Source organism: Triticum aestivum, chromosome 7D, assembly GCF_018294505.1.
Source record: "Triticum aestivum cultivar Chinese Spring chromosome 7D, IWGSC CS RefSeq v2.1, whole genome shotgun sequence".
NCBI classification, from domain to species: domain Eukaryota; kingdom Viridiplantae; phylum Streptophyta; class Magnoliopsida; order Poales; family Poaceae; genus Triticum; species Triticum aestivum.
Genome location: NC_057814.1, coordinates 257,041,464 through 257,113,552, shown reverse-complemented (window position 1 = coordinate 257,113,552; position 72,089 = coordinate 257,041,464). Strand labels below are relative to the sequence as shown.

Sequence of the window (72,089 nt, the reverse complement as noted above, 5' to 3'; positions counted from 1 at the left end):
CTTGTTTGAGCTTGATATATTGTGATCTAGCCGTAGCTCAGTGTTCATCTTTTGTCAAGCATCTCCTGTAGATTACTTCCCTATGCTTTGTTGCTATGTTGGGGTGCTGTAGCATTGTTGTTTGTTGTATTTTCAGTGCTATCATGCTGTTAATCGCAGATTCGTGTCATTCTTGTTTTGCTTGCCATTTGCAAACCGTGCATCCGTTTCCGGTGATCTTTATATCGATTTCGACCGAAATCACCTCATCTCTCCAGTGGCATGCTTAGTTTTCCAAGTTACTGCCATGTTCATCATTTCCCCTCCGGAGCACGCATATGCATCGCATATCATATCTTGCATATCATACATGTTTTGCATCATGTTGCTTGTGCATTTCTCGTTGTTGATTGTGGTTCCGTTTGTTTGTGTTCTTGTCTTGGGTAGAGCCGGGAGACGAGTTCGTGAGCGAGGAACCTGTTGAGTACGCTTACGAGGATCAAGCTTTCGACAACTCTGAGAACCTTGCAGGCAAGATGACCACCCCTCGAAATCACTTCTATCTTTGCTTTGCTAGTTGCTCGCTCTATTGCCATGCTCCACTACCTATCACATGCTATATCATGTCTCCCATTTTGCCATGTCAGCCTCTAACCATCCTTTCCTAGCAAACCGTTGTTTGGCTATGTTACCGCTTTTGCTCAGCCCCTCTTATAGCGTTGCTAGTTGCAGGTGAAGTTGAAGTTTGTTCCATGTTGGAACATGGATATGTTGGGATATCACAATATCTCTTATTTAATTAATGCATCTATATATATTTTGGTAAAGGGTGGAAGGCTCGGCCTTATGTCTGGTGTTTTGTTCCACTCTTGCCGCCCTAGTTACTGATATACCGGGATTATGTTCCTTGAGTTTGCGTTCCTTACGCGGTCGGGTGATTTATGGGACCCCCTTGACAGTTCGCCTTGAATAAAACTCCTCCAGCAAGGCCCAACTTTGGTTTTACCATTTGCCGCCTAAGCCTTTTTCCCCCGGGTTTTCGCGAGCCCGAGGGTCATCTTTATTTAAACCCCCCGGGCCAGTGTTCCTCTGAGTGCTGGTCCAAACTAGAGCCACTTGCAGCGCCACCTTGGGGAAACTCGAGGATTGGTTTTAGCTGTACGTAGTGTTCATCCGGTGTGCCCTGAGAACGAGATATGTGCAGCTCCTATCGGGATTTTGTCGGCACATTCGGGTGGCTTTGCTGGTCTTGTTTTACCATTGTCGAAATGTCTTGTAAACCGGGAATCCGAGACTGGTCGGGTTTTTCCGGGAGAAGGTTTATCCTTCGTTGACCGTGAGAGCTTATGATGGGCTAAGTTGGGACACCCCTGCAGGGTATTATCTTTCGAAAGCCCTGCCCGCGGTTATGAGGCAGATGGGAATTTGTTAATGTCCGGTTATAGAGAACTTGTCACTTGACCCATTTAAAATACATCAACTGCGTGTGTAGCCGTGATGGTCTCTTCTCGGCGGAGTCCGGGAAGTGAACACGGTCTGTGTTATGAATGACGTAAGTAGGTGTTCAGGATCACTTTTTGGTCATTGCTAGATGACGACCGTTCCGTTGCTTCTCTTCTCGCTCTCTCTTGCGTATGTTAGCCACCATATATGCTTATTGCCGCTGCAGCTCCACCTCATTACACCATCCTTTCCTATGAGCTTAAATAGTCTTGATCTCGCGGGTGTGAGATTGCTGAGTCCCCGTGACTCACAGATTCTACCAAAACAATTGCAGGTGCCGACGATGCCAGTGCCGATGATGGCGTCGATCTCAAGTGGGAGTTCGACGAGGAACGTGGTCGTTACTATGTGTCTTTTCCTGATGATCAGTAGTGGAGCCCAGTTGGGACGATCGGGGATCTAGCATTTGGGGTTGCCTTATTTTCATCTAGATTTTGGCCGTAGCCGGTCTATATGCTTGTATTTTGGATGATGTACGATATTTATTCATGTATTGTGTGAAGTGGCGATTGTAAGCCAACTCTTTATCCCATTCTTGTTCATTACATGGGATTGTGTGAAGATGACCCTTCTTGCGACAAAACCACTATGCGGTTATGCCTCTAAGTCGTGCCTCGACACGTGGGAGATATAGCCGCATCGTGGGCGTTACAATTTGGTAGTCCTCCTTGGTTATAAACGGGAATATTGGAAGAAGAGGTACACTGTGCGCTGGTTTCAGTATGGGGGGGACAAGACTAAATTCTTCCACTCGGCAGCAAGCAAACGTTTCAGAAGAAATTCCATTGCATCACTGAAACTCTCTGATGGATCTGTCGTCTCTAATCATCTAGGGAAAGCACATGAGCTCTATCAGACATATAAAAATAGGCTGGGTAGGTCAGAGCCGCATGAGATGAAATTTGATCTCGCACGGATTATCAAAAATCATCCACAGGAACCAGTATGGTTTTCTGAAAGGGAGATCGATCCAAGACTGCTTAGCCTGGGCTTTTGAGTACATCCACCAATGTCAAGCTTCTGGACGTGCATGCTATTTGCTCAAGTTGGATTTTGCCAAGGCTTTTGATACGATACAGCATGAACCTATGATAGAGATCATGAGGCACATGGGTTTTGACGAGAAGTGGATTGGATGGATCAGATGTATTTTCTCCTCGGGTACTTCGTCTGTCCTGCTCAATGGAACCCCCGGGAAGCAGTTCTCCTGCCTATGTGGCGTGAGACAAGGCGATCCGCTCTCGCCCCTCATATTTGTCCTCGCTGCAGACCTATTGCAAGCGGCGATCAATGAGGCGTGCAGGGCCGGACAGCTGCTTCTACCGATACCATCGCAAGATGATAACTACCCGGTTATACAGTACGCCGACGACACGATTGTGGTGTTCCCTGCCTGCTCTAGCCAAGCTCAAGTCCTCAAGGGAATTCTGATGGACTACGCCACGTCTGTAGGGCTGAAGATTAACTTCCACAAATCAACCCTCGTTCCGATCAACTTGGATCCGGCAACGGCGTCGGAGATGGCGGCGATCTTTGGATGTGTTGTGGGACAAATGCCTTTCATGTACTTAGGGTTGCCTATGGGGACAACCCGCCCCACAGTAACTGATCTGATGCCCATGGTCACAGCAGTACAGAGGAAAATTCCAGCAGCAGTATCCTTGCTTGACTATGGCTCCAAGTTGACGCTTCTAAACTCAGTAGTGACCTCATTAGCAATATACGCAATGTGCTCCATCAAGCTAAACCCCAAGATCATTGAGCATCTGGACAAACTTCACAGATCATGCCTGTGGTTAAAGAAAACCGATGATGGTACTAAAGGTAACTCTCTGGCGGCGTGGGACCTGGTCTGCAGACCAAAAAACAAAGGAGGTTTAGGGATCATAAACCTCAAAATCCAGAACCAGGGTCTCTTGTTGAAACAGCTCCACAAATTTTACAATAAGCAGGATGTTCCCTGGGTTCATCTTGTCTGGAGATCGTACTACAATGGTCAAACCCCGCACGCGGTAGACCCTTGCGGCTCGTTCTGGTGGAAAGATCTCATGCAATTTTCTGATATTTACAGGGGGGTTACCAAGGCGTCTGTTGGGACAGGTGATACGATTCTATTCTGGAAGGATGAGTGGAAAGATAGCTTGCTCCAAGATACATTCCCGAGGGCTTTTTCTTTTGCCAAGGAACCAGACATATCAGTTCAATCCTTGCTGTCCTCGGTGAGACTGAGTGATGTGTTCCACCTTCCCCTCTCGGTAGAAGCCCGACTAGAAGTAACAGATCTGCAACAGACCACATCTGATGTGGCCCTGACTGAGGGGGTGGATACATGGAAATGTGTCTGGGCGGGGATGGATTCAAAGCTACCAAATTTTATGAGCACTGCTTCAGAAACATGCAGGTGGACGAGGCCTTCTGTTGGATCTGGAAAACCAAGTGTACAATGCAGTGGAAAATGTTTGCATGGCTACTGTTGGCTGATCGTTTGAACACCACAAATATGCTGAGAAGGAGGCACTCAAAATCCAAAATGATGATTACACCTGTCTATTATGTCAAAACCCACCGGAGGAAGACATTACACATCTCTTCTTCAACTGCCCTTTCAGTAGGAGATGCTGGGATAGTATAGGGATCCAGTGGCCGGTTGGTGATTGCAGGCTCACGTTGCTGCACGCTGGCAAAAACTCTTGAAGTGGGCACATGTTCATGGAGGTATTCATGGTGGCAGCATGGGGGATTTCGAAGGAAAGGAATGACAAACACTTCAGGGGGATCCAGCCAACCTGGAGATCTTGGAAGGCCAGGTTCAAGAATGATTTTGCCTTGCTGGTCCATAGGGCCAAACAGGAGCTTGCCCCATACATCTTGTCACTAGTTGCTGCTTTCTAAAAGAGATATCTCCTTTTGTAACCTCTTCTCTCACTCCCCCCCCCCCTCTCACACATGTAGATGTGGACTTGTATGTAGGCTGACTGGACTGTACTAACTCTTTAACATTTTAATATAAAGTCAGTGGAATCCTCTCCCACTGTCATCAGCTCTCAAAAAAAAGTAACATACCGATGACAAAGGGAACAACGTATGTTGTTATGCGGTTTGACCGATAAAGATCTTCGTAGAATATATAGGAGCCAATATGAGCATCCAGGTTCCGCTATTGGTTATTGACCGGAGACGTATCTCGGTCATGTCTACATAGTTCTCGAACCCGTAGGGTCCGCACGCTTAAAGTTCTGTGGCGATTTGTATTATGAGTTTATGTGTTTTGATGTACCGAAGGTAGTTCGGAGTCCCGGTTGAGATCGGGGACATGACGAGGAGTCTCGAAATGGTCGAGACGTAAAGATCGATATATTGGACGACTATATTCGGACATCGGAAAGGTTCCGAGTGATTCGGGTATTTTCGGAGTACCGGGGAGTTACGGGAATTCACCGGGAGAAGTATTTGGCCTTATTGGGCCATACGGGAATAAAGGAGAGAGGCCAAAACGAAGGAGGCACGCGCCCCCCCTCTGGTCCAAATTGGACAAGGGGTGCAGCCCCCTTTTCCTTCTCCCTCTCCCCCTCTTTCCTTCTCTCCTACTCCGGAAAGGAAAGGGGAATCCTACTAGGACTTGGGAGTCCTAGTAGGACTCCCCACACTTGGCGCGCCCCCTCTAGGGCCGGCCTCTCCCTCCCTCCTTTATATAAGGGGGCAGGGGGGGCACCTCTAGACACAACAATTGATCTCTTGATCTCTTAGCCGTGTGCGGTGCCCCCCTCCACCATAATCCACCTCGATCATATCGTAGCAGTGCTTAGGCGAAGCCCTGCGTCGGTAGCATCATCATCACCGTCATCACGCCGTCGTGCTGACGGAACTCTCCCTCGAAGCTCTGCTGGATCGGAGATCGTGGGACGTCATCGAGCTGAACGTGTGCTGAACTCGGAGGTGCCGTGCGTTCAGTACTTGGATCCGTCGGATCGTGAAGACGTACGACTACATCAACCGCGTTGTGCTAACGCTTCCGCTTTCAGTCTACGAGGGTACGTTGACACACTCTCCCCTCTCATTGCTATGCATCACCATGATCCTGTGTGTGCATAGGATTTTTTTTGAAATTACTGCGTTCCCCAACAGATTGATCCTCAGGCACAACCGTAGAGGTTGCCCTGGCAGTTTCTTCAGCGCCTGGAATGTCTTCATCAGCCTTGGTGCTTTCATTTTCTTCAGTAGCCTGATTGTCATCAACGGTGCTGGCATGTTCTTCAATGGGCTGAGGAGATGCACGTTGTGTTGGGGCTGCAACATTTGAAGTGAATTTTTCAGCCATCTTGACAAATCTGACCTTGGCTCCTAGCCAATCTGCACGGTAGGCGTCGAATTCATCACTGAGGATTTTGATCTCAGCTTGCATGGCCACAAGTTCATCAGTTGTCATTTTGACAACATGCTTCTTCAGAAAACGCCCCTTCTTGTACTGAGCTTTCTTCAGTTGCCTGGCTTTTTCAAACTTCCATTTTTCTTCGCCTATGAAGGCCGTCAGCATGTGACTTTGGCCAGGTGTGAGATTGAAGTCAGGCATAGGAGTGTTGGGGTCCTTGTGCCAGAGATCAATGAGGTCCATGATCAACTTGGGATCCAATAGAAGAGGCACATCTGTGCCTTTGGCTCTAGCGGCCCTTTGCTGTCTGTCTCTGATGATTTTAGCCAGTTCCTCATCATCAGCTTCGTCTTCACTTGAGGGCACATGGAAGGCAACCTGCTTCTTGTGAGGACTCGGTCTAGTGCCTCATCCAGCAGTGGCCTTGGTCTTCAGCAAATTTGGGCATGTTGAGGACTGCGGAGGAGCTGAAGAACTTGTGGATGCACCTGGGGCAATTGAGATGTCTGTGGTCCTTTGGCAAGAGGCAAGATGCGCAGGTGTTGAGGACTTTGTGGGAGCAGCTGAAGGTTTTGCAACAGGAGGAGCTGGAGCTGCTTGAGGAATATGCTTGGAGGGCATTGAAGAACTTGGCCGTGAGGGCATATCTAAGGAATTTGGCTTGCAAGTTGGCTTCTTAGGCATAGCCTTCTTGGGCTTGCTAGCAGCGGCCTCAGCAGCGGCAGCAGCAGAATCTTCGTTGAATTTCTTCACTGCTTCTTTAGCCACATTGGCCAACTTAGCTTGACGCTTGGCCCATTCATCAGGATAGTCATCATCGCGCTTGAGGCTAGTGGGATCAGCTTCTTAGCCTGGTGCCAATGGAGGTCTTGGGCAAGGAGGGTGTACTGCGAATTTCTTCATGTACTTAGGAGTGACATATCTGTACTCCCTCCATTCCCGTGCCCATCTTCTCTCAATCCTCTGTATGCGCACCTTGCACTCATTCTTCATCTCCTTGCCATGAATTGCTTCATCGGGAGTGCAGTACCCTGCATAGATGTCATCAGGGATTTCGAAAGCAGCATTCACTTCCAGTTTCTTGCCTCCCTTCTGAGGTTTCTTGCCATCAGCCATTTTCTTCAGCTGAGGATTTTGAACAAAGGAATTCTCTGAAGAGGTATGTAACTTGTCTTCGAGGAACGCTGCAAATGAGTTAAGTTGATGAGAACCTAGTGATTCAGCAGTGGACATGTGTACCTGTGAGTATAGGTGCGAAGAATTTGGAGAGGTCATATGCGTTCTCAGAAGTTTTTCAAAATAAACAAGTTTGAGGAATTTGACCAGAGATGTCTTGAGGAATTTGACTAAGCGTTCTTTGACTTAGGTTCCAGAGTTGTATAGATTTGAAAATCCACACAATTGAGGAATCATGAAGAAAAAATGTTGCTTAGAGAAATAGATCAAGAACAGATGTATATGAGGTGTTTATGTGTGTGGAAGTGAAGAATAAACACCTTTTGAAGATTTTGTGGTAATCATCAGAATCAACAAGGGTAGTAAAAATAAATTTTATTTACCCTTGACGAAGAACACGACGAACTGGGAGTTGTAGATTGGACGTTCGTCCGTTCAGATCTTTCATGCCCTAACTTGGCGGCGGAAGACAGCTACGACGGCGGCGGAGTGAAGATTCCCGCGACCGGCGCGAGTACAATGGTGACGAGGTCGAGGCAGTGAAGCTCTTCCTCACTAGTGACGATGGAAGTAGCGACGGCACTAGGTCAGAGATCTTGAGCGAGGGGAGTGAGGTTGAGCGGGGTAAATGAAGTCTGAGGAGGGTGAGGGGTATTTATAACGGAGGTGAAAAACCGCTCGCCCGAGGAAAATGGACGAACGTGCCCCTGACCCTTCTCATCCTAGCGACATGTGTCACCCACGTACAGTGAGGTGGAGATCGTGCGAGATCGTAGGTGAATAGATAAGTCTTATCATGGGATGTGGAACGATTTGAGCGGCAAACCGAAAATTTGAGATAAGAATATTTGAAAGTTTCGTTCACAAATTCTTCAGCTGACAAGGACACAGTGAAGATTTTGAACGGGTTTCAAATATAACGCACATGAAGAATTTGTGAACAGAGTAGGTTGAGTTTAGCATAGAGGGGGAAGGGTCCGATCACATTCACTTAGCGGAAGATTCAACTTGGAGAAATAGCAATAAGTGAATGATGTAGAGGACAGAAAACTCAAATATATATATATGTGTGTGTGTGTGTGTGTGTGTGTGTGTGTGTGTGTGTGTGTGTGTGTGTGTGTGTGTGTGTAGCCAATGAAGAACAACATCGGAAAGAGTGAAGACAATGCAAAGTTGAAGAATTTGAACAACTGAGGAATTTCAAACATGAAGAAAAACTCAAATTGAAGATTTTCAACTTTTGTTGGTGCGTGACCCACCGTATAAGAATGATGATTTCAAACGCCGCGTACAATTCTCGTAGGGCTCTAAGAATCAAATTCTTCGTTAATTTCTTCACACTTAGAGGGTTAGTCTTCATTAATTGAAGAAAAACGTTACTTCGTGTGTTGCACATCTAAGTCATCAATTTTGCATAAGTGTTAGGATGTGTGTCCTTTTCAAAGAACATTAAAAGATTCTAAGATATTTAGCTCACACCGCAATTTGCTAAATCTCTTCTCATCCAAGGGCTTTGTGAAGATATCGGCTAGCTGTTCTTCAGTCTTCACATGCTCTACAGAGATGTCGCCCTTCAACACATGATCAATAAAAAATGATGACGAATCTGGATGTGCTTTGTCTTCGAGTGCTGAACTGGGTTATGAGCAATCTTGATGGCACTCTCATTGTCACGGTAGAGAGGCACATTCTTCACAATGATGTTGTAGTCCTTAAGGGTTTGCTTCATCATAGCAATTGAGCACAACACGAACCAGTAGCAATGTACTAGCTTCAGCATTAGAGAGTGATACACAATACTGTTTCTTCGAGGACCAACATACCAAGGATTGTCCGAGGTAATGGCATGTGCCTGATGTTGACTTGCGGTCCACACGATCACCAGCATAGTCAGAGTCTGAATATCCAATGAGATCAAAAGTCGAGCCCTTGGGATACCATAATCCAAGTGTTGGAGTGTGATCTAGATATCGAAGAATATGCTTCACAGCCTTATGGTGCGATTCCTTTGGTGTAGCTTGAAAACGGGCACACATGCAAACACTAAGCATAATATCTGGCCTAGATGCACAAAGATACAATAAAGAGCCAATCATGGAGCGGTATACCTTTTGATTGAAGTCAATACCATTTTCATCAGTGCATAGATGGCCATTTGTGGGCATAGGGATTTTAACGCCTTTGCAATCTTGCATGCCAAATTTTCTCAATACATCCTTGAGGTATTTCTCCTGAGATATGAAGATATTTGAAGACCTAAGAAGAATTTCAATTATCCCATCATAGACATTTGATATTCTTCACTCATCATATAGGCAAATTCATCACTGTAACGTTGGTCAGTACAGCCAAAGATGATATCATCAACATATATTTGGCACACGAATAATTCATCATCATATGTTTTGGTGAAAAGAGTTGGGTCAAGTGAACAGGTTTGAAGCCTTTCTTCATGAGGAATTCCTTCAAAGTATCATACCACGCCCGAGGGGCCTGCTTGAGGCCATAGAGGGCCTTATTGAGTCTGAAGACTTTGTAAGGATGCTTTGGATCTTCGAAACCTGGGGGTTGAGCAACATATACTTCTTCCTCAAGCTTACCATTGAGGAATGCACTTTTCACATCCATTTGATATAAGATGATATTATGATGGTTAGCATAAGCAAGTAATATGCGAATAGCCTCAAGTCTAGCAACAGGTGCAAAAGTTTCATCGAAATCAATTCCTTCAACCTGTGTGTAGCCTTGAGCTACAAGTCGTGCCTTATTCCTCACCACAAGGCCATTTTCATCTTGCTTGTTGCGGTAGATCCATTTAGTGCTAATGATATTGTGCTTGCGTGGGTCTGGTCGCTTGACGAGTTCCCACACATTGTTGAGCTCGAACTGATGTAATTCCTCTTACATCGCTTGAATCCACTCAGGCTCCAGAAATGCTTCATCTACTTTGGTGGGCTCTGTGATAGAGACAAAATCAAAGTGCCCACAGAAGTTAGACAAATGTGTAGCCTTTGAGCATGTGAGAGGACCTGGTGCGTTGATGTCACTAATGATTTTCTCGATCTGCACTTCATTTGCAACGCGAGGATGAGCGGGTTGACAACGTTGAGTTGGCTGAGCATTTTCTTCAGAGCCATTTTCCTCAGGTGCACCAGCATGATGTTCATCATGTTCTGGAATGACTTCTTCAGCAGATTCTTCGGTTGGAATGACATCCTCAGTAGCCTTGAACCTTATGGATTCCTCAGGTGACTTTTCATCTAGCATAGGAGGTAGGTGCTCTCTTTGCGAGCCATTAGTTTCATCGAACTGCACATCTACAGTTTCAACAACCTTGTCATGAACGGTGTTGAAGACTCTGTAGGTGTGCGAGTCCTTTCAGTAAGCAAGCATAAAACCTTCATGTGCTTTCGGTGCAAATTTAGAATTGTGATGAGGATCTCTAATCCAACATTTAGCACCGAAGACTTTGAAATAACTCACATTGGGTTTCTTGTCAGTGAGGAGTTCATATGAGGTCTTTTTGAAGAATTTGTGAAGATATACCCTGTTGATGATGTGGCGGCAGTATCAATTGCCTCAGGCCAGAAATGACGAGGCGTCTTCTATTCGTCAAGCATGGTGTGAGCCATCTCAACAAGAGTCATGTTCTTGCACTCCACAACGCCATTCTGCTGAGGAGTATAAAGGAGCAGATAACTCGTGAGTAATACCAAGTTCATCAAGATAGTTATCAAGACCAGTATTCTTGAACTCGGTCCCATTGTCACTTCTCATGTGCTTGATCTTCACACAAAAGTTGGTTGAAGCCCTCGAGGAAAATCGTTTGAAGACTTCTTGCACTACATATTTGTAAGTGACGATATGCACCCATGTGTAACGAGAATAGTCATCAACAATAACAAAGCCATATAATGATGCAACATTGGTGAATGAGGCATAATGAGTAGGGCCAAAGAGATCCATGTGAAGTAATTCAAATGGACGAGTGGTAGTCATGATAGTCTTTCAGGGATCCTTGGCCTTGGTCATCTTTCCAGCTTCACAAGCTCCACACGGGTGATCCTTGAGGAATTTGACATCCTCGATCCCAATAACATGCTTCTTCTTCGCGGGAGTGTGCAAGTTCCTCATGCCAGCATGACCAAGTCGTCGATGCCACAGCCAACCTTCTGAAGCTTTTGCAAGTAGACATGTAGGAGGTTGTGGTCCTGTAGAGAAATCAACAATATACAAGTCTCCTCTCCTAAAGCCTTCGAAGACTTTGGAATGGTTAGCTTTCATAATCACAACACAACGATACTTGCCAAAGACAACAACCATATCAAGATCACAAAGCATTGAGACAGACATGAGGTTGTATCCTAAGGACTCAACAAGCATGACTTTGTCCATGTGTCGATCCTTTGAGATCGCAACCCTACCTAGACCCAATACCTTGCTTTTTCCTTTGTCAGTGTAGGTGATATGCTTCAGATGCGATGGAGATAAATCAATGTACATCAATAGTTTCGGTCACCAGTCATGTGATTTGTACATCCACTGTTGAGGACCCACTCAGTGGCTTTAGGTTGATCATCATGCAGATGAATTAGTGCATCTTACGAACTCATATACTTCATCAGTGAAGAATGTGACATCAAATTCATCAGATCAATTTCATCAAGCAATAGAACAGAGATAAAGGTATGAGGACGTGAGAAATGAGAATTCATTTCTTCATGATTAGCTTGCGTCCTATCAAGCATTATTCAGGCCTCCATCAAATTCTTTAGACAATTAAGTTCGTCTGGAGACCTGACCCTGCATAAGAGATTAGTTCTTTTTCTTCACCACCCACATCTGGAGGGGTAGCAAAGAGTTCATCATTCTACGAGCTCCACAAGAGAAAGGTGGCATAGACACCAATCCACTTCATTTCACATAAGAGGGGTTAGAGTAAGCATATGAATAAGCAGAGAAATTCTTCGAGGACTTATGAACATAATGGTTTGAAGAATAATGCACATATTCATAGCCCTTGGATCTTCCCTGCAAAACAGAAGTGTTAGCACGATGATGTTCGTATGAGGACTTTGATCCATATGAGGAATTTGATCCACGTGAGGAATGTGGTCCATATTAGGACTTGGATCCATATGAAGACTTTGGTCCATATGAAGAATTTGATCTGGGGTTCCTATTCTTCACAGGTGATGTCATGATGACATTCACCTGAAGACTTTCAAGGTAACTTTTGGGAACCCAGATTTTCTTCATAGGGGGGCCGGTCCTGCAGTTAGTGCCAACATATCTAGCAAATACTTCACCATTCTGATTTTTGAACAGTTTATAGTTGGAGTCAAATGACCCATCAGAAGAATACGAAGATTCACATGTAAAGCCAGATTAAGTGGATGGATCTACGGGAGGTCCTTTTGCAGCAACCCATGAGGTTTCCAGTAGGACCCATCAGCATTGAGTTTCCTCTCAAAGGCAACACCCTTTTTCCTAGGGTTCCTGTTGAGAGCTGCTTTTTAAGCACATCACAAAGAGCTTGATGCCCTTTGAGGCTTTTGTACATGCCTGTCACATACAATTCCTTCAGCCCTGCATTGTCAGTGATACTAGCAGTACCCTCAGATGAGGAATTTGTGATAGAAGAGACAGTTGAAGAATTTGCAGCAATAGAAGCATTTTAACTTTCAGGTGAAGAATTAGCAAATTCACGCTCAATGCATTTCAAACATGGTGGAATGAATTCTTCGTGAGCGGCACTAATCTGTTGAGCAAGCAATGAATCACGCTCCTTCCAAAGATCTTCATAACTCACCCTTAGCTTCTCAAGATCTTGCTTTATTTGAAGAAATTCATAAGAAAGCTTCTCATGATCAGATAAGAGAGTGTTATGATGACTTTGATGGTTGTCAAACTTACTCTGAAGTCTCTGAAGATTTTCAGTCAAAGTTTTAGTGCGATCCATTTCTTCACCCAACATATCATCGCTTTTGTCTAACATATTTTGAACCTTATCAAAAGCCTTTTGTTGTTTCACAGCAATCTTAGCAAGTTTAGAGTAGCTAGGCTTGAGGTTTTAATCAGATTCATCCTCAATTGATTCAGAGGAGGGATATTTGAGTACCTTGGCACCCTTTGCCATGAAGTAATAGGTGGGAGCGTAGTCATCATCACCATCGTTAGCCGTGTTGGGGAAGTCATTCTCCTCAGAGTTGAAGATGGACTTGCTGACGAAGGCAGTAGCGAGGGCTAGGTTGGCCATACCAAGTTCTGACTCCTTAGATGCCTCCTCTTCCTCATTTTCTTCAGATTCAGCTTCAGAATCCATTTCCTTGCCAATGAATGCCCGAGCCTTCTTGGAGCTGCTCTTCTTGTGTGATGAAGACTTCGAGGATTTTGATGATGAAGACTTTGAAGATTTCTTCTTCTTCTTTGAGTCATCAGAACTGTAATCCTTGTATTTCTTCTTCTTTGATTCCTTTTCCCACAGAGGACAATCTTGAATGTAGTGACCAGGTTTCTTGCATTTGTGGCAAGTTCTCTTCTTGTAGTCATGGGATGAGGAATCTGATCTCATGTCATCACTTCTTGAGGATTTACCAAAGTGACCACATCTTGAGAACTTCTGGAATTTCCTCACGAGCATTGCTAGCTCCTGGCTCAGTTCTTCAGGGTCACCAAGGCTGCTACCAGAATCCTCACCTTCAGATTCAAAGACTACCTTGGCCTTCAAAGCACGTGTTCTGCCATAGCTTGATCCATAGAGATCTATCTTCTCAACAAGTTGGAACTCATGAGTGTTTAGCCTCTCGAGGACATTAGCGGGATCAAGTGCCTTGTAGTCTCCACGTTCTTGTATCATCAGTGCAAGAGTGTCAAATGAGGAATCAAGCAATCTCAGCAATTTCTTCACCGCCTCATGGTCGGTGATGTCAGTGGCACCAAGTGCTTGAAGCTCATTTGAGATGTCAGTGACGCGATCGAAGGTTTACTGAACATTTTCATTGTCGAGTCTTTTGAAGAGGTTGCCAAGAACGTCAACTCGAGAGTCACGCTGTGTTGAGACTCCCTCGTTGACTTTGGACAGCCTATCCCAGATAAGCTTAGCTGTCTCCAAAGCACTCACTCTGCCATACTGCCCTTTGCTCAGATGGCCACATATGATGTTCTTCGCTTGACAATCGAGTTGCTTGACTCTCTTCACATCAGCAACGTTGATGGTAGGAGTCACAGAGGGAACACCATTTTCCACAATGTTCCAAAGATCGTTGTCAATTGCCTCAAGATGCATTCGCATCTTATTCTTTCAGTAGGGGTAGTCCATCCCATCGAAGGCAGGACACCCAGCAGAGACCTTGATCATATCTGCGGTCAACATAACTAAAACTCCAGGTGGTTAAACCAAAATCACACAGAACAGGGGAGTACCTTTCTCTGATACCAATTGAAAGTGCGTTATATCGACTAAAGGGGGTGAATCGGCGATTTTTACAAATTTGTCACTAAGGAATTTCAGGGTGAGGAAATTCCGAAGTCATGAACAACTAGCAGTGGAATAAGTACTCAGAAGTAAGCATAACAAAGCAGTAGCACAGTCATCATGATGAAATGAAAACAAGCAATGAGTACAGGAAGCGTAAACACAAGATAAGCAGGCTGAAGACAGACTGACTGAAGAAAATGAACTGAGGAAATTGAGAAAGTCTTCAGTTAAAGTCTTCAAACAGTAACGATCAGGTACAACAACACAGTAATGAGGAAATGAAAGGGCTGAGGAAATAGAACCAGTAGCTCGATGAAGACAGTGATCTGGTAGACCAGTTCCAACTGTTGTGACAATCGTCTGGTTGGAGCGGCTAGGTATTTAAACCTGAGGACACACAGTCCCAGACACACAGTCCCAGACACACAGTCCTCACCGTATTCTCCTTGAGCTAAGGTCACACAGACCTCACCCAATCACTCGTGGTAAGTCTTCAAGTGACTTCCAAACCTTCACAGACTCGGTCACTCGGCGATCCACAATTTCCTCTTGGATGCTCTAGACCATGACGCCTAACCATCTGGAAGATGCACAGTCTTCAAAGGTAACAAGCGTCGGTTCCACACAAGAACAATCTCTTCAGTGATGCTCAATCACTTTGGGTTTTTCGGTGTTTGGGTTTGGGTTTTCCTCACTTGATGATTTTTGCTCAAAGTCCTCGGAGGATGGGATGCTCTCAATGACAAGTGTCAGTTTCTCTTGGAGCAGCCAACCAGCTAGTGGTTGTAGGGGGCGGCTATTTATAGCCTAGGGAGTAGACCGACATGATAAGACATAAATGCCCTTCAATGATATGACCGTTAGGTAGGTAGATATTTTGGGACAGCTGGCGCGTAGCACAGCAACGGTCGGAAATTTGAGCTCTCAAATTCCTCAGGGCTATCATGATCCTCACTTGTAGGCAATCCATGTTGGGGAACGTAGTAATTTCAAAAAAAATCCTACGCACACACAAGATCATGGTGATGCATAGCAACGAGAGGGGAGAGTGTTGTCCACGTACCCTCGTAGACCGAAAGCGGAAGCGTTAGCACAACGCGGTTGATGTAGTCGTACGTCTTCACGATCCGACCGATCAAGTACCGAACGCACGGCACCTCCGAGTTCAGCACACGTTCAGCCTGATGACGTCCCTCGAACTCCGATCCAGCCGAGTGTTGAGGGAGAGTTTTGTCAGCACGATGGCGTGGTGACGATGATGATGTTCTACCGACGCAGGGCTTCGCCTAAGCACCGCTACAGTATTATCGAGGTGGACTATGGTGGAGGGGGCACCGCACACGGCTAAAAGATCAAACGATCAATTGTTGTGTCTAGGGTGCCCCCCTGCCCCCGTATATAAAGGAGCAAGGAGGGGAGGTGCGGCCGGCCAGGGGAGGCGCGCCAGGAGGAGTCCTACTCCCACCGGGAGTAGGACTCCCTCCCTTCCTTGTTGGACTAGGAGAGGAGAGGGAAGGAGAGAGGGGGAAAGGAAAGGGGGGCGCCGCCCCCCCTCCTTGTCCAATTCGGACTTGGGGGGGAGGGGCGCGCGGCTGCCCCTTGGCCGCCTCTCCTCTTCCACCAGTCGGGCCCATGAGGCCCAATAGCCTCCGGGGGGTTCCGGTAACCCCCCGGTACTCCGGTATATATCCAATAACCCCCGGAACCATTCCGGTGTCCGAATATAGTCATCCAATATATGAATCTTCATGTCTCGACCATTTCGAGACTCCTCGTCATGTCTGTGATCACATCCGGGACTCCGAACAACCTTCGGTACATCAAAACATATAAACTCATAATGTAACTGTCATCGAAACGTTAAGCGTGCGGACCCTACGGGTTCGAGAACTATGTAGACATGACCGAGACACGTCTCCGGTCAATAACCAATAGCGGAACCTGGATACTCATATTGGCTCCCACATATTCTATGAAGATATTTATCGGTCAGACCGCATAACAACATACGTTGTTCCCTTTGTCATCGGTATGTTACTTGCCCGAGATTCGATCGTCGATATGTCAATACCTAGTTCAATCTCGTTACCGGCAAGTCTCTTTACTCGTTCCGTAATACATCATCCCACAACTAACTCATTAGTTGCAATGCTTGCAAGGCTTAAGTGATGTGCATTACCGAGAGGGCCCAGAGATACCTCTCCGACAATCGGAGTGACAAATCCTAATCTCGAAATACGCCAACCCAACAAGTACCTTTGGAGACACCTGTAGAGCACCTTTATAATCACCCAGTTACGTTGTGACGTTTGGTAGCACACAAAGTGTTCCTCCGGTAAACGGGAGTTGCATAATCTCATAGTCATAGGAACATGTATAAGTCATGAAGAAAGCAATAGCAACATACTAAACGATCGAGTGCTAAGCTAACGAAATGGGTCAAGTCAATCACATCATTCTCCTAATGATGTGATCCCGTTAATCAAATGACAACTCATGTCTATGGCTAGGAAACATAACCATCTTTGATCAACGAGCTAGTCAAGTAGAGGCATACTAGTGACACTCTGTTTGTCTATGTATTCACACAAGTATTATGTTTCCGGTTAATACAATTCTAGCATGAATAATAAACATTTATCATGATATAAGGAAATAAATAATAACTTTATTATTGCCTCTAGGGCATATTTCCTTCAGTCTCCCACTTGCACTAGAGTCAATAATCTAGATTACACAGTAATGATTCTAACACCCATGGAGCCTTGGTGCTGATCATGTTTTGCTCGTGGAAGAGGCTTAGTCAACGGGTCTGCAACATTCAGATCCGTATGTATCTTGCAAATTTCTATGTCTCCCACCTGGACTAAATCCCGGATGGAATTGAAGCGTCTCTTGATGTGCTTGGTTCTCTTGTGAAATCTGGATTCCTTCGCCAAGGCAATTGCACCAGTATTGTCACAAAAGATTTTCATTGGACCCGATGCACTAGGTATGACACCTAGATCGGATATGAACTCCTTCATCCAGACTCCTTCATTTGCTGCTTCCGAAGCAGCTATGTACTCCGCTTCACATGTAGATCCCGCCACGACGCTTTGTTTAGAACTGCACCAACTGACAGCTCCACCGTTCAATGTAAACACGTATCCGGTTTGCGATTTAGAATCGTCCGGATCAGTGTCAAAGCTTGCATCAACGTAACCATTTACGATGAGCTCTTTGTCACCTCCATAAACGAGAAACATATCCTTAGTCCTTTTCAGGTATTTCAGGATGTTCTTGACCGCTGTCCAGTGATCCACTCCTGGATTACTTTGGTACCTCCCTGCTAAACTTATAGCAAGGCACACATCAGGTCTGGTACACAGCATTGCATACATGATAGAGCCTATGGCTGAAGCATAGGGAACATCTTTCATCTTCTCTCTATCTTCTGCAGTGGTCGGGCATTGAGTCTTACTCAACTTCACACCTTGTAACACAGGCAAGAACCCTTTCTTTGCTTGATCCATTTTGAACTTCTTCAAAACTTTGTCAAGGTATGTGCTTTGTGAAAGTCCAATTAAGCGTCTTGATCTATCTCTATAGATCTTGATGCCCAATATATACGCAGCTTCACCGAGGTCTTTCATTGAAAAACTCTTATTCAAGTATCCCTTTATGCTATTCAGAAATTCTATATCATTTCCAATCAGCAATATGTCATCCACATATAATATTAGAAATGCTACAGAGCTCCCACTCACTTTCTTGTAAATACAGGCTTCTCCAAAAGTCTGTACAAAACCAAATGCTTTGATCACACTATCAAAGCGTTTATTCCAACTCCGAGAGGCTTGCACCAGTCCATAAATGGATCGCTGGAGCTTGCACACTTTGTTAGCTCCCTTTGGATCGACAAAACCTTCCGGTTGCATCATATACAACTCTTCTTCCAGAAATCCATTCAGGAATGCAGTTTTGACATCCATTTGCCAAATTTCATAATCATAAAATGCGGCAATTGCTAACATGATTCGGACAGACTTAAGCATCGCTACGGGTGAGAAGGTCTCATCGTAGTCAATCCCTTGAACTTGTCGAAAACCTTTTGCAACAAGTCGAGCTTTATAGACAGTAACATTACCGTCAGCGTCAGTCTTCTTCTTGAAGATCCATTTATTCTCAATGGCTTGCCGATCATCGGGCAAGTCAACCAAAGTCCACACTTTGTTCTCATACATGGATCCCATCTCAGATTTCATGGCCTCAAGCCATTTTGCGGAATCTGGGCTCACCATCGCTTCTTCATAGTTCGTAGGTTCGTCATGGTCTAGTAACATAACCTCCAGAACAGGATTACCGTACCACTCTGGTGCGGATCTTACTCTGGTTGACCTACGAGGTTCAGTAACAACTTGATCTGAAGTTCCATGATCATCATCATTAACTTCCTCACTAATTGGTGTAGGCATCGCAGAAACCGGTTTCTGCGATGAACTACTTTCCAATAAGGGAGCAGGTACAATTACCTCATCAAGTTCTACTTTCCTCCCACTCACTTCTTTCGAGAGAAACTCCTTCTCAGAAAGATTCCGAATTTAGCAACAAAAGTCTTGCCTTCGGATCTGTGATAGAAGGTGTACCCAACAGTCTCCTTTGGGTATCCTATGAAGACACATTTCTCCGATTTGGGTTCGAGCTTATCAGGTTGAAGTTTTTTCACATAAGCATCGCAGCCCCAAACTTTAAGAAACGACAACTTTGGTTTCTTGCCAAACCACAGTTCATAAGGCGTCGTCTCAACGGATTTTGATGGTGCCCTATTTAACGTGAATGCGGCCGTCTCTAAAGCATAACCCCAAAACGATAGCGGTAAATCAGTAAGAGACATCATAGATCGCACCATATCTAGTAGAGTACGATTACGACGTTCGGACACACCATTACGCTGTGGTGTTCCGGGTGGCGTGAGTTGCGAAACTATTCCGCATTGTTTCAAATGAAGACCAAACTCATAACTCAAATATTCTCCTCCACGATCAGATCGTAGAAACTTTATTTTCTTGTTACGATGATTTTCAACTTCACTCTGAAATTCTTTGAACTTTTCAAATGTTTCAGACTTATGTTTCATTAAGTAGATATACCCATATCTGCTTAAATCATCTGTGAAGGTGAGAAAATAACGATATCCGCCACGAGCCTCAACATTCATCGGACCACATACATCTGTATGTATGATTTCCAACAAATCTGTTGCTCTCTCCATAGTTCCGGAGAACGGCGTTTTAGTCATCTTGCCCATGAGGCACGGTTCGCAAGTACCAAGTGATTCATAATCAAGTGGTTCCAAAAGTCCATCAGTATGGAGTTTCTTCATGCGCTTTACACCGATATGACCTAAACGGCAGTGCCACAAATAAGTTGCACTATCATTATCAACTCTGCATCTTTTGGCTTCAATACTATGAATATGTGTATCACTACTATCGAGATTCAACAAAAATAGACCACTCTTCAAGGGTGCATGACCATAAAAGATATTATTCATATAAATAGAACAACCATTATTCTCTGATTTAAATGAATAACCGTCTCGCATCAAACAAGATCCAGATATAATGTTCATGCTTAACGCTGGCACCAAATAACAATTATTTAGGTCTAAAACTAATCCCGAAGGTAGATGTAGAGGTAGCGTGCCGACCGCGATTACATCGACTTTGGAACCATTTCCCACGCGCATCGTCACCTCGTCCTTAGCCAATCTTCGCTTAATCCGTAGCCCCTGTTTCGAGTTGCAAATATTAGCAACAGAACCAGTATCAAATACCCAGGTGCTACTGCGAGCATTAGTAAGGTACACATCAATAACATGTATATCACATATACCTTTGTTCACCTTGCCATCCTTCTTATCCGCCAAATACTTGGGGCAGTTCCGCTTCCAGTGACCAGTCTGCTTGCAGTAGAAGCACTCAGTCTCAGGCTTAGGTCCAGACTTGGGTTTCTTCTCCTGAACAGCAACTTGCTTGTTGTTCTTCTTGAAGTTCCCCTTCTTCTTCCCTTTGCCCTTTTTCTTGAAACTGGTGGTCTTATTGACCATCAATACTTGATGCTCCTTTTTGATTTCTACCTCCGCAGCCTTTAGCATTGCGAAGAGCTCGGGAATCGTCTTATCCATCCCTTGCATGTTATAGTTCATCACGAAGCTCTTGTAGCTTGGTGGCAGTGATTGGAGAATTCTGTCAATGACGCTATCATCCGGAAGATTAACTCCCAGTTGAATCAAGTGATTATTATACCCAGACATTTTGAGTATATGCTCACTGACAGAACTATTCTCCTCCATCTTGCAGCTGTAGAACTTATTGGAGACTTCATATCTCTCAATTCGGGCATTTGCTTGAAATATTAACTTCAACTCCTGGAACATCTCATATGCTCCATGACGTTCAAAACGTCGTTGAAGTCCCGGTTCTAAGCCGTAAAGCATGGCACATTGAAATATCGAGTAGTCATCAGCTTTGCTCTGCCAGGCGTTCTTAACGGCAGCAGGCGTGGCACCCAGCGGTGCTTCCAGGACGTAATTCTTCTGTGCAGCAATGAGGATAATCCTCAAGTTACGGACCCAGTCCGTGTAATTGCTACCATCATCTTTCAACTTTGCTTTCTCAAGGAACGCATTAAAATTCAACGGAACAACAGCATGGGCCATCTATCTACAATCAACATAGACAAGCAAGATACTATCAGGTACTAAGTTCATGATAAATTTAAGTTCAATTAATCATATTACTTAAGAACTCCCACTTAGATGGACATCCCTTTAATCCTCTAAGTGATCACATGATCCATATCAACTAAACCATGTCCGATCATCACGTGAGATGGAGTAGTTTCAACGATGAACATCACTATGTTGATCATATCTACTATATGATTCACGCTCGACCTTTCGGTCTCCGTGTTCCGAGGCCATATCTGTTATATGCTAGGCTCGTCAAGCTTAACCTGAGTATTCCGCGTGTGCAACTGTTTTGCACCATTGTATTTGAACGTAGAGCCTATCACACCCGATCATCACGTGGTGTCTCAGCACGAAAAACTTTCGCAACGGTGCATACTCAGGGAGAACACTTATACTTTGATAATTTAGTTAGGGATCATCTTATAATGCTACCGTCAATCAAAGCAAGATAAGATGCATAAAAGATAAACATCACATGCAATCAATATAAGTGATATGATATGGCCATCATCATCTTGTGCTTGTGATCTCCATCTCCGAAGCACCATCATGATCACCATCGTCACCGGCTTGACACCTTGATCTTCATCGTAGCATCGTTGTCGTCTCGCCAATCTTATGCTTCTACGAGTATCGCTACCGCTTAGTGATAAACTAAAACATTATAGGGCGATTGCATTGCATACAATAAAGCGACAACCATATGGCTCCTGCCAGTTGCCGATAAATTGGTTACAAAACATGATCATCTCATACAATAAAATTTAGCATAATGTCTTAACCATATCACATCACAACATGCCCTGCAAAAACAAGTTAGACGTCCTCTACTTTGTTGTTGCAAATTTTACGTGGCTGCTACGGGCTTAGCAAGAACCGTTCTTACCTACGCATTAAAACCACAATGATAGTTTGCCAAGTTGGTGTTGTTTTAACCTTTGCAAGGACCGGGCGTAGCCACACTCGGTTCAACTAAAGTTGGAGAAACTGACACCCACCAGCCACCTGTGTGCAAAGCACGTCGGTAGAACCAGTCTCGCGTAAGCGTACATGTAATGTCGGTCCGGGCCGCTTCATCCAACAATACCGCCGAACCAAAGTATGGCATGCTGGTAAGCAGTATGACTTATATCGCTCACAACTCACTTGTGTTCTACTCGTGCATATAACATCAACGCATAAAACCTGGCTCGGATGCCACTGTTGGGGAACGTAGTAATTTCAAAAAAAAATCCTACGCACACGCAAGATCATGGTGATGCATAGCAACGAGAGGGGAGAGTGTTGTCCACGTACCCTCGTAGACCGAAAGCGGAAGCATTAGCACAACGCGGTTGATGTAGTCGTACGTCTTCATGATCCGACCGATCAAGTACCGAACGCACGGCACCTCCGAGTTCAGCACACGTTCAGCCCGATGACATCCCTCGAACTCCGATCCAGCCGAGTGTTGAGGGAGAGTTTCGTCAGCACGATGGCGTGGTGATGATGATGATGTTCTACCGACGCAGGGCTTCGCCTAAGCACTGCTACAGTATTATCGAGGTGGACTATGGTGGAGGGGGGCACCGCACACGGCTAAAAGACCAACCGATCAATTGTTGTGTCTAGGGTGTCCCCCTGCCCCCGTATATAAAGGAGCATGGGGGGAGGTGCGGCCGGCCAGGAGGAGGCGCGCCAGGAGGAGTCCTACTCTCCCTTCCTTGTTGGACTAGGAGAGGAGAGGGAAGGAGAGAGGGGGAAAGGAAAGGGGGGCGCCGCCCCCCCCCCCCCCTCATTGTCCAATTCGGACTTGGGGGAGGGGCGCGCGGCTGCCCCTTGGCCGCCTCTCCTCTTCCACCAATTGGGCCCATGAGGCCCAATAGCCTCCGGGGGGGTTCCGGTAACCCCCTGGTACTCCGGTATATATCCGATAACCCCCGGAACCATTCCGGTGTCCGAATATAGTCATCCAATATATGAATCTTCATGTCTCGACCATTTCGAGACTCCTCCTCATGTCCGTGATCACATCTGGGACTCCGAACAACCTTCGGTACATCAAAACATATAAACTCATAATATAACTGTCATCGAAACGTTAAGCGTGCGGACCCTACGGGTTCGAGAACTATGTAGACATGACCGAGACACGTCTCCGGTCAATAACCAATAGCGGAACCTGGATGCTCATATTGGCTCCCACATATTCTACGAAGATCTTTATCGGTCAGACCGCATAACAACATACGTTGTTCCCTTTGTCATCGGTATGTTACTTGCCCGAGATTCGATCGTCGGTATCTCAATACCTAGTTCAATCTCGTTACCGGCAAGTCTCTTTACTCGTTCCATAATACATCATCCCACAACTAACTCATTAGTTGCAATGCTTGCAAGGCTTAAGTGATGTGCATTACCGAGAGGGCCCAGAGATACCTCTCCGACAATCGGAGTGACAAATCCTAATCTCGAAATACGCCAACCCAACAAGTACCTTTGGAGACACCTGTAGAGCACCTTTATAATCACCCAGTTATGTTGTGACGTTTGGTAGCACACAAAGTGTTCCTCCGGTAAATGGGAGTTGCATAATCTCATAGTCATAGGAACATGTATAAGTCATGAAGAAAGCAATAGCAACATACTAAACGATCAAGTGCTAAGCTAACGGAATGGGTCAAGTCAATCACATCATTCTCCTAATGATGTGATCCCATTAATCAAATGACAACTCATGTCTATGGCTAGGAAACATAACCATCTTTGATCAACGAGCTAGTCAAGTAGAGGCATACTAGTGACACTCTGTTTGTCTATGTATTCACAAAAGTATTATGTTTCTGGTTAATACAATTCTAGCATGAATAATAAACATTTATCATGATATAAGGAAATAAATAATAACTTTATTATTTCCTCTAGGGCATATTTCCTTCAATCCGCACTGGCGAATTTCTAAGTCCTCAGTGAGAACAAATTCCTCAGAGACCAGAAGATCTTCGTCTCAGTCACTGAAGAAATTGACTGAACTGTATGAGATTTCCAATGGCTTCACTCGAAGGGATTGGTAGATGTAGGATTTTGAGATGAGCATCACTAGGAAACTTTTCCTTCGTTTTACCTCGACCACCTTTAACAGTGTGGTGTTTCCTATGACTCAACAAAGTGAAAATGAAACTACGAAAACAAAAGTCTTCACGCTTCATGTTCCTCGCATGAATATGAAGTCTTCACGGTCACACCAATTTCTTCACTTTCAAAGTCTTCAGAAAGCTAACATCTTCAGTTGAAGACATTCATTTTTAGGGGTCGACTTTCTCTGTAAATATCAAACTCCTCATAGACTTATAAAACTGTGTACACTCACAAACGCATTAGTCCCTTAACCTATAAGTCTTCAATACACCAAAATCATTAAGGGGCACTAGATGCACTTACAGGGTGGACCGGTGCTTGGGTGCTGCCCTTCCTTGGACAAGCCTCCCACTTAGATTAACCCCTCTCGCAAGCATCCGCAACTATGAAAGAAGAATTATGATAAATCTAACCATAGTATGAAACATATGGATCCAAATCAGCCCCTTACGAAGCAACGCATAAACTAGGGTTTAAGCTTCTGTCACTCTAGCAACCCATCATCTACTTATTACTTCCCAATGCCTTCCCCTAGGCCCAAATAATGGTGAAGTGTCATGTAGTCGACGTTCACATAACACCACTAGAGGAAAGGAAACATACATCTCATCAAAATATTGAACGAATACCAAATTCACATGATTACTTATAACAAGACTTCTCCCATCTCCTTAGGAACAAACGTAACTACTCACAAATCATATTCATGATCAAGATCAAAGGAGTATTAATTATAATTAAGGATTTGAAAATATAATCTTCCACCGGATAAACCAACTAGCATCAACTACAAGGAATAATCAACACCACTAGCAACCCACAGGTACCAATCTAAGGTTTTGAGACAAAGATCGGATACAAGAGATGAACTAGGGTTTGAGAGGAGATGGTGCTGGTGAATATGTTGATGGACATTGACCCCCTCTCAATGAGAGGGTTGTTGGTAATGACGATGGCTTCGAATCTCCCCCCCCCCCCGGGGGGGGGGGAGTTTCCCCGGCAGAACAGCTCCGCTGGAGCCCTAGATTGGTTCTGCCAAGTTTCGCCTCGAGACGGCGGCGCTTCATCCCGAAATATTCCTTCTGATTTTTTTCCAGGTTAAAACACACCATATAGCAGAAGATGGCCGTTGGAGGCCTGCCAGGGGGCCCACAAGGACGGGGGCGCGCCCTCCACCCTTGTGGCTGGCTAGTGCCCCCCCCTCTGGTGCTTTCTCCGCCCAATATTTTTTTATATATTCCAAAAATATTCTCCGTGAAGTTTCAGGACTTCTGGAGTTGTGCAGAATAGGTCTCTAATATTTGCTCCTTTTCAAGTCCAGAATTCCAGCTGCCGGCATTCTCCCTCTTCATGTGAACCTTATAAAATAAGAGAGAAAAGGCAATAAATATCAACATAAAAGTATGATGCAAAATGGACGTATCACAGCCCCACCATATTGCGATCACCGTTATACCTATTGAGACTAGATGTCCGAGTATTGCCGGGCTTCACGAAAACTTTAGCACCATTGATATGATAACATATTGTTGCATCATTTGATATATCATACGATAGCTTACTCCCGTGCATATCTTGTGATACTTTTCTTGTATATTTGGTTGAGGCTCAGTAAGAATATTGGAAAGGAAGAGAAAATGCAAAAAAAACTTCTAAGCAAGCAAGAATGATCAATCTTATAAGCAAAGAGTTGAGCATGAAAAGATATACTTGTGCATGAGGATACATGGTATAGGAAAACATTTTGCTTGCATATGTAGGTTGGTGCCAAGTGGTGAATCGTGCCCAAATGTGCAATCAAGCTAGCGTCTCTCCTTGTGCTTGTGCAACATAAGTTAGTCTTCGTTAGGCAATTTTATATTGCTCATCTATGTTGTTGCACAAGCCCCAGTATCCCACCATGTGTGTTTCTTTATTGCCCTCCTCTATATTTGTGATCACTTTCTTTGCATTTTGAGTCCTTTGGATTAATCTCAACATTTACAATATCTTGGACTTCAATTTTCTTGATATTTTGTGCCACTAATCGCACCAAGATCCATATATAGCCTTGTTGTGAGTTTGTAGGTGTGTGTTAGGCCTTCCATTAGGGCCAAATCCTGTGCGCGCACACAGTTGGGGTGGACATGCAACTGGCTACCATCGGATGTAGCTGTGTGTAAAGGGTGGACATCCGACTAGATGCCGACAAGGGAAGTTGCCTATCAAGGGAGGATATCCAATTGAGAAAAAAGACACCACCACCACCCCTCGCGCATAAGTTACAGTTGTGTTGTGCCAGTTGTAGTTGTATGTCGAGGGGCAGACATGCAACTGGCTACCACCAAGGGCAGTTGCGTGTCGAGAACAAACATGAAACTCGAAGCCATCGAGGGCAACTACATGTCGAGAGGTGGACAAGCAACTAGAAACATTTCCTCCTGAAGATCGTCTTTGCATATCGTTCTCATGCAACGGTAGAAACAAGACAAAAATTCAAAAAGAAATTAAAATGCCATCATCCAGCCACCCCTAGCATCAAACGCTGCTAGCACACACACATTATATGTTAGTCTTATTTAGAATTTTAAAAATAATACCCCCACTGTTCACACTGTGAGCTATAAGACATTAATAACTATCTCTCAAGTATTACTATCATCAAATTTTTCTATTTCCATCATAACGGGAGTATAAGTAAAAGGAAATAAATTATGGCAGATTACCTGCCTCACCCGAGATGAAGGAATTCCCTACTTAAGAACCAACAGATAGGTAAATAATTCGGTATACTCAAATAAATATAAGATGTTTTGGATATTTTGAATAGAACATATGGACTAAAATGAGTGAACAAATACATTTAGAACATCTTATATTTGTGAATGGAGGGAGTACATAGTAAATATATAAGTATACAATGCATAAAAAATTAGAGTCGCGAAAAAATAAGGTAGAAGAAAAACATGTAGGAGTATCATAGATTAGTTGTACTTTGATAAATTACCATAAAATAAAATACAAAATGCCATTCTAATATGGTTAGTTGCACAAAAAGGTTAGATGCAGTTTCAATATATCAAATATTATGCGTCTAAAAAGTAAAAAGAACAAAGAAAATGCCACCTAAAACAATATCAGAGATGCCCTAAGAACTACCAACCGCTATGTTTTTTTCTGCTTTTCCTCCATATATTAATTCATAGGGGGAAACCTTAGTTTTTGAGTAAACATTTAAATATAATTTTAGAGGAGAATAAACATTTTTTATCAAAAGGAGAGTAAACATTTACATTAGAGAATCCAAACAGTTACATGGATAAACTATGAGAAAAAAAAGAAAAAAAATAACACAGCAAGCCACAACCTATAGCCCACATAAAAAAGGCCAGGATGGATGGACAATGACCCCAAGGGATAGCCCACCATGGCACCATCTGCTACGATAGAAACAGCCCTGGTCATGATTCTCGGGAAAAAAAAGACAAGCTAGTCATAAGCATACCATTCGACCCCTAAAGAAGCAAGCATTACCCCTCCAAAGAAAAAAAGAAACTAACACAAGCAAACCTCGATGACCCACTGGTTAATAAAACTCAGACTTAACGAAGTCTCAATCAAGTGATATAATATATAAAAAAATAAAAGTAATTTTTTTTGCACAAATCTCCATGTAAAATCAAAAAAGGGATATTATCGATCAAGACATAACGAAGTCTAAGTCGACTGAGACTTAGTAAAACTATTAATAAAGTCGATGGCTAAGTCTGGGTCAATTGATATTTAGCAAATCGTAATATTGTAGGCCCCACACAAAAATATGGGACGGAAACACACCGGAAGTTTTCAAAGGATGTCAGCACAACGGTTTATATATACGATCCAAAGCCACCATGGATAGCTACGCAAGCAAAGCCCTGACCTGAGCTAGCATCTGGCACGCACCCTGCTGCCAAAACAACACGCACGCACGCAACACACTGCAAATTTGCAATGTGCCATTGCTCCCAGCAGCAAGCACGATGCGTCCACGAGGCTCTGCTCCAGCCACCCGTGCTGCATGACCGGCCAAAGAAAGCGCGAGGCGGCGGCGGCGCGAGTGCCGAGGTGGCCTCTATCGTGCGGCTCGCCGTGCCGATGGTCGGCGCGGGGCTGCTCATGTACGCGCGCTCCCTAGTGTCCATGATCTTTCTTGGCCGGCTCGGCCGCCTGCCACTCGCCGGAGGCTCCCTCGCGCTCGGCTTCGCCAACATCACCGGCTACTCGGTGCTCTCCGGGCTGGCCGCCGGTATGGACCCGGTGTGCGGCCAGGCGTTCGGTGCCGGCCGCACGTCTGTCCTCGCCGCGGCGCTCCGCCGCACCGTCTCGCTGCTCCTGGTCGCGTCCATCCCCGTCAGCCTGCTCTGGGTCGCCATGCACCGCATCCTCGTCGCCACAGGGCAGGACCCCGACATTGCGGCCGCTGCTTACGACTTCATCATATGCTCGCTGCCAGATCTCCTCGTGCAGTCCTTCCTCCACCCGATCCGCGTGTACCTCCGCGCGCAGGCCATCACGCTCCCGATCACGTACGCAGCCGCCGCCTCGCTCCTGCTCCACGTTCCCATCAACTGCATCCTCGTGCAGGGTCTCCACCTCGGTATCCGCGGCGTCGCCCTCGGAGCCGTCTGCACCAACCTAAACTTCTTGCTGTTCCTCGTGACCTACGTTTACTTCTCCGGAGTAACCCATGGCAATGGCGGCAGCGATGGCAAAGATGGTGCATGTTTGTCCCCGATGGAGGAACCTGCTCTGGAATGGGGCCGCTTGGTGAGGCTCTCCGTTCACAGCTGCATGTCGGTATGCCTGGAGTGGTGGTGGTACGAGATCATGGTCATGCTTTGCGGCGTGCTCGCCGACCCGAAAGCGGCGGTGGCAACTATGGGAATACTCATACAGACCACGTCACTGGTGTATATCTTCCCGCATTCCCTCAGCTGCGCCGTGTCCACGCGCGTCGGGCATGAGCTCGGCGCGGGACGGCCGGAGCGTGCGCGCCTTGCGGCACGCGTCGGCCTCGCCTGTGGCGCCGCGCTGGGCCTCGTGGCGTGCGCATTCGCGGCGTCCGTGAGGGGCGTATGGGCGCGAATGTTCACCGCAGATGCGGCCATCCTCCGGCTGACGTCCGTGGCGCTGCCCATTCTCGGCGCCGCCGAGCTGGGCAACTGCCCGCAGACAGCGGGTTGCGGCGTGCTCCGCGGCAGCGCGCGGCCGGGGAAGGCCGCGAGGATAAACGCCTCAGCCTTCTATGGCGTCGGCATGCCGGCCGCTCTGGCGCTGGCGTTCTGGCCGGCACGGCTCGACTTCCGGGGCATGTGGGCTGGCATGCTGGCGGCGCAGCTGGTGTGCGCGGCCCTGATGCTGCGAGCGGTGCAGCGCACCGACTGGGAGGATCAGGCCGTTCGCGCGCGCGAGCTGACCGGCGCGGAGGCCCATGGCGACGTCAAAAGCTGCCATGCAGACGCAGACAGTGTGATGGCGGGCAACGGCTTGCTCGTGGTGACTGTGCTAAGTTGAATATGCATAGAGTACTTTATATTTATATATCAGTACTTTTTTTCGTTTTCACCTTCAATTTTCAGTTGTCCATTGGCATTTTTAGGATGTGGAACAATAGCCAGCAGAATTATCAATGCATCCCTCGTTGAATTGAGGGAGCATAGGGGGTGTTTGTTTCCAGGACTTTTTGGTGTAGGAACTAAAAAAAGTCCCTCCTAGAGACTTTTTAACAAACAGGAGGTTGTTTTTTGGGACTAAATAAAGAAGACTCTCAAGGATAGTCTTTTTTTGCACCTTTTGGGATTTTTCCAACAATGCCCCTCCCTGCACCCATTAATAACCTTTGGGGGGGACTACTAGGGTAACATGGTCTTTTACATGTCATTTAATAACCTTTAGGGAGGGACTAGTGACTTTTTAATCCCTGAAAACAAACAGGTAGAGACTTTTTAGGACTAGAGCCTTTTTAGTTAGGACTAAAAAAAGTCTTAGGATTTATGAACCAAACAGGGCCATAATACACAATTGCACGGGTTCCTTTGCTTTGTATATTGGTCCCGGATAACGAACTGACTTTCGGCAGATCGAACGATTGGTTCGAGCAAACGTCAGTTCGCTACAATACTCCCACGGCACTAACCAAGTGCAGCCAGATGGCCTGCAATGAAGTCCAAAAAAAAAAGATGGCCTGCAGTGGGCCAGCCAAATGCCTCCCATCGGACAAGCCCAAATAATGTCATTACCCCGTGAAGAATGTAAGAGAAAAAACAAATAATTGCAATGTTGTGTGCTCCTGGCGAAATATCTAGTACTCCCACCCCTATGGTGCTCCCGGTGCTCCAAATTTCGGTAGCACATTTTTAAATGTTTGAAAAATTCTGAAAAAAATCCAGCACATTGATACAACATAAAAGTATGTTGTCAAAAAATTTGAAATCAAAATTCGAAACATAGCTTGAGAAACATAAATTACAGATTCGACAGTAAATAGTACACAACATAAGTTGGGCTTTAGATTAGGCTCATTCACATTGATGTCCATTTTATAATTTGTGTATCTCGAGCAATGTTTCGAATTTTAATTTGAATTTTTATGACAACATACATTGATGTTGTGTCAAGTGTCGGATTTCTTTTCAGAATTTTTTGAACATTTTAATATGTGCTACAGAGTTTGGAGCACCGGGAGCACCCTAGGGGTGGGAGTACCAGATATTCCCCGTGTGCTCCTGCCTCTCCCAGCGAGTATATAGAAAAACAAAAAAAACCTTTAAAAAACAACTAGACCAAATAAACCTAAAACTAATCTAGGAAATCCTCACTACACGATAAAAAGGTTGCCATGCTCTAGTGAATATAACTACTATATATTTATAAAAATCAAAAGTTACATTACAGAAGGTTCAGTATTTGCCGTGATGTCCAAACAGACTTCTTGACAAAATTGAATGTGAAAAATTTGATCATGACTTATGCAAAACAAAATTACAACTAAAAACACATTGGTCTAAATATAAGAAAAGATTACGAAATGCTACGTACAAAAATAGTTCATTTGCCATGTATGTTAATTTTGCCCATGACTTATGAAAAACAAAAATACCGTTAAATTATCATTGCTCTAAAAGAATAAAAAGGAAAAAATGCTACGCACAAAAAAATAGTTTATTTTCCATGTATCCTAAAGTAAACTTGCCATGGCAAAAATGAAGGTTTATTTGCCATGAAAATATAGTTAAATTTGCCATGGCAAAACTAAAAGCAAAATTTTCCATGTATTTTTTATGTAAATTTGCCTTGACAGTAAACATAATTTTGCCATGGCAATGAATGTAATTTTGCCATAAAAAAACAAATGTAAATTTGCCATGGGAAAATTAAAAAGGATATTTGCCTTGTATGTTGAAGTAAATTTGCCATTGCAATAAAGGTAATTTTTCCTAGAAAGTAAAGGTAAATTGTCCATGGCAATAAAGGTAAATTTGCCATGACAAAACAAAAGTAAATTTGCCATGGAAAAAAATTGCCTTGTATGTTGAAGTAAATTTGCCATGTGGGAAATAAAAGTAAAATTTGCAATGGCAATTAAAAATGAAATTTTCCATGGGAATAAAGGAAAATTTACCATGCTACATAAGTAAATTTGCGATGTTCTCAAAAGGTAAAAATGTTATGAGGATCCAGTTGTCATACATTTGTCATGTGATTGTTCCATTATATGCTCAATGAACTAGAACTTGCAAAGGCATCTTAAAAATATGAACAAAATATATCCATGGGAGATGTTATTGAAAATTTCCATTATAATTTTATTATACTTTTTCATTCTTTGTATAAAAATAAAAATTGCAATGTATGTAAAATAATTTTGCAATGATACAAAAGGAGAAATTCTCCATGATTCTTGAATTAAACTTGCCATGGTCCATAAGTTTAGTTTGCCATGGTACTTGGATTAAGCTTGCCATAGTCCATAAGTTTAGTTTGCCATGATCCATATTGTAAGTTTGTCATGTTAGAGATATAAATAGTAATATACATTTGAAGAAAATGGTGGCAAACAATTTGGAGGATGGCAAGGTTGACGTGTCGTGGAAACTTTCCGACTTCTCCATGTTTTACAATTTGCTGTGTTTTAGATAAGAGCAATCCCGCATTCACCATGTGAGCATCGCCCCAAAAATTACAATGCCAGTACTTGTTAAGTTGCCATGAAAAAAACAACATCACAAATTCGTAAATTGTATCTACATTTCTCTAGTTTGGTGGCAACTTGTCCTTAGTTGCCATGGTAAAGCATGTGTTTAGATCAGAGAAAAAAGCATGAAAAACATCATGAGAAATATACAACTAGTTCTCCATACACTATGATACATCTACTGCACCAGCAAAAATGTGGCCAAAACTAAAATAAATCCATCTCATCAGGTCCTCAAATTCAGCCACATCATACCCGAGATTGTTGGATCAATCTGGTGGATCAAAAATCCCGAAACCACGCCCCTGCATTAGCAAGCACAATTTTGCCATCATTGACACCATACCCGAATCACCTCAAAAATGGAAAATAACCTAGCATACAGGGGAGCACCGAACCTAACCTCTTTGTCAACGTGTTGCGAAGGTGAGCCGGGGACGCACGGGGGCTCCAAAGATGGGGCGCTGCGGCGCTTGGCTGTGACCATGCAGCACCAATCAACGACGGCACCAGATGTTTGGAAACGTAGTAGAAAACAAAAAAAATCGCCCTACGATCACCCAGGAACAATATGAAGATGCATAACGGGTTGTGATCAGCGATCGTTACCGACTCCGGAAGTGCAGCGGAAGTAAACGAGTCGGTGTAGATCGTACTTGGAGTCCCTCAAACGTCGATGATAATCCCGCGAACCACTCTCGAACGATCCCTCGAAAACATGGCCACTCTACTTGGTTGCAAGTGTACGGTCTTCATGATCCGGCAGCGCTTCGCTGTTCAGAGCTAATCATCGCCAGAGAATTAGAGGGAGGAGATTGGAACCACATGGGGATTCTAATTATGAGGATTAGAGGCGGCTAGTGCTAGCTCTAATTAGTCTAGGACCAACTAGAACTAGAAGTAGATCAACTAGAGGAGGCTCCCAAAACTTGTGTGTCAATAGGATGGAAAACCTCTAGTATATATAGGTTAGGAGGGCAGGAGAGGACTCCCACCCCTAGTCCAATTCGGCCCCCTTCCTTAGGGAAGGGTGGCACTTTCCCACTTGGGCCTTTTTGGCCAAGTTGCCTTCCACCTCTTGGCCTTTTAAGGCCCGTTGATATTTAAATTATATATAAAATACTTTAAACATTTTCAGAGTATTATATAAATATATATATATATATTAACATCCCCAGAAATATTTTCCATCTATATATAATTAATCGGTAATACCCCGTATTACTAGATATTCACCGAAACCCTTCCGGTGACCCCGAAACGCTTCCGGAACCTCTCGAAACTATTCCGGATATTGATGAAACTATTTCACGAATATATTCTCATCACTCCCGTACTACTAACACTCAGCAGATCATGATTACCTTAAGCTTGTGACCCCGTAGGTTCGGTAACCATAGACATGAACGAAACCCCTTCGTTCAATGACCGATAGCGGAACCGTGGACATCCATATCGTTCTGGCATCCCCGTGACGTAGTCACTTGTGTCTGGCCAGATGATGATGGATGTTGTCACACCGAGAGGGCCCTAAGAATATCTCTCCATCGTCGGAGGAGAAAATCCCACTCCCGAGTTGTCTGGTCACTTGTCAAACTTTCCGGTGTGCCTGGAAGTTGTTGTTATGATCATCTTGTTACAGATGACGTTTGAGCAACCCCAAAGCCCACCGTCCGGTAAGAAGTGACTGACACACTCTCATGGTCTGAGGAACTAAAACACATGCTAACACTCCGTGTTATAACAGATGATTTCAGACGATATGGTCACATAGTATAACAGACAAGTATTGGGTCGATTCAATATGATTGTTCTTCTAACATCATACCCTCAATGTTGTTTTAGGACCATCGTTACACTTAACGATATCCTAAGATCCGGAAAACATGATCATCAACAACACTTGAGCCGGTCTTAGAGGCGATACCAGGAACCTATTGTTTATCTCTTATCATTCCACACGTGCATATGAGTTTTCCACTGAATCGTCCAGGATCATAGCAGTTATAGCATGGAATATAAACTCATAACTATGAAAAATGGAAATATAATAATACAACATTATTGCCTCTAGGGCAATTTTCCAACACCGGACACTCCAAATCTCCCCGTAGCACGACTGCCTCATGTCCGCCGTTCGTCGTCCTCCTCCCCAACCCCACCTCCGCCATCCTCCTCCCTACTCTTAGGTGCCACGTCCTCGCCATTGCATGAAGGAAATATGCCCTAGAGGCAATAATAAAGTTGTTATTTATATTTCCTTATATCATGATAAATGTATATTATTCATGCTAGAATTGTATTTGTTGGGGAACGTAGCAATAATTCAAAATTTTCCTACGTGTCACCAAGACCAATCTAGGAGATGCTAGCAACGAGAGAGAGGGAGTGCATCTTCATACCCTTGAAGATCGCTAAGCGGAAGCGTTACAAGAACGCGGTTGATGGAGTCGTACTCGCGGCGATTCAAATCGCGGAAGATCCGATCTAGCGCCGAACGGACGACGCCTCCGCGTTCAACACACGTACAGCCCGGGGACGTCTCCTCCTTCTTGATCCAGCAAGGGGAGAGGAGAAGTTGAGGGAGAACTCCAGCAGCACAACGGCGTGGTGGCAATGGAGCTCGTGGTTCTCCGGCAGAGCTTCGCTAAGCACTACGGAGGAGGAGGAGGAGGTGTATGAGGAGGGAGGGCTGCGCCAGGGAAGAGGTGCGGCTGCCCTCCCACCCCTCCACTATATATAGGGGCAAGGGGAGAGGGGGAGGCTCCCTAGGGTTTCCCCTAGGGGGCGGCGGCCAGGCAGATTGGATCTCCCTAGGGAAAATCCTAGGGAGACTTGCCCCCCAAGCCAAGCAGGTGGAGGCTTGCCTCCCAAGCCAGGTGGAGGCGCCCCACCTCCCCAAGTAACGTGGGAAAGGGTGTGGGGGCGCACCACCCCTTAGTGGGCTGGTTTGCCCCTTCCCCTTTGGCCCATGAGGCCCTCCAACACTTGCCGGGGCTCCCGAAACACCTTTCGGTCATGCTGGCCATAGCCTGGTACCCCCGGAACACTTCCGGACTCCAATACCCTTCGTCCAATATATCGATCTTCACCGCCGGACCATTCCGGAACTCCTCGTGATGTCCGGGATCTCATCCGGGACTCCGAACAACCTTCGGTAACCACATACTATTTCCCATAACAACTCTAGCGTCACCGAACCTTAAGTGTGTAGACCCTACGGGTTCGGGAACCATGCAGACATGACCGAGACACCTCTCCGGCCAATAACCAATAGCGGGATCTGGATACCCATATTGGCTCCCACATGTTCCACGATGATCTCATCGGATGAACCACGATGTCGGGGATTCAATCAATCCCGTATACAATTCCCTTTGTCTATCGGTATGTTACTTGCCCGAGATTCGATCGTCGGTATCCCAATACCTCGTTCAATCTCGTTACCGGCAAGTCTCTTTACTCGTTCCGTAACGCATGATCCCGTGGCTAACTCCTTAGTCACATTGAGCTCATTATGATGATGCATTACCGAGTGGGCCCAGAGATACCTCTCCGTCATACGGAGTGACAAATCCCAGTCTCGATTCGTGCCAACCCAACAGACACTTTCGGAGATACCTGTAGTGCACCTTTATAGCCACCCAGTTACGTTGTGACGTTTGGTACACCCAAAGCATTCCTACGGTATCCGGGAGTTGCACAATCTCATGGTCTAAGGAAACGATACTTGACATTAGAAAAGCTCTTAGCAAACGAACTACACGATCTTGTGCTATGCTTAGGATTGGGTCTTGTCCATCACATCATTCTCCTAATGATGTGATCCCGTTATCAATGACATCCAATGTCCATGGTCAGGAAACCATAACCATCTATTGATCAACGAGCTAGTCAACTAGAGGCTTACTAGGGACATGTTGTGGTCTATGTATTCACACATGTATTACGGTTTCCAGTTAATACAATTATAGCATGAACAATAGACAATTATCATGAACAAGGAAATACAATAATAACCATTTTATTATTGCCTCTAGGGCATATTTCCAACAGTCTCCCACTTGCACTAGAGTCAATAATCTAGTTCACATCACTATGTGATTGTAATGAATCCAACACCCATGGGGTTTGTTCATATCTCGCTTGTGAGAGAGGTTATTAGTCAACGGGTCTGAACCTTTCAGATCCGTGTGTGCTTTACAAATCTCTATGTCATCTTGTAGATGCAGCTACCACGCGCTACTTGGAGCTATTCCAAATAACTGCTCTACTATACGAATCCGGTTTACTACTCAGAGTCATCCGGATTAGTGTCAAAGTTTGCATCGACGTAACCCTTTACGACGAACTCTTTTACCACCTCCATAATCGAGAAAATTCCTTAGTCCACTAGTTACTAAGGATAAGTTCGACCGCTGTCATGTGATCCATTCCTGGATCACTATTGTACCCCTTGACTAACTCATGGCAAGGCACACTTCAGGTGCGGTACACAGCATAGCATACTGTAGAGCCTACGTCTAAAGCATAGGGGACGACCTTCGTCCTTTCTCTCTCTTCTGCCGTGGTCAGGTCTTGAGTCTTACTCAATACTCACACCTTGTAACACAGCCAAGAACTCCTTCTTTGCTGATCTATTTTGAACTCCTTCAAAATCTTGTCACGGTATGTATTCATTTGAAAGTACTATTAAGCGTTTTTGATCTATCCTTATAGATCTTGATGCTCAATGTTCAAGTAGCTTAATCCAGGTTTTCCATTGAAAAACACTTTTCAAATAACCCTGTATGCTTTCCAGAAATTCTACATCATTTCTGATCAACAATATGTTAACAACATATACTCATCAAAAATTCTATAGTGCTCCCACTCACTTCTTTGGAAATACAAGTTTCTCATAAACTTTGTATAAACCCAAAATCTTTGATCATCTCATCAAAGCGTACATTCCAACTCCGAGATGCTTACTCCAGTCCTTAGAAGGATTGCTGGAGCTTTGCATACTTGTTAGCATCTTTCAGGATTGACAAAACCTTCTGGTTGTATCACATACAACCTTTCCTCAAGAAAATCGTCGAGGAAACAATGTTTTGACATCCTATCTGCAAGATTTCATAAATAATGCAGTAACTGCTAATATAATTCCAACAGACTCTTAGCATCGCTACGAGTGAGAAAGTCTCATCGTAGTCAACTCCTTGAACTTGTCGGAAAACATCTTAACGACAAGTCGAGCTTTCTTAATGGTGACACTTACCATCATTGTCCGTCTTCCTTTTAAAATCCATCTGCACCCAACAGCCTTACGACCATCAAGTAGTTCTTCCAAAGTCTATACTTTGTTTTATACATGGATCCTCTCTCGGATTTTATGGCCTCGAGCCATTCGTCGGAATCCGGGCCCACCATCGCTTCTCCATAGCTCGTAGGTTCATTGTTGTCTAGCAACATGACTTCCAAGACAGGATTACGTACCACTCTGAAGTAGTACGCATCCTTGTCGACCTACGAGGTTTGGTAGTGACTTGATCCGAAGTTTCATGATCACTATCATAAGCTTCCACTTCAATTGGTGTAGGTGCCACAGGAACAACTTCCTGTGCCCTGCTACACACTAGTTGAAGTGACGGTTCAATAACCTCATCAAGTCTCCACCATCCTCCCACTCAATTCTTTCGAGAGAAACTTTTCCTCGAGAAAGGACCCGTTTCTAGAAACAATCACTTTGCTTCCGGATCTGAAATAGGAGGTATACCCAACTGTTTTGGGTATTCTATGAAGATGCATTTATCCGCTTTGGGTTCGAGCTTATCAGCCTGAAACTTTTCACATAAGCGTCGCAGCCCCAAACTTTTAAGAAACGACAGCTTAGGTTTCTCTAAACCATAGTTCATACGGTGTCGTCTCAACGGAATTGCGTGGTGCCCTATTTAAAGTGAATGCGGTTGTCTCTAATGCCTAACCCATAAACGATAGTGGTAATTCGATAAGAGACATCATGGTATGCACCATATCCAATAGGGTGCAGTTATGATGTTCGGACACACCATCACACTATGGTGTTCCAGGCGGTATTAGTCGTGAAACAATTTCCACAATGTCTTAATTGTGTGCCAAACTCGTAACTCAGATATTCATCTCTATGATCATATCACAGACATTTTATCCTCTTGTCACGACGATCTTCAACTTCACTCTGAAATTACTTGAACCTTTCAATAATTCAGACTTGTGTTTCATCAAGTAAATATACTCAGCATCTACTCAAATCATCTGTGAAGTAAGAACATAACGATATCCACTGCATGCCTCAGCACTCATTGGACTGCACACATCAAAATGTATTACTTCCAACAAGTTGCTTTCTTGTTCCATCTTACTGAAAACGAGGCCTTTCAGTCATCTTGCCCATGTGGTATGATTTGCATGTCTCAAGTGATTCAAAATCAAGTGAGTCCAAACGATCCATCTGTATGGAGTTTCTTCATGCATATATACCAATAGACATGGTTCGCATGTCTCAATCTTTTCAAAAACGAGTGAGTCCAAAGATCCATCAACATGGAGCTTCTTCATGCGTTTTATACCAATATGACTCAAATGGCAGTGCCACAAGTATGTGGTACTATCATTACTATCTTATATCTTTTGGCATGAACATGTGTATCACTACGATCGAGATTCAATAAACCATTCATTTTAGGTGCAAGACCATTGAAGGTATTATTCAAATAAACAGAGTAACCATTATTCTCCTTAAATGAATAACCGTATTGCGATAAACATAATCCAATCATGTCTATGCTCAACGCAAACACCAAATAACAATTATTTAGGTTTAACACCAATCTCGATGGTAGAGGGAGCATGCGATGCTTGATCACATCAACCTTGGAAACACTTCCAACACATATCGTCATCTCACCTTTAGCTAGTCTCCGTTTATTCCGTAGCCTTTTATTTCGAGTTACCAACACTTAGCAACCGAACCGGTATCTAATACCCTGGTGCTACTAGGAGTACTAGTAAAGTACACATTAATAATGTATCCAATATACTTCTGTCGACCTTGCCTGCCTTCTCATCTACCAAGTATCTAGGGTAGTTCTGCTTCAGTGACCGTTCCCCTCATTACAGAAGCACTTAGTCTCGGGTTTGGGTTCAACCTTGGGTTTCTTCGCTGGAGCAGCAACTGATTTGCCGTTTCATGAAGTATCCCTTCTTGCCCTTGCCCTTCTTGAAACTAGTGGTTTTACTAACCATCAACAATTGATGCTCCTACTTGATTTCTACTTTCGCGGTGTCAAACATCGCGAGTTGCTCAAGGATCATCATGTCTATCCCTGATATGTTATAGTTCATCACGAAGCTCTAATAGCTTGGTGGCAGTGACTATGGAGAACCATCACTATCTCATCTGGAAGATTAACTCCCACTCGATTCAAGCGATTGTAGTACTCAGACAATCTGAGCACATGCTCAACGATTGAGCTTTTCTCCCTTAGTTTGCAGGCTTAAGAAACTTGTCAGAGGTCTCATACCTCTTGACGTGGGCACTAGTCTGAAATCCCAATTTCAGTCTTTGGAACATCTCATATGTTCTGCGACGTTTCAAAAACGTCTTTGGTGCCACAATTTTAAACCGTTAGCATCACACACTGAACTATCACGTAGTCATCAAAACGTGTATGTCAGATGTTTCGCAACATCTACAGACGACGCTCGAGGTTCAGCACACCGAGCGGTGCATTAAGGACATAAGCCTTCTGTGCAGCAATGAGGACAATCCTCAGTTTACGGACCCAGTCCGCATAATTGCTACTATCAACTTTCAACTAAATTTTCTCTAGGAACATATAAAGCGTAAGCTACGACATAATTTGCAAAGACCTTTTGACTATGTTCATGATAATTAAGTTCATCTAATCAAATTATTTAATGAACTCCCACTCAGATAGACATCCCTCTAGTCATCTAAGTGATACATGATCCGAGTCAACTAGGCCGTGTCCGATCATCACGTGAGACGGACTAGTCATCATCGGTGAACATCTCCATGTTGATCGTATCTACTATACGACTCATGTTCGACCTTTCGGTCTCTTGTGTTCCGAGGCCATGTCTGTACATGCTAGGCTCGTCAAGTCAACCTAAGTGTTTCGCATGTGTAAATCTGGCTTACACCCGTTGTATGCGAACGTTAGAATCTATCACACCCGATCATCACGTGGTGCTTCGAAACAACGAACCTTCGCAACGGTGCACAGTTAGGGGGAACACATCTCTTGAAATTTTAGTGAGGGATCATCTTATTTATGCTACCGTCGTTCTAAGCAAATAAGATGTAAACATGACAAACATCACATGCAAATCATAAAGTGACATGATATGGCCAATATCATCTTGCGCCTTTTGATCTCCATCTTCGAGGCGCGGCATGATCACCTTCGTCACCGGCATGACACCATGATCTCCATCATCGTGTCTTCATGAAGTTGTCTCGCCAACTATTACTTCTACTACTATGGCTAACGGTTAGCAATAAAGTAAAGTAATTACATGGCGTTTTTCATTGACACGCAGGTCATACAATAAATTAAGACAACTCCTATGGCTCCTGCCGGTTGTCATACTCATCGACATGCAAGTCGTGATTCCTATTACAAGAACATGATCAATCTCATACATCACATATATAATTCATCACATCCTTTTGGCCATATCACATCACATAGCATACCCTGCAAAAACAAGTTAGACGTCCTCTAATTGTTGTTGCATGTTTTACGTGGCTGCTATGGGTTTCTAGCAAGAACGTTTCTTACCTACGCAAAAGCCACAACGGTGATATGCCAATTGCTATTTACCCTTCATAAGGACCCTCTTCATCGAATCCGATCCGACTAAAGTGGGAGAGACAGACACCCGCTAGCCACCTTATGCATCAAGTGCATGTCAGTCGGTGGAACCTGTCTCACGTAAGTGTACGTGTAAGGTCGGTCCGGGCCGCTTCATCCCACAATGCCGCCGAATCAAGATAAGACTAGTAACGGTAAGCAAATTGAACAAATCATCGCCCACAACTACTTTGTGTTCTACTCGTGCATAGAATCTACGCATAGACCTAGCTCATGATGCCACTGTTGGGGAACGTAGCAATAATTCAAAATTTTCCTACGTGTCACCAAGATCAATCTAGGAGATGCTAGCAACGAGAGAGAGGGAGTGCATCTTCATACCCTTGAAGATCGCTAAGCGGAAGCGTTACAAGAACGCGGTTGATGGAGTCGTACTCGCGGCGATTCAAATCGCGGAAGATCCGATCTAGCGCCGAACGGACGGCGCCTCCGCGTTCAACACACGTACAGCCCGGGGACGTCTCCTCCTTCTTGATCCAGCAAGGGGAGAGGAGAAGTTGAGGGAGAACTCCAGCAGCACGACGGCGTGGTGGCAATGGAGCTCGTGGTTCTCCGGCAGAGCTTCGCTAAGCACTACGGAGGAGGAGGAGGAGGTGTATGAGGAGGGAGGGCTGCGCCAGGGAAGAGGTGCGGCTGCCCTCCCACCCCTCCACTATATATAGGGGCAAGGGGAGAGGGGGAGGCGCCCTAGGGTTTCCCCTAGGGGGCGGCGGCCAAGCAGATTGGATCTCCCTAGGGAAAATCCTAGGGAGACTTGCCCCCCAAGCCAAGCAGGTGGAGGCTTGCCTCCCAAGCCAGGTGGAGGCGCCCCACCTCCCCAAGTAACGTGGGAAAGGGTGTGGGGGGCGCACCACCCCTTAGTGGGCTGGTTTGCCCCTTCCCCTTTGGCCCATGAGGCCCTCCAACACTTGCCGGGGCTCCCGAAACACCTTTCGGTCATGCTGGCCATAGCCTGGTACCCCCGGAACACTTCCGGACTCCAATACCCTTCGTCCAATATATCGATCTTCACCGCCGGACCATTCCGGAACTCCTCGTGATGTCCGGGATCTCATCCGGGACTCCGAACAACCTTCGGTAACCACATACTATTTCCCATAACAACTCTAGCGTCACCGAACCTTAAGTGTGTAGACCCTACGGGTTCGGGAACCATGCAGACATGACCGAGACACCTCTCCGGCCAATAACCAATAGCGGGATCTGGATACCCATATTGGCTCCCACATGTTCCACGATGATCTCATCGGATGAACCACGATGTCGGGGATTCAATCAATCCCGTATACAATTCCCTTTGTCTATCGGTATGTTACTTGCCCGAGATTCGATCGTCGGTATCCCAATACCTCGTTCAATCTCGTTACCGGCAAGTCTCTTTACTCGTTCCGTAACGCATGATCCCGTGGCTAACTCCTTAGTCACATTGAGCTCATTATGATGATGCATTACCGAGTGGGCCCAGAGATACCTCTCCGTCATACGGAGTGACAAATCCCAGTCTCGATTCGTGCCAACCCAACAGACACTTTCGGAGATACCTGTAGTGCACCTTTATAGCCACCCAGTTACGTTGTGACGTTTGGTACACCCAAAGCATTCCTACGGTATCCGGGAGTTGCACAATCTCATGGTCTAAGGAAACGATACTTGACATTAGAAAAGCTCTTAGCAAATGAACTACACGATCTTGTGCTATGCTTAGGATTGGGTCTTGTCCATCACATCATTCTCCTAATGATGTGATCCCGTTATCAATGACATCCAATGTCCATGGTCAGGAAACCATAACCATCTATTGATCAACGAGCTAGTCAACTAGAGGCTTACTAGGGACATGTTGTGGTCTATGTATTCACACATGTATTACGGTTTCTAGTTAATACAATTATAGCATGAACAATACAATTATCATGAACAAGGAAATACAATAATAACCATTTTATTATTGCCTCTAGGGCATATTTCCAACAGTATTAACCGGAAACTTAGTACATGTGTGAATACATAGACAAACAGAGTGTCACTAGTATGCCTCTACTTGACTAGCTCGTTAATCAAAGATGGTTAAGTTTCCTAGCCATGGACAAAGAGTTGTCATTTGATAAATGGGATCACATCATTAGAGAATGATGTGATTGACTTGACCCATCCGTTAGCTTAGCACGATGATCGTTTAGTTTGTTGCTATTGCTTTCTTCATAACTTATACATGTTCCTATGACTATGAGATTATGCAACTCCCGAATACCGGAGGAACACTTAGTGTGCTATCAAACGTCACAACATAACTGGGTGATTATAAAGATGCTCTACAGGTGTCTCCAATGGTGTTTGTTGAGTTGGCATCAAGATTAGGATTTGTCACTCCGAGTATTGGAGAGGTATCTCTGGGCCCTCTCGGTAATGCACATCACTATAAGCCTTGAAAGCATTGTGACTAATGAGTTAGTTGCGGGATGATGCATTACGGAACGAGTAAAGAGACTTTCCGGTAACGATATTGAACTAGATATTGAGATACTGACGATCAAATCTCGGGCAAGTAACATACCGATGACAAAGCGAACTAACGTATGTTGTTGTGCGGTTTGACCGATAAAGACCTTCGTAGAATATGTAGGAACCAATATGAGCATCCAGGTTCCGCTATTGGTTATTGACCGGAGATGAGTCTCGGTCATGTCTACATAGTTCTCGAACCCGTAGGGTCCGCACGCTTAACGTTCGGTGACGATCGGTATTATGATGCACCGAAGGTAGTTCGGAGTCCCGGATATGATCACGAACATGACGAGGAGTCTCGAAATGGTCGAGAAATAAAGATCGATATATTGGATGACTATGTTTGGACATCGGAATGGTTCCGGGGGAGTTCGGGCATTTACGTGAGCACCGGGGGGTTAGCGAAACCCCCCGGGAAGTATATGGGCCTTATTGGGCCATAGTGGGAGAGAGGAGAAGGGAGCCTAGGAGGGGGCGCCCCCCCCCCCAAGCCCAATCCGAATTGGGTGGCCCCCCCCTTTCCTTCCTCCTTCCTCCCCCTTCCTCTCCTAGTCCAACTAGGGAAGGGGGGTCCTACTCCCTGTGGGAGTTGGACTCCTCCAGGGTGTGCCATAGAGGGCCAGCCCTCCCCCCTCCTCCACTCCTTTATATACGGGGGAGGGGGCACCCCATAGACACACAAGTTGATCATTGTCTTAGCCGTGTATGGTGCCCCCCTCCACCATAATCCACCTCGGTCATATCATCGTAGTGCTTAGGCGAAGCCCTGCGCCGATAGCTTCATCATCACCGTCATCACGCTGTCGTGCTGGCGAAGCTCTCCCTTGACACTCAGATGGATCGAGATTTCGTGGGATGTCACCAAGCTGAACGTGTGCAGATCGCGGAGGTGCCGTACTTTCGGTACTACGATCGGTCGGATCGTGAAGACGTACGACTACATCAACCGCGTTGTCATAACGCTTCCGCTTATAGTCTACGAGGGTACATGGACTACACTCTCCCCACTCGTTGCTCTGTGCTACCTCTTGAGCATGCGTTGGTTTTCCCTTGAAGAGGAAAGGGTGATGCAGCAAAGTAGCGTAAGTATTTCCCTCAGTTTTTGAGAACCAAGGTATCAATCCAGTAGGAGGCCACACGCAAGTCCCTGGTACCTACACAAACAAATAAGAACGTTGCAACCAACGCGATAAAGGGGTTGTCAATCCCTTCACGGCCACTTGCAAAAGTGAGATCTTATAGAGATGATAAGATAATATTTTAGGTATTTTTATGATAAAGATTAAAAGTAAAGATTGCAAAATAAACGGCGCCAGAAATAGCTAGTTGACGGGAGATAAATATGATCGAAAATAGACCAGGGGGCCATAGGTTTCACTAGTGGCTTCTCTCAAGATAGCATAAGTATTACGGTCGGTGAACAAATTACTGTCGAGCAATTGATAGAATTGAGCATAGTTATGGGAATATCTAGGTATGATCATGTATATAGGCAACACGTCTGTGACAAGTAGACCGACTCCTGCCTGCATCTACTACTATTACTCCACACATCGACCGCTATGGAGCATTCATCTAGAGTATTAAGTTCATAAGAACATAGTAACACATTCGGTAAGATGACATGATGTAGAGGGATAAACTCAAGCAATATGATATAAACCCCATCTTTTTATCCTCGATGGCAACAATACAATACGTGCCTTGCTGCCCCTGCTGTCACTGGGAAAGGACACCGCAAGATTGAACCCAAAGCTAAGCACTTCTCCCATTGCAAGAAAGATCAATCTAGTAGGCCAAACCAAACTGATAATTTGAAGAGACTTGCAAAGATAACCAATCATACATAAGAGAATTCATAGAAGATTCAAATATTGTTCATAGATAATCTTGATCATAAACCCACAATTCATCGGATCTCGACAAACACACCGCAAAAAGAGTTACATCGAATAGATCTCCAAGAAGATCGAGGAGAGCTTTGTATTAAGATCCAAAGAGAGAGAAGAAGTCATCTAGCTAATAACTATGGACCCGAAGGTCTGAGGTAAACTACTAACACATCATCGGAGAGGCTATGGTGTTGATGTAGAAGCCCTCCGTGATCGATGACCCCTCCAGCGGAGCGCCGAAAAAGGCCCCAAGATGGGATCTCACGGGTACAGAAGGTTGCGGCGGTGGAAATAGGTTTTCGAGGTGCTCCTGGATGGTTTCGGGGTACGTAGGTATATATAGGAGGAAGAAGTAGGTCGGTGGAGCCAAGAGGGGCCCACGAGGGTGGGGGCGCGCCCAGGGGGCAGGCGCGCCTCCCTGCCTCGTGGCCTCCTCGGTGATTTCTTGACGTCCACTCCAAGTCCTCTGGATCACGTTTGTTCCAAAAATCACGTTCCCGAAGGTTTCATTCCGTTTGGATTCCGTTTGATATTCCTTTTCTGCGAAACACCGAAATAGGCAAAAAAACAGCAATTTGCACTGGGACTTGGGTTAATAGGTTAGTCCCAAAAATAATATAAAAGTGTATAATAAAACCCATTAAACATCCAAAATAGAATATATAATAGCATGGAACAATAAAAAATTATAGATACGTTGGAGACATATCAAGCATCCCCAAGCTTAATTCCTGCTCGTCCTCGAGTAGGTAAATGATAAAAACAGAATTTTTGATGTGGAATGCTTTATAGCATATTCTTCAATGTAATTTTCTTTATTGTGGCATGAATGTTCAGATCCGAAAGATTCAAGATAAAAGTTTAATGTTGACATAAAAATAATAATACTTCAAGCATGCTAACCAAGTAATTATGTCTTATCAAAATAACATAGCCAAAGAAAGCTTATCCCTGCAAAATCATATAGTTTCGCCATGCTTCATTTTCTTCACACAAAATGCTCTCATCATGCACAACCCCAATGACAAGCCAACCAATTGTTTCATACATCGCCTTTTCAAACTCTTTCAACTTTTATGCAATATATGAGCGCGAACCATGGACATAGCACTATGGGTGGAATAGAATATAATGATTGAGGTTGTGTGAGAAGAAGAAAAAGGTGAAAGTCTCACATTGACGCGGCTAATCAACGGGCTATGGAGATGCCCACTGATTGATGTCAATGCAAGGAGTAGGGATTGCCATGCAACGGATGCACTAGAGCTATAAATATATGAAGCTCAACAAAATAAACTAAGTGGGTGTTCATCCAAGTTGCTTGCTCGCGAAGACCTTGGGCATTTGAGGAGGCCCATCATTGGAATATACAAGCCAACTTCTATAATGAAAAATTCCCACTAGTATATGAAAGTGACAAAATAAGAGACTCTTTATCATGAAGATCATGGTGCTACTTTGAAGCACAAGTGTGGAAAAAGGATAGTAACATTGTCCCTTCTCTCTTTTTCTCTCATTTTTTGGGCCGTCTCTTTTTTTTTCTTTTGGCCTCTTTTTTCGTCCAGAGTCTCATCCCGAATTATGGGGGAATCATAGTCTCCATCATCCTTTCCTCACATGGGACAATGCGATCATCACACTTTTATTTACTTACAACTCAAGAATTACAACTCGATACTTAGAACAAAATATGACTCTATGTGAATGCCTCCGGCGGTGTACCGGGATATGCAATGAATCAAGAGTGACATGTATGAAAAATTAAGCATGGTGGCTTTGCCACAAATACGACGTCAACTACATGATCATGCAAGGCAATATGACAATGATGATGCGTGTCATAATAAACGGAATGGTGGAAAGTTGCATGGCAATATATCTTGGAATGGCTATGGAAATGCCATAATAGGTAGGTATGGTGGCTGTTTTGAGGAAGAAATAAGGAGGCTTATGTGTGATAGAGTGTATCATATCACGGGGTTTGGATGCACCGGCGAAGTTTGCACCAACTCTCAAGGTGAGAAAGGGCAATGCACGGTACCGAAGAGGCTAGCAATGATGGAAGGGTGAGAGTGCGTATAATCCATGGACTCAACATTAATCATAAATAACTCACATACTTATTGCAAAAATCTACAAGTCATCAAAACCAATCACTACGCGCATGCTCCTAGGGGGATAGATTGGTAGGAAAAGACCATCGCTCGTCCCCGACCGCCACTCATAAGGAAAGCAATCAAAGAACACCTCATGCTTCAAATTTGTCACACAACGTTTACCATACGTGCATGCTACGGGACATGCAAACTTCAACACAAGTATTTCTCAATTTCACAATTACTCAACTAGTAGACCTCTAATATTACCACCTTTATATCTCAAAACAACTATCAAGTATCAAACTTCTCTTAGTATTCAATGCACTTTAATGTTTTTATCTTGGATGCCTATCATATTAGGACTAATTTTATAACCAAAGCAAACTACCATGCTGTTCTAAGGGACTCTCAAAATAATATAACTGAAGCATGAGAGATCAATTATTTCTATAAAATAAAACCACCGCCGTTCTCTAAAAAGATATAAGCGAAGCACTAGAGCAAAATTATCTAACTCAAAAGATATAAGTGAACCACATAGAGTATTCTAATGAATTCCGATTCATGTGTGTCTCTCTCAAAAGGTGTGTACAGAAAGGATGATTGTGGTAAACTAAAAAGCAAAGACTCAAATCATACAAGACGGTCCAAGAAAAACACATATCATGTGGTGAATAAAAATATAGCTCCAAGTAAAGTTACCGATGGACGAAGACGAAAGAGGGGATGCCTTCCGGGGCATCCCCAAGCTTAGGATTTTTTGTTGTCCTTGGATTTTACCTTGGTGTGCCATGGGCATCCCCAAGCTTAGGCTCTTGCCACTCCTTGTTCCATAATCCATCAAATCTTTACCCAAAACTTGAAAACTTCACAACACAAAACTTAACAGAAAATCTCGTGAGCTCCGTTAACGAAAGAAAACAAAACACCAATTTAATGTACTGTAATGAAATAATTCTTTATTTATATTGGTGTTAAACCTACTGTATTCCAACTTCTCTATGGTTCATAAACTCCATTACTAGCCATAGATTCATCAAAATAAGAAAACAATACACGAAAAACAGAATCTGTCAAAAGCACAACAGTCTGTAGTAATATGTATCTAACACAAACTTCTGGAAATCAAAAAATTCTAAAATAAATTTCTGGACGTGAGGAATTTATCTATTAATCATATGCAAAAATAATCAACTAAATATCACTCTCCAGCAAAAAGTGGTAGCTAATATCGTGAGCGCTAAAGTTTCTGTTTTTTACAGCAAGATCAAAAAGACTTCACCCAAGTTTTCCCAAAGGTTCTACTTGTCACAAACACTAATTAAAACACAAAAACACATCTAACCAGAGGCTATATCAAAGATTTATTCCTAAACATAACCAAAAAGCAAGAAACAGAAATAAAATTGGGTTGCCTCCCAACAAGCGCTATCGTTTAACGCCCCTAGCTAGGCATAAAGGCAAGGGTAGATCTAGGTGTTGCCATCTTTGGCATGCAATCCATAAGTGGCTCTCATAATAGATTCATAAGGTAATTTAATTTTATTTCTAGGAAAGTGTTCCATGCCTTTCCTTAATGGAAATTGGAATCTAATATTCCCTTCTTTCATATCAATAATTGCACCAATCGTTCTAAGGAAAGGTCTACCAAGAATAATAGGACATGAAGGATTGCAATCTATATCAAGGACAATGAAATCTACGGGCACATAGTTCCTATTTGCAACAATAAGAACATCATTAATTCTTCCCATAGGTTTCTTAATGGTGGGCAAGGTGCAAGTTTAAAGAACAATCATCGAATTCAAGGAAACCTAGCAAATCACACAAAGTTTTTGGGATCGTGGAAACACTAGCACCCAAATCACACAAAGCATAGCATTCATGATCTTTAATTTTAATTTTAATAGTAGGTTCCCACTCATCATAAAGTTTTCTAGGGATATAAACTTCCAATTCAAGCTTTTCTTCATAAGATTGCATTAAAGCATCAACGATATGTTTAGTAAAAGCCTTATTTTTACTATAAGCATGCGGAGAATTTAGCACGGATTGCAACAAGGAAATACAATCTATTAAAGAACATTTATCATAATTAATTTCCTTGAAATCCAAGATAGTGGGTTCATTGCTATCTAAAGTTTTGACCTCTTCCATCCCACTTTTACCAAATTTTGCATCAAGATCTAAAAACTCCGAATCATTGGGACGCCTTTTAACTAAAGTTGACTCATATCCAGTCCCATCATTATCAAGATTCATATTGCAAAACAAAGATTTAATAGGGGACACATCAATCACTTTTAGATCTTCATCTTTATTATCATGAAAACTAGAAGATCACGCTTTCACAAAGCAATCTTTTTTAGCACGCATCCTAGCGGTTCTTTATTTGCACTCATCAATGGAAATTCTCATAGCTTTGAGAGACTCATTGATATCATGCTTAGGTGGAATAGATCTAAGTTTCAAAGAATCAACATCAAGAGAAATTCTATCCACGTTCCTAGCCAACTCATCAATCTTGGGTAATTTTTCTTCAAGCAAAGCATTGAAATTCTTTTGAGAAATCATAAATTATTTAACACTAGTATCAAAATGAGAGGGCATCTTATTAAAATTTCCATAAGAGTTGTTGTAGGAATTACCATAATTATTAGAGGAATTACTAGGATACACCTAGGATTAAAATTTCCTCTATAAGCGTTGTTAATTACCAAAATTGTTCCTACCAACAAAATTCACATCCATAGATTCATTATTATTCTCAATCAAAGTAGACAAAGGCATATCATTGGGATCAGAAGAAACACTCTTATTAGCAAACAATTTCATAAGTTCATTCATCTTTCCACTCAAAATATTAATCTCTTCAGTTGCATGCACCTTTTTACTAGTAGATCTTTCAGTGTGCCATTGAGAATAATTAACCATAATATTATCTAGGAGTTTAGTAGCTTCTCCTAAAGTGATTTCCATAAAAGTGCCTCCCGCGGCTGAATCTAAAAGATTTCTAGAAGCAAAATTCAATCCGGCATAAAATTTTTTGTATAATCATCCATAAATTCAAACCATGTGTAGGGCAATTACGTATCATTAATTTCATCCTCTCCCAAGCTTGTGCAACATGTTCATGATCAAGTTGCTTAAAATTCAAAATATTGTTTCTAAGAGAGATGATATTAGCAGGAGGAAAATACTTAGAGATAAAAGCATCCTTGCACTTATTCCAAGAATCAATATTATTTTTAGGCAAAGACGAAAACCAAGTTTTAGCACGATCTCTAAGCGAAAACGGAAATAGCTTTAGTTTAACAATATCATTGTCCACATCTTTCTTCTTTTGCATATCACACAAATCAACAAAGCTATTTAGATGGGTAGCAGCATCTTCACTAGGAAGGCCGGCGAATTGATCTTTCATGACAAGATTCAGTAAAGCAGCATTAATTTCACAAGATTCAGCATCAGTAAGAGGAGTCGGAGTGCTAAGAAAATCATTGTTGTTGGTATTGGCAATGTCACACAATTTAGTATTATCTTGAGCCATCGTGACAAGCAAGCAATCCAACACACGAGCAAACAAGAAACAAGCGAAAAAAAGAGGCGAACGGAAAGAGAGGGCGAATAAAATGGCAAGGGTGAAGTGGGGTAGAGGAAAACGAGAGGCAAATGGCAAATAATGTAATGTGAGGGATAAGAGTTTGTGATGGGTACTTGCTATGTCTTGACTTTCGCGTGGACTCCCCGGCAACGGCGCCAGAAATCGCACGTTGGTGGGAGATCAAATCTTGACTTGACTTGGTGTAAGCCTCCCCGGTAACGGCGCCAGACATCCTTCTTGCTACCTCTTGAGCATGCGTTGGTTTTCCATTGAAGAGGAAAGGGTGATGCAGCAAAGTAGCGTAAGTATTTCCCTAGTTTTTTAGAACCAAGGTATCAATCCAGTAGGAGGCCACACGCAAGTCCCTGGTACCTACACAAATAAATAAGAACCTTGCAACCAACGCGATAAAGGGGTTGTCAATCCCTTCACGGCCACTTGCAAAAGTGAGATCTGATAGAGATGATAAGATAATATTTTTGGTATTTTTATGATAAAGATTAAAAGTAAAGATTGCAAAATAAACGGCGCCAGAAATAGCTAGTTGACGGGAGATAAATATGATGGAAAATAGACCCGGGGGCCATAGGTTTCACTTGTGGCTTCTCTCAAGATAGCATAAGTATTACGGTGGGTGAACAAATTATTGTCGAGCAATTGATAGAATTGAGCATAGATTTGGGAATATCTAGGTATGATCATGTATATAGGCATCACGTCCGTGACAAGTAGACCGACTCCTGCCTGCATCTACTACTATTACTCCACACATCGACCGCTATCGAGCATTCATCTAGAGTATTAAGTTCATAAGAACATAGTAACGCATTAGGTAAGATGACATGATGTAGAGGGATAAACTCAAGCAATATGATATAAACCCCATCTTTTTATCCTCGATGGCAACAATACAATACGTGCCTTGCTGCCCCTACTGTCACTGGGAAAGGACACCGCAAGATTGAACCCAAAGCTAAGCACTTCTCCCATTGCAAGAAAGATCAGTCTAGTAGGCCAAACCAAACTGATAATTCGAAGAGACTTGCAAAGATAACCAATCATACATAAAAGAATTCAGAGAAGATTCAAATATTGTTCATAGATAATCTTGATCATAAACCCACAATTCATCGGATCTCGACAAACACACTGCAAAAAGAGTTACATCGAATAGATCTCCAAGAAGATCGAGGAGAACTTTGTATTGAGATCCAAAGAGAGAGAAGAATCCATCTAGCTAATAACTATGGACCCGAAGGTCTGTGGTAAACTACTCACACATCATCGGAGAGGCTATGGTGTTGATGTAGAAGCCCTCCGTGATCGATGCCCCCTCGGGCGGAGCGCCGGAAAAGGCCCCAAGATGGGATCTCACGGGTACAGAAGGTTGCGGCGGTGGAAATAGGTTTTCGTGGTGCTCCTGGATAGTTTCGGGGTACGTAGGTATATATAGGAGGAAGAAGTAGGTCGGTGGAGCCACGAGGGGCCCACGAGGGTGGGGGGCGCGCCGAGGGGGGCAGGAGCGCCTCCCTGCATCGTGGCCTCCTCGGTGATTTCTTGACGTCCACTCCAAGTCCTCTGGAACACGTTTGTTCCAAAAATCACGTTCCCGAAGGTTTCATTCCGTTTAGATTCCGTTTGATATTCCTTTTCTGCGAATCACCGAAATAGGCAAAAAAACAACAATTTGCACTGGGCCTTGGGTTAATAGGTTAGTCCAAAAAATAATATAAAAGTGTATAATAAAGCCCATTAAACATCCAAAACAGAATATATAATAGCATGGAACAATCAAAAATTATAGATACGTTGGAGACGTATCACGATGCATCCCCATGATAGATCTTGCGTGTGCGTAGATTATTTTTTTTGAAATTACTGAGTTCCCCAATAGTGCCATCCGAGCCAGGTCTATGCGTAGATGTTATATGCACGAGTAGAACACAAAGATTTGTGGGCGATAATAGTCATACTGCTTACCAGCATGTCATACTTTGACTTGGCGGTATTGTTGGATGAAGTGGCTCAAACCGACATTACGCGTACGCTTACGCGAGACTGGTTCTACAGACGTGCTTCGCACACAGGTGGCTAGTGGGTGTCAGTTTCTCCAACTTCAGTTGAATCGAGTGTGACTACGCCCGGTCCTTGTTGAAGGTTAAAATAGCACACTTGACAAAAAATCGTTGTGGTTTTTTATGCATAGGTAAGAACGGTTCTTGCTCAGCCCGTAGCAGGCACGCAAAACTTGCAACAACAAAGTAGAGGACGTCTAACTTGTTTTTGCAGGGCATGTTGTGATGTGATATGGTCAAGACATGATGCTAAATTTTATTGTATGAGATGATCATGTTTTGTAACAGAGTTATCGGCAACTGGCAGGATCCATATGGTTGTCGCTTTATTGTATGAAATGCAATCGCCATGTAATTGCTTTACTTTATCACTAAGCGGTAGCGATAGTCGTAGTAGCAATAGTTGGCGAGACGACAACGATCCTTCAATGGAGATCAAGGTGTCAAGCCGGTGACGATGGTGATCATGACGGTGCTTTGGAGATGGAGATCAAAGGCACAAGATGATGATGGCCATATCATATCACTTATATTGATTGCATGTGATGTTTATCCTTTATGCATCTTATTTTGCTTAGTTCGGCGGTAGCATTATAAGATGATCTCTCACTAAATTTCAAGGTGCAAGTGTTCTCCCTGAGTATGCACCGTTGCGAAAGTTCGTCGTGCCGAGACACCACGTGATGATTGCTAATTGAGCACTGCGTTGGTTTTCCCTTGAAAAGGAAAGGGTGATGCAGCAAAGTAGCGTAAGTATTTCCCTCAGTTTTTGAGAACCAAGGTATCAATCCAGTAGGAGGCTATGCACGAGTCCCTCGTACCTACACAAAACAGACAACTCCTCGCAACCAACGTGATAAGGGGTTGTCAATCCCTTCACGGTCACTTACGAGAGTGAGATCTGATAGATATGATAGGATAATATTTTTGGTATTTTTTTGATAAAGATGCAAAGTAAAATAAAAAGCAAAGGAAATAACTAAGTCTTGGAAGATTAATATGATGAAGATAGACCCGGGGGCCATAGGTTTCAGTAGTGGCTTCTCTCAAGAGCATAAGTATTTTACGGTGGGTGAACGAATTACTGTTGAGCAATTGACAGAATTGAGCATAGTTATGAGAATATCTAGGTATGATCATGTATATAGGCATCACGTCCGAGACAAGTAGACCGACTCCTGCCTGCATCTACTACTATTACTCCACTCATTGACCGCTATCCAGCATGCATCTAGAGTATTAAGTTCATGAAAACAGAGTAACGCCTTAAGCAAGATGACATGATGTAGAGGGATAAATTCATGCAATACGATAAAAACCCCATCTTATTATCCTCGATGGCAACAATACAATACGTGCCTTGCTGCCCCTACTCTCACTAGGAAAGGACACCGCAAGATTGAACCCAAAGCTAAGCACTTCTCCCATTGCAAGAAAGATCAATCTAGTAGGCCAAACCAAACTGATAATTTGAAGAGACTTGCAAAGATAACCAATCATACATAAAAGAATTCAGAGAAGATTCAAATATTGTTCATAGATAAACTTGATCATAAACCCACAATTCATCGGTCTCAACAAACACACCGCAAAAAGAAGATTACATCGAATAGATCTCCACGAGAGAGGGGGAGAACATTGTATTGAGATCCAAAAAGAGAGAAGAAGCCATCTAGCTAATAACTATGGACTCGAAGGTCTGAGGTAAACTACTCACATTTCATCGGAGAGGCTATGGTGTTGATGTAGAAGCCCTCCGTGATGGATGCCCCCTCCGGCAGAGCTCCGAAACAGGCCCCAAGATGGGATCTCGTGGGTACAGAAGGTTGCGGCGGTGGAATTAGGTTTTTGGCTCCTTATCTGATCATTTGGGGGTACGTAGGTATATATAGGAGGAAGAAGTACGTCGGTGGAGCAATAGCGGGCCCACGAGGGTGGAGGGCGCGCCCTGGGGGGTGGGCACACCCCCCTATCTCGTGGCCTCCTAGAAGCTTCTCTTACGTAGGGTCCAAGTCTCCTGGATCATGTTCGTTCCAAAAATCACGCTCCCGAAGATTTCATTCCGTTTGGACTCCGTTTGATATTCTTTTTCTGCGAAACTCTGAAATAGGCAAAAAACAACAATTCCGGGCTGGGCCTCCGGTTAATAGGTTAGTCCCAAAAATAATATAAAAGTGGATAATAAAGCCCAATATTGTCCAAAACAGTAGATAATATAGCATGGAGCAATCAAAAATTATAGATACATTGGAGACACATCAAGCATCCCCAAGCTTAATTCCTGCTCGTCCTCGAGTAGGTAATGATAAAAAAGATAATTTTTGATGTGGAATGCTACTTGGCATAATTTCAATGTAATTCTTCTTAATTGTGGTATGAATATTCAGATCCGAAAGATTCAAGATAAAAGTTCATATTGACATAAAAACAATAATACTTCAAGCATACTAACTAAGCAATTAGGTCCTCTCAAAATAACATGGTCAAAGAAAGTTCGTCCCTACAAAATCATATAGTTTAGTCATGCTCCATTTTCATCACACAAGAATGCTCTCATCATGCACAACCCCGATGACAAGCCAAGCAATTGTTTCATACTTTAGTAATCTCAAACCTATAAACTTTCACGCAATATATGAGCGCGAGCCATGGACATAGCACTATGGGTGGAATAGAATATGATGATGGGGGTTATGTGGAGAAGACAAAAAAGGAGAAAGTCTCACATCAACGAGGCTAATCAATGAGCTATGGAGATGCCCATCGATTGATGTTAATGCAAGGAGTAGGGATTGCCATGCAACGGATGCACTAGAGCTATAAATGTATGAAAGCTCAACAAAAGAAACTAAGTGGGTGTGCATCCAACTTGCTTGCTCACGAAGACCTAGGGAACTTGAGGTGGCCCATTGTTGGAATATACAAGCCAAGTTCTATAATGAAATATTCCCACTAGTATATGAAAGTGACAAAACAAGAGACTCTCTATCACGAAGATTATGGTGCTACTTTGAAGCACAAGTGTGGCAAAGGATAGTAGCATTGTCCCTTCTCTCTTTTTCTCTCTTTTTTTGGGCCTTCTCTTTTTTATGGCCTTTCTGTCTTTTTTTATTCCTCACTTGGGACAATGCTCTAGAAAATGATGATCATCACACTTATATTTATTTACAACTCAATGATTACAACTCGATACTAGAACAAAGTATGACTCTATATGAATGCCTCCGGCGGTGTACCGGGATATGCAATGAATCAAGAGTGACATGTATGAAAGAATTATGAACGGTGGCTTTGCCACAAATACTATGTCAACTACATGATCATGCTAAGCAATATGACAATGATGAATGTGTCATGATAAACGGAATGGTGGAAAGTTGCATGGCAATATATCTCGGAATGGCTATGGAAATGCCATAATAGGTAGGTATGGTGGCTGTTTTGAGGAAGATATAAGGAGGTTTATGTGTGAAAGAGCATATCATATCACGGGGTTTGGATGCACCGGCGAAGTTTGCACCAACTCTCAATGTGAGAAAGGGCAATGCTGGTACCGAAGAGGCTAGCAATGATGGAAGGGTGAGAGTGTGTATAATCCATGGACTCAATATTAGTCATAAAGAACTCACATACTTATTGCAAAAATCTACAAGTCATCAAAAACCAAGCACTACGCGCATGCTCCTAGGGGGATAGATTGGTAGGAAAAGACCATCGCTCGTCCCCGACCGCCACTCATAAGGAGGACAATCAAAGAACACCTCATGTTTCAAATTTGTTACATAACGTTTACCATACGTGCATGCTACGGGACTTGCAAACTTCAACACAAGCATTTCTCAAATTCACAACTACTCAACTAGCACGACTTTGATATTATTACCTTCATATCTCAAAACAATCATCAAGCATCAAACTTCTCTTAGTATTCAACACACTCATAAGAAAGTTTTTACTAATCTTGAATACCTAGCATCGTAGGATTATTTAAGCAAATTACCATGTTATTTAAGACTCTCCAAATAATCTAAGGGAAGCATGAGAGATCAATAGTTTCTATAAAACAAATCCACCGCCGTGCTCTAAAAGATATAAGTGAAGTACTAGAGCAAAACTATATAACTCAAAAGATATAAGTGAAGCACATAGAGTATTCTAATAATTTCCAAATCATGCATGGCTCTCTCAAAAGGTGTGTACAGCAAGGATGATTGTGGTAAACTAAAAAGCAAAGACTCAAATCATACAAGACGCTCCAAGCAAAACACATACCATGTGGTGAATAAAAATATAGCTCCAAGTAAAGTTACCGATGGAAGTAGACGAAAGAGGGAATGCCTTCCAGGGCATCCCCAAGCTTTGGCTTTTTGGTGTCCTTAGATTATCTTGGGGGTGCCATGGGAATCCCCAAGCTTGGGCTCTTGCCACTCCTTGTTCCATAATCCATCAAAATCTTTCACACAGAACTTGAAAACTTCACAACACAAAACTCAACAGAAATCTCGTGAGCTCCGTTAGCGAAAGAAAACAAAACACCACTTCAAGGTACTGTAATGAACTCATTCTTTATTTATATTGGTGTTAAACCTACTGTATTCCAACTTCTCTATGGTTTATAAACTATTTTACTAGCCATAGATTCATCGAAATAAGCAAACAACACACGAAAAACAGAATCTGTCAAAAACAGAACAGTCTGTAGTAATCTGTAACTAACGCAAACTTATGGAACTCCAAAAAATAATCCAAAATAGGACGACCTAGGAAATTTGTTTATTGATCAGCAGCAATTGGAATCAGTATTTTATCACGTTCTGGTGATTTTTAACAATTGTTTTCGTGAACAGAAAGTTTCTGAAAATTTATGCAAGATCAAATAACTATCATCCAAGAAGATCCTATAGGTTTAACTTGGCACAAACACTAAATAAAACATAAAAACACATCTAACCAGAGTCTAGACCAAAGATTTATTCCTAAACAGAAGTAAAAAGCAAAAAACTAAAAATAAAATTGGGTTGCCTCCCAACAAGCGCTATCGTTTAACGCCCCTAGCTAGGCATAAAAGCAAGGATAGATCTAGGTATTGCCATAATAGTGGTATGGCAAGTCATGAAATCTTTTTTCATATTCTCTACGTTCAGCAGCAAGTTTTCTTTGAGGCAAGCAAAAATAATCAAAAGGGCTAAATTTAATGGGACAAAAGTCCCCAAGATCAATCCCGGGAGGTATGGGTTCCTCCCTAGGCCCTTTATATTGCACAACCAATTCATCATTACAAGCATTCTTTTAGCAAAAAGTCACAAGCCTTTGTTCAAGAGGAAAACCTCCATTATTCTGAATAGCAAAATCATCATTAAGCTCGGAAATTCTATCAACTAGAACATCGGCGGGAACCTTTTTCCTAAGATTTTCATTATAAGCAATATGATCCAGAGATTGTAAACGCATCATGTCTTCTTGATTAAAAAGGATAGCTTCAATGGGAGGATGACTAGCATCTACCCTATAATGCGCAAAGATTTCTTTGGCCTCTTTTATTATGAATCTAAACTCATGAGCCAAAAAGATAGTGGCGGCACGCTTAACAGAAGAATGCTCAATATTAGAGAATTCTAGGAAAATTCTTTGTATGCAAGGATGCATGTGCATAAATTGCCTTTCAAGTTCAACTATAAGCATGGCAATAGCGTCCGCAAGACTACTAGTTCTATGGAGAATAGAACCGCCCATAGAAGGCAAAGCACCGGCACAAGTAAAGAAATCTTGAATAACTCCTTTTCCAATAATATTACCACTACCAATTCGAAATCTTTTTGTATGCAAGGTAGGGGTTCTTCAGCAGGAGCATCAGAATTTTCTATGATATTATTATTGTCCATATCGGCAATAATTTCCCCAATTTCAGACATAACGACAGAGAGAATGAGGGGCAAAAAGAAGAAGGCGAACGAAAAAGAGAGGGCGAATAAAATGGAAAGGGTGAAGTGGGGGAGAGGAAAACGAGTGGCAAATGGCAAATAATGTAATGCGGGAGATAAGGGATTGTGATGGGTACTTGGTATGTTGACTTTTGCGTAGACCTCCCCGGCAACGGCGCCAGAAATAGCTCGTTGTCAGGAGTCCAAATCTTGACTTGACCTTGCGTAACCTCCCCGGCAATGGCGCCAGAAATCCTTCTTGCTACCTCTTGAGAACTGCGTTGGTTTTCCCTTGAAGAGGAAAGGGTGATGCAGCAAAGTAGCGTAAGTATTTCCCTTAGTTTTTGAGAACCAAGGTATCAATCCAGTAGGAGGCTATGCGTGAGTCCCTCGTACCTACACAAAACAGATAACTCCTCGCAACCAACACGATAAGGGGTTGTCAATCCCTTCACGGTCACTTACGAGAGTGAGATCTGATAGATATGATAGGATAATATTTTTGGTATTTTTGTGATAAAGATGCAAAGTAAAATAAAAAGCAAAGGAAATAACTAAGTGTTGGAAGATTAATATGATGAAGATAGACCTGGGGGCCATAGGTTTCACTAGTGGCTTCTCTCAAGAGCATAAGTATTTTACGGTGGGTGAACGAATTACTGTTGAGCAATTGACATAATTGAGCATAGTTATGAGAATATCTAGGTATGATCATGTATATAGGCATCACGTTCGAGACAAGTAGATCGACTCCTGCCTGCATCTACTACTATTACTCCACTCATCGACCGCTATCCAGCATGCATCTAGGGTATTAAGTTCATGAAAACAAAGTAACGCCTTAAGCAAGATGACATGATGTAGAGGGATAAATTCATGCAATATGATAAAAACCCCATCTTGTTATCCTCGATGGCAACAATACAATACGTGCCTTGCTGCCCCTAATGTCACTGGGAAAGGACACCGCAAGATTGAACCCAAAGCTAAGCACTTCTCCCATTGCAAGAAAGATCAATCTAGTAGGGCAAACCAAACTGATAATTCGAAGAGACTTGCAAAGATAACCAATCATGCATAAGAGAATTCAGAGAAGATTCAAATATTGTTCATAGATAAACTTGATCATAAACCCACAATTCATCGGTCTCAACAAACACACCGCAAAAAGAAGATTACATCGAATAGATATCCACGAGAGAGAGGGGGAGAACATTGTATTGAGATCCAAAAAGAGAGAAGAATCCATCTAGCTAATAACTATGGACCCGAAGGTCTGAGGTAAACTACTCACACTTCATCGGAGAGGCTATGGTGTTGATGTAGAAGCCCTCCGTGATGGATGCCCCCTCCGGCGGAGCTCCGAAACAGGCCCCAAGATGGGATCTCGTGGGTACAGAAGGTTGCGACGGTGGAATTAGGTTTTTGGCTCCGTATCTGATCGTTTGGGGGTACGTAGGTATATATAGGAGGAAGAAGTATGTCGGTGGAGCAACAGGGGGCCCACGAGGGCGGAGAGCGCACCCTGGGGGGTGGGCGCGCCCCCTACCTCCTGGCCTCCTCGAAGCTTCTCTCACGTAGGTTCCAAGTCTCCTGGATCATGTTCGTTCCAAAAATCACGCTCCCGAAGGTTTCATTCCGTTTGGACTCCGTTTGATATTCTTTTTCTGCGAAACTCTGAAATAGGCAAAAAACAACAATTCTGGGCTGGGCCTGCGGATAATAGGTTAGTCCCAAAAATAATATAAAAGTGGATAATAAAGCCCAATATTGTCCAAAATAGTAGATAATATAGCATGGAGCAATCAAAAATTATAGATACATTGGAGACGTATCAATGATCGGGTGTGATAAGCTCTACGTTCACATACAACGGGTGTAAGCCAGTTTTGCACACGCAGAATACTCGGGTTAAACTTGACGAGCCTAGCATATGCAGATATGGCCTCGGAACACTGAGACCGAAAGGTCGAGCGTGAATCATATAGTAGATATGATCAACATAGTGATGTTCACCATTGAAAACTACTCCATCTCACGTGATGATCGGACATGGTTTAGTTGATTTGGATCACGTGATGGCTTAGATGATTAGAGGGATGTCTATCTAAGTGGGAGTTCTTAAGTAATATGATTAGTTGACCTGTAATTTATCATGAACTTAGTCCTGATAGTATTTGCATAACTATGTTGTAGATCAATAGCTCGCGATGTAGCTCCCCGTTTATTTTTTGATATGTCCCTAGAGAAAAACTATGTGAAAGATGATAGTAGCAATGATGCGGACTAGGTCCGTGATCTGAGTATTATCCTCATTGCTACATAGAACAATTATGACCTTGATGCACCGCTAGGTGACAGACCTATTGCAGGAGCAGATGGAGACGTTATGAATGTTTGACAAGCTCGGTATGATGACTACTTGATAGTTTAGTGCACCATGCTTTACGGCTTAGAACCGGGACTTCAAAAAAGTTTTGAACACCACGGAGCATATAAGATGTCCCAAGAGTTGAAATTGGTATTTCATACTCATGCCCGTGTCAAGAGGTATGAGACCTCTGACAGTACTTTGCCTACAAGATGGAGGAGAATAGCTCAACCAGTGAGCATGTGCTCAGATTATCTGGGTACTACAATTGCTTGAATCAAGTGGGAGTTAATCTTCCAAATAAGATAGTAATTGACAAAGTTCTCTAGTCACTATCACCAAGTTACTAGAACTTCGTGATAAACTATAATATGCAAGGGATGACAAAAGTAATTCCCGAGCTCTTCGCGATGCTGAAATCGGCGAAGATAGAAATCAAGAAATAGCATCAAGTGTTGATGGTTAACAAGACCACTAGTTTCAAGTAAAGGACAATGGGATAGAAAGGGAACTTCAAGAAGAGTGACAAGCAAGTTGTCACTCCCGTGAAGAAACCCAAAGCTAGACTCAAGCTTGAAACTGAGTGCTTCTACTGCAAAGGAAATGGTAACTGGAAGTGGAACTGCCCTAGATACTTGGCGGATAAGAAGGATGGCAAAGTGAACAAAGGTATATTTGATATACATGTTATTGATGTGTACCTTACTAGTGTTTATAGCAACCCCTCGGTATTTGATACTGGTTCAGTTGCTAAGAGTAGTAACTCAAAACGGGAGTTGCAAAATAAACAGAGACTAGTTAAGGACGAGGTGACGATGTGTATTGGAAATGATTCTAAGGTTGATAAGATCACCATCGCACACTCCTTTTTTACCTTAGGGATTAGTGTTGAACCTAAAATAAATGTTATTTGGTGTTTGCATTGAGCATGAATATGATTGGATCATGTTTATTGCAATACGGTTATTCATTTAAGTCAAAGAATAATTATTGTTCTATTTACATGAATAAAGCCTTCTATGGTCATACACTCAATGTAAATGGTTTATTAAATCTCGATCGTAGTGATACACATATTCATTATATTGAAGCCAAAAGATGAAAAGTTAATAATGATAGTGCAACTTATTTGTGGCACTGCCGTTTAGGTCATATTGGTGTAAAGCGCATGAAGAAACTCCATGCTGATGGGCTTTTGGAATCACTTGATTGTGAATCACTTGATGCTTGCGAACCATGCCACATGGGCAAGATGACTAAGACTCCGTTCTCCGGAATAATGGAGCGAGCAACAGACTTGTTGGAAATAATACATACTGATGTATGCGGTCCGATGAGTGTTGATGCTCACGGCGGGTATCGTTATTTTCTTACCTTCACAGATGATTTGAGCAGATATGGGTATATCTACTTGATGAAACATAAGTCTGAAACATTTGAAAAGTTTCTACGATCTGATCGCGGAGGAGAATATTTGAGTTACGAGTTTGGTCTTCATTTGAAACAATGTGGAATAGTTTCGCAATTCACGCCACCTGGAACACCACAGCGTAATGGTGTGTCCGAACATCGTAACCGTACTTTATTGGATATGGTGCGATTTATGATGTCTTTTACCGATTTACCACTATCGTTTTGGGGTTATGCATTAGAGACAGCTGCATTCACGTTAAATAGGGCATCATCTAAATCCGTTGAGACGACACCATATATATTGTGGTTTAGCAAGAAACCTAAGCTGTCATTTCTTAAAATTTGGGGTCGTGATGCTTATGTGAAAAAGTGTCAACCTGATAAGCTCGAACCCAAATCGGAGAAATGCGTCTTCATAGGATACCCAAAGGAAATTGTTGGGTACACCTTCTATCACAGATCCGAAGGCAAGTTCGTTTCTAAGAATGGATCCTTTCAAGAGAAGAAGTTTCTCTCAAAAGAAGTGAGTGGGAGGAATGTAGAACTTGATGAGGTAATTGTACCTTCTCCCGAATTGGAAAGTAGTTCATCACAGAAAATAGTTCCAGTGATTCCTACACCAATTAAGTGAGGAAGCTAATGATGATGATCATGAAACTTCAGATCAAGTTACTACCGAACCTCGTAGGTCAACCAGAGTATGGTCCGCACCAGAGTGGTACGGTAATCCTTTCTGGAAGTCATGTTACTAGACCATGACGAACCTACGAACTATGAGGAAGCGATGATGAGCCCATATTCCATGAAATGGCTTGAGGCCATGAAATCTGAGATGGGGTCCATGTATGAGAACAAAGTATGGACTTTGATTGACTTGCCCGATGATCAGCAAGCCATTGAGAATAAATGGATCTTCAAGAGGAAGACGGACGCTGATAGTAGTGTTACTATCTAGAAAGCTCGAATTGTCGCAAAAAGTTTTCGACAAGTTTAAGGTGTTGACTATGATAAGATTTTCTCACTCGTAGCGATGCTTAAGCCTGTCCGGATCATGTTAGCAATTGCCCCATTTTATGAAATCTGGCAAATGGATGTCAAAACTGCATTCCTTAATGGATTTATTAAAGAAGACTTGTATATGATACAACCAGATGGTTTTGTCAATCCTTAAGGCGCTAACAAAATATGCAAGCTCAAGCGATCCATCTATGGACTGGTGCAAGCATCTCGGAGTTGGAATATACGCTTTGATAAGTTGATCAAAGCATATAGTTTTATACAGACTTGCGGTGAAGCATGTATTTACAAGAAAGTGATTTGGAGCACTACAGCATTTCTGATAAGTATATGTGAATGAAATATTGTTGATCGGAAATGATGTAGAATTTTCTGGAAAGCATAAAGGAGTGTTTGAAAGGAGTTTTTCAAAGAAAGACCTCAGTGAAGTTGCTTACATATTGAGCATCAAGATCTATAGAGATAGATCAAGACGCTTGATTTTTTTTTCAATGAGTACATACCTTGACAAGTTTTTGAAGGAATTCAAAATGGAACAGTCAAAGAAAGAGTTCTTGCCTGTGTTGCAAGGTGTGAAGTTGAGTAAAGACTCAAAACCCGACCACGGTAGAAAATAGAGAGAGAATGAAAGTCTATAAAGTATGCCATGTTGTGTACCAGGCCTATTGTATACCCTGCCCTAAGTTTGGCAAGGGAGTACAATTTTGATCTAGGAGTAGATCACTGGACAGCGGCCAAAATTATCCTTAGAGGGCTAAGGAAATACTTCTCGGTTATAGAGGGGATAAAGAGTTCGTCGTAAAGAGTTATGTCGATGCAAGATTTGACACCGATCTGGATGACTCTAAGTCACAATCCGGATACATATTGAAAGTGGGAGCAATTAGCTAAAGTAGCTCCCTGCAGAGCATTGTAGACATAGAAATTTGCAGAATACATACGGATCTGAATTTGGCAGACCCGTTGACTAAACTTCTCTCACAAGCAAAACATGATCACACCTTAGTACTCTTTGGGTGTTAATCACATGGCGATGTGAACTAGATTACTGACTCTAGTAAACCCTTTGAGTGGTTGGTCACATGGCGATGTGAACTATGGGTGTTAATCACATGGTGATGTGAACTATTTGTGTTAAATCACATGGTGATGTGAACTAGATTATTGACTCTAGTGCAAGTGGGAGACTGAAGGAAATATGCCCTAGAGGCAATAATAAAGTTGTTATCTATATTTCCTTATATCATGATAAATGTTTATTATTCATGCTAGAATTATATTGACCGGAAACTTAGTACATGTGTGAATACATAGACAAACAAAGTGTCACTAGTATGCCTCTACTTGACTAGCTCGTTAATCAAAGATGGTTAAGTTTCCTAGCCATGGACAAAGAGTTGTCATTTGATAAACGGGATCACATCATTAGAGAATGATGTGATTGACATGACCCATCCGTTAGCTTAGCACGATGACCGTTTAGTATGTTGCTATTGCTTTCTTCATAACTTATACATGTTCCTGTGACTATGAGATTATGCAACTTCCGAATACCGGAGGAACACTTAGTGTGCTATCAAACGTCACAACGTAACTGGGTGATTATAAAGATGCTCTACAGGTGTCTCCGATGGTGTTTGTTGAGTTGGCATAGATCAACATTAGGATTTGTCACTCCGAGTATCGGAGAGGTATCTCTGGGCCCTCTCGGTAATGCACATCACTATAAGCCTTGGAAGCATTGTGACTAATGAGTTAGTTGCGGGATGATGCATTACGGAACGAGTAAAGAGACTTACAGGTAACGAGATTGGACTAGGTATTGAGATACCGACGATCGAATCTTGGGCAAGTAGCATACCAATGACAAAGGGAACTAACGTATGTTGTTGTGTGGTTTGACCGATAAAGATCTCCGTAGAATATGTAGGAACCAATATGAGCATCCAGGTTCCGCTATTGGTTATTGATCGGAGATGAGTCTCGGTCATGTCTACATAGTTCTCGAACCCGTAGGGTCCGCACGCTTAACGTTCGGTGACGACCGGTATTATGAGTTTATGTGTTTTGATGTACCGAAGGTAGTTCATAGTCCAGGATATGATCACGAACATGACGAGGAGTCTCGAAATGGTCGAGACATAAAGATCGATATATTGGATGACTATGTTTGGACATCGGAATGGTTTCGGGTGAGTTCGGGCATTTACCGAAGTACCGGGGGGGTTACCGAAACCCCCCGGGAAGTATATGGGCCTTATTGGGCCATAGTTGGAGAGAGGAGAAGGGAGCCTAGGAGGGGGTGCGCCCCCCCAAGCCCAATCCGAATTGGGTGGGCCCCCCCCCCTTTCCTTCCTCCTTCCTCCCCCTTCCTTCCTCTCATAGTCCAACTAGGGAAGGGGGGAATCCTACTCCTGGTGGGAGTAGGACTCCTCCAGGGCGCGCCATAGAGGGACGGCCCTCCCCCCTCCTCCACTCCTTTATATACGGGGGAGGGGGCACCTCATAGACACACAAGTTGATCATTGTCTTAGCCGTGTGCGGTGCCCCCTCCACCATAATCCACCTCGGTCATATCGTCGTAGTGCTTAGGTGAAGCCCTGCGCCGGTAGCTTCATCATCATCATCATCACGCCATCGTGCTGACGAAGCTCTCCCTCGACACTCAGCTGGATCGAGAGTTCGTGGGACGTCACCGAGCCGAACGTGTGCAGATCGCGGAGGTGCCGTACTTTCGATACTAGGATCGGTCGGATCGTGAAGACGTACGACTACATCAACCACGTTGTCATAACGCTTCCGCTTACGGTCTACAAGGGTACGTGGACTACACTCTCCCCTCTCGTTGCTATGCATCACCATGATAGATCTTGCGTGTGCGTAGGAATTTTTTTGAAATTACTGCGTTCCCCAACATTGCAAACGCCAAATGGTGCCGAATTTGCTATGTGCGGCGCCGGCATCAATCGATCGGTTGGTAGGGCGGGGAAAGAGTGAGTGAGAGAGTAAAGTTAGGGAGAGGGGAAATGGATAAGCTGGCTAAGCCATTGAGGAAGAGTTTGTCGCTCGTTCGGGCGGTCCACTACGTGGAGCGAACGCTTCCGCTGGGATGATTTGGCTCCAAGACCAGCTTTAAGGTTGGTGCATTTCGTCTAACGATGAGTAAGGCATTTGTTTCAAAATCCAAAAAATTGACGTCGGATTTTTATTAATTCTATTTATATTTGTGTCAATTGTTCGAACCAACCGATCGACCATCTAAAGGCCGATTAGATGGTCATAAAGTTGAATCTCGAGCAAATAAGTCTAGGCTCAGAAATGGATATTCGGCTCAAATTCGGTTTCATAGACATGATAGGATCTGGAACTTTGAACGTGCCAGTTCTTGTTGTTGGTGTAGTTATTAACTCCTGATCTCCTACTACAGTCGGGCGATGAACTTATTAATTACCAAGATCGAGTGGGTCTTTTTCCTGGATGCATGTAAGAGCATGATTAATAGTATATCCTGCTGCTGGCTATATGATCTTGTCACATCATTTATAGCCAAACTTATAGCTGCCAAGTATAATAGTTACATATAAATATGTACTACTTTGTTGATACATGGTTCATCTTCCTCTCTTACAAAGTGTCTAGTAGCATGTGCTACAGTCGGCTGTTAATCAGTACCACCTCCGTGCTGGTTTATTGGTCTCCATTGTATTTTGTGCCAAATTTTGACCATGGATTTAACTAACAAAATATTTCTGCATGTCACCAAAAAATATATCACTGAAAAATATGTTCAAATATGAATCCAACGATATAACTTTTGTTGATATGCATTGATATTTTGTTAGTTAAATCTTTGGTCAAATTTTGCCACAAATTACAAAGAGACCAATAAACCAGGTCGAAGACAGTAGCTCGTTTCTCTTTTCTTTTCTCTCCCCTCTCCTCCAACTTATAAAAAATATATTAATATTTAAAGTCTTACAGTCCGTCTACGTTATCCTAATTTCGATGGCACGATCATGCGTGCGATCAAGGCGCACGTAGACAGCCGGGCAGAGTTTCGGATGCATGTTGATTGTGGCCCTTTGTTCTCGCCGGCTGGCCGCCTGGATCTGTGTATTCCGCATGTGAGTATTTGTAAGGCACGGGACGGGAATCACTCGAACTAGCTCGATGTCACACACGAATTCAAGTTCAGTATCTCGATTACATAGGAATTGTGGTTACAGAATGGGGAATTGCTGAAGAGAGGAACTAGGGTAAGCCGCCGCCGTCTGCCTTGATCCACTGGATGCCCATCCAGTCGTGGAACCCGCCTTATGTAGTGGTCGCAGCGCCTGGGCTTCACCTGGTCCACTCGGGTCCAGTGACGCGGGAGTTGGGCCTACGAGCCCGTGGTGGAGGTTGGGCAGCAGCTGTGCCACGCGAGCTGCTGCCATGTGGGCCTGGTCCGTCAGTGACGTTGGCCGTCATAGGGGCGCTGACATCTCCTCCTCCTTGGGATGAGGCTTGCCCCCAAGCCTCTGCACCAGGGAAGCCTGCTTGCAGCACCACTTTGTCCTCCCAAGTGTCCGCAAGCGCTGCTTGATCCAACCAGCGAACCAGGACTTGCTCCACGAGAGCACCGTTCTTCCGACTGCAGCGGTGTTGTAGAACTGCGACTGGCACCACTGTAATATTAGTAGGCTGGGGAAGAATAGCAGAGGTCGGCATACCCGGGCTGAGGCAATGGCGGAGCTGGGAGACGTGGAACACAGGGTGCACTTGAGAGTGCGCTGGCAGCTCCAACTGTAAGCGGCATCGTTGATCTTGGCAATGATGGGGAATGTCCCATAGTACTTGAAGGAGAGTTTGTGATTTGCTTGTCTCGGCACCGAATTTTGAATATATGGCTGCGACTTGAGATACACAGCATCGCGCACCTCGAAGACACATGGTGATCGGCGTTTGTCAGCCTGGGTCTTCATGTGTTGTTGCGCCCGATGCAAATGTTGTTGTAGCAGGTCCTGGACCACTGCTCTTTCTTCCAGCCACGCGTGGAGGGATGGGACAGTGCAGTCAGAAGTGGGTGCTAAACCCCATTGCCTGGGTTCATACCCGAACATCGCCTTAAATGGAGACATGCCGATGTTGGAGTGGTAAGGAGAATTGTACCAGAACTCTGCCGACGGAATCCAGTGACTCCAGCTGCTCGGGCAAGCGTGGACGAAGCAACGCAAGTAAGTTTCGACGCACTGGTTCACCCTCTCTGTCTGGTCGTCCGTCTGTGGGTTATTCACTGAGCTCATCCTCAAGTTAGTGCCGGCGTACTTGAAGAGTTGTCGCTAGAAATTGCTCGTGAAGACTGGACCCCGGTCAGACACAATTGAGCCGGGGAAGCCATGGATGCGGTATATGCTGGACATGTACAGGAGTGCCACCTTCGAAGCTGTATAAGGATGCGCCAGTGGTAGGAAGTGAGCGAATTTGGTCCTCTTGTCGACGACCACCCAGAGGCAATTTAACATTCCGGATTGCGGCAGGCCGTCGATGAAGTCCATCGTGATCATCTCCCACGACTGCTGTGGAATAGGCAATGGTTCCAACAGTCCCGGGGATGCTGACCTGTCTGGCTTGGCTTGTTGGCAAACTGGGCAACACCGCACGTATTGCAAGAAGTGCACCTTCATATTAGGCCAAGCAAACAAGCGACGGATGCGACAGAAAGTGGCTGGGAATCCACTGTGCTCCCCCATGGGGCTGTCATGAAAGGCTAAGATGATGCGTTGTTGCAAAGTCGTCGAACCCCCGAGCCATATCCGGTCGCGAAAGTGGAAGATGTTGTTCTGCAGGGTGAATCGTTACTTGGGGTCTTCTCACAGAGCTAGTTGTTGAAGGAGTTTTTGAGCTTGGGGATTGCAATTATAGCTAGCCAACACATCATCCAACCAGCTGGGTTGGCAAGTGGTGATATCAAACAACAGTTCCGGGGACTGCGAGCGCGAGAGTGCGTCAGCCGCTGTATTGTCTGGCCCTTTCTTGTATCGAATGATATACCGCAGACCCAGCAACTTCGTGAAAGCTCTTTGTTGCCAAGGTGTTGTCAAACGCTGTTCTTCCAGATGAATAAGACTTTTTTGGTCTGTGAAGATGAAAAACTCACTGTGCTGCAGGTAGGGCCGCCACTGATCGATGGCGACCACAATAGCCAGATACTCTTTTTCATAGGTCGATAGGCCCTAGTAGCGCGGGCTCAAGCTCTTACTCGTGAATGCAATGGGATGTCCCTCCTATTGCAACACTGCCCCGATACCCTTGTCGCATGCATCCGTCTCGATAGTGAAGGTTTTACTGAAATCTGGCATTGCCAACACCAGGGCTGACACCAATTGCTGCTTGAGCAGGTTAAAGGCTTGGTCGGTGTTGTCTGTCCAGACAAAGGGGACGCCCTTCTTCAAGAGATTGAACAGGGGACGGGCGATAATACCCGCGGACAAATCTGCGGTAATAACCTGCCAGTCCCAAGAAACGACGCACCTCCTTCGTGTCAGTAGGTGTTGGCCATGTTTCCACTGCTCTGATCTTTCCTGGTTCCGTGGACACTCCTTGGCTGCTGATGACGTGCCCCAAGTAGGATAGTTGCCGTTGTCCAAATTCACACTTGGATTTCTTCACTTTCCATTGATCTCTGCGCAAGAGTTCGAGAACCTGCTGAAGGTGAATCAGGTGATCCTCCCATGTCTTGTTGAAGACGAGAATGTCATCGAAGAAGAGCAGAACACAGTGCCTCAAGAGAGGGTGCATTGTGTCAGTCATTGCACCATTAAAAGTTCCGGGTCCTCCTGCCAGCCCGAACGAAAGAACTTTGAATTCGTACTGACCCGAGTGAGTCTGAAAGGCTGTTTTGAATTCCTCCCCTTCGGCCAAGCGAATCTGGTGATAACCGGTGCGCAAATCCAGCTTAGAGAACCACACCGCACCGTGCAACTCATCCAGCAGCTCCTCAATGATCGGCACTGGAAATTTTCTGACATGGGTCATCGCGTTGAGGTGCCTATAGTCCACACACATTCGCCAGGTTCCGTCTTTTTTCTTAACCAATACGACAGGAGAAGAAAACGTGTTGTGGCTGTGCTGGATTACTCCGGACTGCAGGAGCTCTTGGACTTGGCGTTTGATCTCAGACTTGTGCTTGGGTTTGTGCCTATAAGGCTTGATGTTGACTGGTTGTGCCCCTGGCATGAGAGGGATCGTATGATCACATGCTGTCTTAGGGGCAGCCCCTTAGGCTTGCCAAACACATCTTCAAATTCTGCCAATAGCGGTTGCAGACCAGGGGCTTCAGGCACTGGAGCACCTTGCTTCTCGTTGATTGGGTAGAGCAGACAGATATGCAGAAGGGCACCCTGCCGATGCAGCTGTTGTAACTGAGCATTGTTGATGACATGGCATTGAGTGGATTGAGCTTCGTGCCCAAACAAGCTAGCTGGACCGAGTGCTGTGGGAATACGCATGTGCTTGTTCCTCCAAGCAACAGTCATCGGGTTGTGTTGCTCCAGCCAATCCATCCCGAGGATGGCATCGTACACCCCGAGGGGCAAAATCTTCATATCCGTGACAAACTCTAGCCCTTGGGACGACCAGTGGCAAGCGGGGATAGAGGCCGAACAGAGTAGTTCACCCCCATCAGCCAATTTGACCCGACAAGGTTGGCGCAGAG

At 43.8% G+C, this 72,089-nt stretch overlaps 1 protein-coding gene across 1 annotated transcript; it reads left to right on the top strand.

Annotated features, from left to right (window-relative positions):
• Window positions 1-28,265: 28,265 nt before the first annotated feature.
• LOC123169204 (protein DETOXIFICATION 49-like) lies at window positions 28,266-30,118 on the top strand. Its single transcript, XM_044587045.1, has one exon. The coding sequence runs from the start codon at window positions 28,333-28,335 to the stop codon at window positions 29,893-29,895; it is 1,563 nt and encodes a 520-aa protein (XP_044442980.1). The 5' UTR covers window positions 28,266-28,332; the 3' UTR covers window positions 29,896-30,118.
• Window positions 30,119-72,089: the final 41,971 nt, after the last annotated feature.

Coding starts and splice junctions, on each gene's coding strand:
- LOC123169204 (XM_044587045.1), top strand. CDS start 28,333: ATGTGCCATTGCTCCCAGCAGCAAGCACGATGCGTCCACGAGGCTCTG.